Source organism: Dipodomys merriami, unplaced genomic scaffold, assembly GCF_024711535.1.
Source record: "Dipodomys merriami isolate MVZ:Mamm:240054 unplaced genomic scaffold, mDipMer1.0.p SCAF_76, whole genome shotgun sequence".
Taxonomy (NCBI): Eukaryota; Metazoa; Chordata; class Mammalia; order Rodentia; family Heteromyidae; genus Dipodomys; species Dipodomys merriami.
This window is the reverse complement of record NW_027206357.1, coordinates 5,939,383-6,006,216: the sequence shown is the minus strand read 5'-3', so window position 1 is coordinate 6,006,216 and position 66,834 is coordinate 5,939,383.

Sequence of the window (66,834 nt, the reverse complement as noted above, 5' to 3'; positions counted from 1 at the left end):
ATAGTGTTACGGTGAGGGTTATGTTTAGGGTGTGGATTACGGTTAGGTTTAGGGTTAGGGTGAGGGCTACGGTGATGTGAGGTTTAGGGTTAGGGTTAGGTGAGGTTTAGGGTGAGGGTGAGGTTTAGGATTAGGTTTAGGCTGAGGTATAGGGTTATGGTTAGGGTTAGGGTTTGGGCGAATGTGAGGTTTAGGGTTAGAGTTAGGGTTATGGTGAGGTTTTCGGTGAGGTTTATGGTTAGTGTTAGTGTTAGGGGTAGGGTTAGGCTGAGGGTGAGTGTGAGTGTGAGGGGTAGTTTTAGGGTTAGGCTTAGGTTTAGGCTGAGGGTGAGGGTGAGGTTTAGGGTTAGGGTGAAGGTGAGGTTTAGGCTTAGACTTAGTGTTAGTGTGAGGGTTAGTCTGAGGTTTAGTGTTAGTTTAAGGGTGTGGGTGAGAGTTAGGGTTAGAGTGATGCTTAGGGTTACGGTCAGGGTGAGGGTTAGGATGAGGGTTAGGGTTAGTGTGAGGGTTAGTGTGAGGGTGAAAATAAGGGTAAAGTTGAGGGCTAGGCTGAGAGTGACGATTACGGTAAATGTGAGGGTTAGGGTTAGGGTGAGGTTTAGGGTTAGGGTTAGGGTGAGGGTGTGGTTAGACTGAGGATTAATTTTAGGGTTACTGTGAGGTTTAGGGTGAGGATGAGGGTTAGGGTAAGGGTGAGGGCTAGGGTGAGGGTGAGGGTTAGGGTTATGTTTAGGGTGAGTGTTATGGTTAGGGTGATGGTTAGAGTTAGTGTGAGGGTTAGTGTAAGGGTTAGGGTTAGTGTTAGGTTGAGGGTAAATGTTAGGCAGAGGATTAGGGTTGGGGTGAGGGTTATGGTTAGAATGAGGTTTAGGGTTAGGGTTATTGTTAGGGTTATGGTTCGGGTTAGGATGAGGTTTAGTGTTAGCATTAGGGTTAGGGTGAGGACGAGGGTGAGGTTGAGGTTTAGGGTTAGGGTTAGGCTTAGGCTTAGGGTTAGGCTGAGGCTGAGGCTGAGGCTGATGTTAAGGGTTAGGGTTAGCATGATGGTTAAGGTTATGGTTAGGCTGAGTTTTAGGATGAGTGTTAGGGTTAGGGTGAGGGTTACGGTGAGGGTGACAGTAAGGGTAAAGTTGATGGTTAGGGTTAGGGTGAGGGTTAGGGTGAGGATTAGGGTTAGGGTTAGGGTGAGGGTGAGGGTTGGATGGAGGATTAGTTTTAGGGTTAGTGTGAGGTTTAGGGTGAGGATGAGGGTTAGGGTTAGGGTGAGGGCTAGTCTGAGTTTGAGGGTTATGTTGAGGTTTAGGTTTAAGGTGATGGTTAGGGTTAGTGTGACGGTAAGTGTTAGGATTAGGGTTACTGTTAGGGTGAGGGTAAGTGTTAGGGTGAGGGTTAGGTTTAGGGAGAGGGTTATGTTTTGGGTTAGGCTTAGTTTTAGGGTTATGGCTATTGTTAGGGTTAGGTTTAGTGTTACGGTTAAGGTGAGGGTGAGGGTTAGGGTTAGGGTTAGGTTTAGGGTTAGGGTTAGGGTGAGGGTTAGGTTGAGGTTTAGGGTTCGGTTTAGGATTAGGGTTATGGTGAGGGTGAGTGTGAGTGTTAGGATTAGGCTTAGGCTTAGGCTTAGGGTTAGGCTGAGGGTGAGGGTGGGAATGAGTTTTAGGTTTATGGTGATGGTTAGGTTTAGGGTTAGGGTTAGGATTAGGGTTAGGTAGAGGTCTAGGATGAGGGTGAGGGTTAGGCTGAGGGTTAGCGTGAGTCTGAGGGTGAGGGTGAGGGTTAGGGTTAGGTTGAGGTTTAGGGTTAGGGTTTGGGTGAGGGTGAGGTTAAGAATGAGGATTAGTTTTAGGGTTAGTGTGACGTTTAGGGTGAGGATGATGGTTAGGGTTAGGGTGAGGGCTAGGGTGAGGGTGAGGGTTAGGGTGAGGGTGAGGTTTAGGGTTAGGGTGATGGTTAGGGTTAGTGTTAGTGTTAGGGTTATGGTTAGTGTTAGGGTGAGGTTAAGTGTTAGGATGAGGGTTAGGGTTAGGGTGAGGGTTATGGTTAGAATGAAGGTTAGGGTTAGGTATAGGGTTATTTTTAGGATTAATGTTAGAGTTATGGTTATGGTGAAGGTGAGGGTTAGGGTTAGGTTTAGGGTGAGGTTTATGTTAAGGGTTAGGGTTAGAGTTAGGGTTAGGGTGGGGGTGAGGTTTAGGGTTAGAGTTAGCCTTAGTGTTAGTGTTAGGGTCTAGGGTGAGGGTTAGTGTGAGGGTTAGGGTTAGGCTTAAGCTTACGGTTAGGCTTAAGCTTAGAATGAGAGTGAGGGTGAGGGTTAGGGTTAACGTTAGGGTTAGGGTTCGGGTTAAGGTTAGGGTGAGGGTTAGGATGAGGTGTAGGGTTAGGATTAGGGTTAGGTTGAGCACTAGGGTGATGGTTAGTGTGAGGGTTAGGGTTAGGGTTAGGGATAGGGTTAGGTTTAGGATTAGGTTTAGATTGAGGGTGAATGTGAGGGTTAGGGTTAGGGTTAGGGTTAGGCGTAGGATTAGGGTGAGTGTTAGGGATAGGGTTTCGTTTAGGGTGAGGGTGAGGGTTAGGGTTAGGATTAGGGTGAGGGTGAGGGTGAGGGTTTGGTTAAGGGTTAGTGTGAGGTTTAGGGTTATTGTGAGGATTATGTATATGGTGAGGGTTAGAGTTAGGTTAAGGGTTAGGGTTAGGGTGAGGTTTAGGGTGAGGGTGAGTTTTAGGGTTAGCGTTAGTGTGAGGTTTAGGGTTATGATTAGGGTTATTTTTAGGGCGAGTGTGAGGGTTAGGGTTAGAGTTAGGGTTAGGCTTAGGCTTAGGGTTTGGTTATAGCCTAGGGTGAGGGTGAGGGTTAAGGTTAGGGTTAGGTTGAGGGTTAGGGTGAGGGTTAGTGTTAGGGTTAGGGTTAGGGGTGGGTTTAAGGTTAGGCTTAATGTTAGGCCGAGGGTGAGGGTGAGGGTTAAGGTTAGGGTGAGGGTGTGGTTTAGGGTTAGATTTAGTGTTAGGGTTAGGTTAGTGTGAGTGTTAGGTTAAGGGTTAGTGTTATGGTTAGGGTTAGGGTGCGGGTGAGTGTGGGGGTTAGGGTTAGTCTTATGTTTAGGCTTAGGATTAGTCCGAGCATGAGGGTGAGGGTTAATGTTAGGGTTTTAGGATTAGGGTTATGGTTAGGGTGAGGGTGAGCTTGAGGGTTAGAGTTAGGTTTAGGGAGAGGTTTAGTGTGAGGGTTAGGGTTAGGGTTGTTGTGAGGGTTAAGGTTAGGGTGATGGTTAGGTTGAGGTTTAATGTTAAGGTTAGGATTAGGTTTAGGACTACATTTTCCCTGAGGGTTAGGTTTAGGGTTCAGCTTAGTCTTAGGGTTAGGCTGAAGGTATGGATGGGGATGAGGATTAGGTTTAGAATGATGGTTAGGGTTATGGTTAGGAGGAGGGTTAGTGTTTTGATTAGGGTTAGGGTGAGGGCTAGGATGAGGGTGAGTGTTAGGTTTAGGGGTAGGCTTAGGCTTAGGGTTAGGCTGAGGCTGAGGGTGAGGGTCAGGTTTAGGGTTAGGGTGATAGATGGGGTTAAAGTTAGGGTGAGAGTTAGTATAAGGATTAGGGTTAGAGTGCGGGTTAGGGTGAGGGTGACTTTATGGGTAAAGGTGAGCATTAGGCTGAGGGTGAGGTCTAGGGTTAGGGTGAGGTTTAGGGTAATGTGATGGTTAGGGTTAGTGTGAGGGTTAGTGTTAAGGTCAGGGTTAGTGTTAGGTTGAGTCTAAGTGTTAGGGTGAGGGTTAGGGTTAGGGTGATGTTTACGGTTAGGATGAGGGTTAGGGTTAGGGTTAAGGTTATTGTTAGGGTTAGGATTACGGTTACAGTGAGGGTGAGGGTGAGGTTTAGGGTTAGGATGAATTTAGGTTTAGGGTTAGGGACAGAGTTAGGGTTAGGGTGAGGGTGAGATTGAGGTTTAGTGTTAGGGTGAGGGTTTGGGTTAATGTTAGGGTGAGGGTAAGTTTTAGGGTGAGGGTTTGGGTTAGGGTGAGTGTTATTGTTAGGGTGAGGTTTAGGAATAGTGTTAGGGTTTTTGTTAGGGTTAGGTTTAGGGTTACAGTTACGTTGAGGGTGAGGATGAGGGTTAGGGTTAAGGTTAGGGTGAAGTTTAGGGTTTGGGTTAGGGTTAGAGTTAGGGTTAGGGTGAGAGTGAGGTTTAGGGTTAGAGTTAGGTTTAGGGTGAGGGTTAGGTTGAGGGTTAGGGGTAGGGTTAGTGTTAGGGTAAGGGTTAGGGTGAGAGGTAGAGGGAGGGTTAGGGTTAGGGTTAGGGTTAGGTTTAGGATTAGGGTTAGGGTGAGGGCGATTCTGTGTGTTAGGGTTAGGTTTAGGGTTAGTCTTAGGGTTAGGCTGAGTGTGAGGTTAAAGGTGAGGATTAAGGTACGGGTTAGTGTTAGGGTTAGGGTGAGGTTTAGGGTGAGGTTGAGGGATAGGGTTAGGGTTAGGATTAGGATTAGTGTTAGGCTTAGTGTGAGTGTGAGGGATAGGGATAGGGTTAGGGTTAGGCATAGGGTTAGGCTGAGGGTGAGGGTGAAGGCTGTGTTAGGGTGAGGGTTAGGGTTAGGGTGAGCTTTAGTGTTAGTGTTAGGGTTAGAGTTTGGGTTAGTAATAGTGTTAGGGTTAGGGTGAGAGTTAGGGGGAGGATTAGGGTTAGGGTTACAGTTAGAGTTAGCCTTAGGGTTAGGGTGAGGGTGAGGTTTAGGGATAGAATTAGGGTTAGGGTGAGGCTGAGGGTGAGGGTTAGTGTTAGGGTAAGTGTTAGGTTTGGGGATAGGGTGAGGGTTAGTTTGAGGGTGAGGGTTAGGGTTAGGCTTAGGATTAGGATTAGGATTAGGGATAGGGTGAGTGTGAGGGTTAGGGTTAGTGTTAGGGTTAACCTTAGGTTTAGGCTGAAGTTGAGGATGAGGGTGAGGGTTAGGATTAGTGTGAGGGTTAGGGTTAGGTTTAGGGTGAGTTTTAGTGTTAGGGTTAGGGTTAGGTTTAGGGTTAGGGTTAAGGTGAGGGTGAGGGTTAGGGTTAGGGTTAGGATTAGGGATAGGGTGAGGGTGAGTGTTAGGATTAGGGTTAGGGTTACATTTATTGTTAGTGTTATGGTTAAGGTTAACTTTGTGGTGAGGGTGAGGCTGAGGGTGAGGGTTAGGGTTAGGATTAGGGTTAAGTTTAGCTTTAGGGTTAGGGTTGGTGTTATTGTTAATGTTAGGGTTAGAGTTGTGGTGAGAGTGAGGGTGAAGGTGAGGGTGAGTGTTAGGGTTTGGTTTAGGGTGAGGTTTAGGGTTAGGGTGAGTATTAGGGTTAGGGTGAGGGTAAGGTTTAGCGTTAGAGTTAAGGTTAGGGGGATAGTTAGGGTGAGGGTTAGGGTTAGGGTGAGGGTTAGGTTGAAGTTTAGGTTTAGACTTACAGTTAGGTTTAGGATTAGGGTTATGGTGAGGGTGAGTGTGAGGATTAGGGTTAGGCTTAGGCTTAGGCTTAGTGTTGCCTGAGGGTGAGGATGGGGGTGGGGATTAAGGTTCTGGTGATTTTTAGGGTTAGGGTGAGGGTGAGGGTTAGGATGAGGGTTAGGGTAAGGATTAGGGTTATGGTGAGGGCCAGGGTGAGGGTGAGGTTTAGGGTTAGGATTAGGTTTAGGCTTATGGTTAGGCTGAGGGTGAGGTTGAGCTGAAGGTTTAGCATTAGGGTGATGGTTAGTGTTACGTTTAGGTTGAAGGTTAGCATGAGGTTTAGACATAGGGTGAGGGTTAGCGTGAGGGTGATGGTAAGGGTAAAGTTGAGGGTTAGGCTGAGGGTGAGGGTTAAGATCAGGGTGAGGGTTAGTGTTAGTGTGAGGGTTAGGGTAAGGGTGAGGGTTAGGGGTTAGTGTGAGGGTAAGGGTTAGATTGAGTATTAGGGTTAGGGTTAGTGTGAGGTTTAGGGTGAGGATGAGTGTTAGGGTTAGGGTGAGGGTTAAGGTTAGGGTGAGGGCTAGGGTGAGGGTGAGGGTTAGGGTTAGGATTAGGGTTAGGTTGAGTTATAGGGTTAGGGTGACAGTTAGGGTTAGTGTATGGGTTAGTGTTAGGGTTAGGGTTAGTGTTAGTGTGAGGGTAAGTGTTAGGGTGAGGTTTAGGGTTTGGGTGAGTGTTATAGTTAGGGTGATGTTTAGGGTTAGGTTAGGGTTATTGTTGTTGTTAGGTTTAGGGTTATGTTGAGGTTGAGGGTGAAGGTGAGGGTTAGGGTTAGTGTTAGGGTGAGGTTTAGGGTTATGATTAGGTTTAGAGTTAGGAATAGGTTGAGGGTGAGGTTTAGGATTAAAGTTAGGCTTAGGGTGAGGGTTAGTGTGAGGGTTAGCGTTAGGGACAGTTTTAAGTTATGGTTATTGTGAGAGTTAGTGTGAGGGTTAGGGTTAGAGTGAAGGTTAGGCTTAGGATTAGGGTTAGGGTGAGGATGAGTGTGTGGGTTAGGGTTAGGTTTAGGGTTAGGCTTAGGGTTAGGCTTAGACTGAGGTTGAATGTGAGGCTTAAGGTTAGGGTGAGGGCTCGAGTTAAGGTTAGATTGAGGGTAAGGATGAGGGTTAGGGTTAGGATTAGGGTTAAGGTGAGCACTGGAGTGACGGTTAGTGTGAGGGTTAGGGTTAGGGATAGGGTTAGGTTTAGGATTATGGTTAGGTTGAGGGTGAGTGTGAGGTTTAGGGTTAGGGTTAGGGTTAGGCTGACGGTTAGGTTTAGGGTTAGTGTTAGGGTTTGATTTAGGCTGAGGGTGAGGTTTAGCGTTAGGGTTAGGGTTAGGCTGAGGATGAGGGTGGGGGTGAGGATTAGGGTTAGCGTGAGGGTTAGGTTTAGAGTCAGTGTTATTGTTAGGGTTAGGGTTAGAGTTATGGTGAGGGTGAGGTTGCGGGTGAGGGTTAGGGTTGGGATTAGGGTGAGATTTAGAGTTAGGGTTGGAGATAGGGTTTGTGTAAAAGTTGGGCTTAGGGTTAGGCTGAGGGTGAGGGTGGGGATGAGGATTAGGTTTAGGTTTAGGGTTAAGGTTAGAGTTAGGGTTAGGCTTAGGCTTAGGATTAGGCTGAGGGTGAGGTTGGGGCGAGGATTAGGGTTTTTGTGATGGTTAGGTTGATGGTTAGGATGAGGGTTAGGGTTAGGATTAGGGTAAGGGTGAGGGCTAGGGTGAGGTTGAGGGATAGGGTTAGGTATAGGCTTAGGCTTAGTGTTAGTCTGAGTGTGAGGTTGAGGGTGAGGGTTAGGGTTATGGTGATGGTTAGGTTTACGGTTAGGGTGAGGGTTAGGATGAGTGTTAGGTTTAGGGTGATTGTGATGGTAAGTGTAAATGTGAGGGTTAGGCTGAGGGTGAGGGTTAAGATAAGGGTAAGGGCTAGGGTTAGGGTGCGGGTTAGGTTAAGCTTTATGGTTAGGGTTAGGGTGAGGGTGAGGGTTAGATTGAGAATTAGGGTTAGGGTTAGTGTGCGGTTTAGGGTAAGGATGAGGGTTAGGTTTAGGGTGATGGTTAGGGTTAGAATTAGGGTTAGGGTGAGGGCTAGGGTGAGCGTGAGGATTAGGGTTGGGTTTAGGGTGAGGTTGAGGTTTAGGTTAAGGTTGAGTGTTAAGATTAGTGTGAGGGTTAATGTTATGGTTAGGGTTAGTGTAAGGGTGAGGGTAAGTGTTAGGGTGATGGTTAGGGTTAGGGTTATTGTTAGGGTTAGGTTTATGGTTAAACTTGCAGTGAGGGTGAGGGTTAGGGTTAGGTTTAGGGTTAGGTTTAGGGTTAGGGTTAAAGTTAGAAATTGGGTTAGGGCTAGGATTAGGCTTAGGGTGAAGGCTAAGTCGAGGGTGAGGGTGAGGGTTAGGGTTAGGTTTAGGATTAGGTTGAGGGTGAGGGTGAGTGTGTGGGGTAGGGTTAGGTTTAGGGTTAGGCTTAGGGTTAGGCTAAGGGTTAGGTTGAGGGTGAGGGTTATGTTTAGGGTGAGGGTTAGGGTTAGGGTTAGGGTAGTTTTAATGTTAGGTTTAGGTTTAGGGATAGGTTGAGGTTTAGGGTTAGGGTTATCTTGAGGGTGAAGGTTAGGGTTAGGTTGAGGGTTAGGATTAGGGCTAGGTTTAGGTTGAATGTTAGGGTTAGGGATTTGGTAAGGGTTATCATGAGGGAAAGGGTTAGGATTAGCGTTAGGATGAGGGCTAGGGTGAGAGTGAGTGTTAGGTTTAGGGTAATGGTGAGGTTTAGGTTTTGGGTAAGTTTTAGGGTTAGGGTGAGGGTTAAGGTTAGGGTTATGGTGAGGGTCAGGGTTAGGGTTTGGTTGAGGGTTAGAATTAGGTTTAGGGTTAGGGTGAGGGTTAGGATGAGGGTTAGAGATACAATTAGGGTTAAGCTCAGGGCTGGGGTGAGGGTGAGGGTAAGTGTTAGGGTTAGGGTAAGTTTTATGGTTAGGGTGAAGGTGAGGTTAAGGGTTAGGGTTAGGGTTAGGGTTAGGCTTAGGGAAAGGCTGAGTGTGAGTGAAAGGGTGAGGGTTAGGGTGAGGGTTAGGTTTAGGGTTAGAGTTAGGGTTAGGGTTAGAGTGAGCATTATGGTAAGGGTTAGGGTTAGGGATAGGGTTAGGTTTAGGTTTAGGTTTTGGGTGAGGGTGAGTGTGGGGTTTATGGTTAGGGTTAGGGTTTTTCTTAGGGATAGGCTGAAGGTGAGGGTGAGAGTTAGGGTTACAGTGAGGGTTTGGGTGAGTGTTAGGATGTGGGTTAGGTTTAGGATTAGGGTGAGGTTTAGGGTTGGGTTTAGGGTGAGAGTTAGGGTTAGGTTTAAGGTGAGGTTTAGGGTTAGGGTTAAGGTTAGGTTTAGGGATAGGGTGAAGGTTAGGGTTAGGGTTATGTTGAGGGTGAGGTTTAGGTTTAGGTTGAGGGATAGTATTAGGGCTAGGTTTAGGGTGAGTTTTAGGGTGAGGGTTTGCATGAGGGGTAGGGTTAAGATTTGGGTTAGGATGAGGGCTAGGGTTAGGTTGAGGTTTAGGCTGAGGGTTTGGGTTAAGGTGAGAGTGTGGGTTAGGTTTGGACTGAAGGTTATTGTGAGGACTAAGGTGAGGGTTAGGGTTAGGGTTAGGGTGAGGGTTAGGTTGAGGTTTAGGTTTAGGGTTAGGGTTAGGATTAGGGTTAGTATGAGGGTAAGTGTAAGGGTTAGGGTGAGGGTTATCCTTAGGCTTAGGGTTAGGCTGAGGGTGAGGTTGGGGATGAGGATTAGGTTTAGAATGATGGTTCCAGTTATGATTAGGTTGAGTGTTATGATGAGGGTTAGGGTTAGGATTAGGGATACGGTGAGGTCTAGGGTGAGTGTGAGGTTTAGGGTTAAGTTTAGGCTTAGGCTTAGGGTTAGACTAAGGCTGAAGGTAAGGGTGAGGGTTAGGGTTAGGGTGATGGTTAGTGTTACAGTAAGGGTGAGGGTTAGGATGAGGGTTAGGATTAGGGTGAGGGTTAGGATGAGGGTGACAGTAAGAGTAAAGATGAGTGTTAGGCCTCAGCCTAACCCTCAGGGTGAGGTTTAGTGTTAGGGTTAGGGTTAGAATTAGGGTTAGGGTGAGGGTGAAGTTTAACGGTAGAGTTAGGGATAGGGTGAGGGTTAGGGTGAGGGTTAGGGTTAGGGTGAGGGTTAGTGTGGGAGTGACGGTAAGGGTAAACATGAGGGTTAGGCTGAGGGTGAGAGTTACTGTAAGGGTGAGGGTTAGGTTCAGGGTGAGATTTAGGTTGAGGATGAGGTGAGGGTTATGGTAAGGTTGACGGTGAGTGTTTGGGTTAGGGTGAGTATGAGGGTTAGACTGAGGCTTAGTGTAAGGGTTAGTATGAGGTTTAGGGTGAGGCTGATGGTTAGGGTTAGGGTGAGGAATAGGGTAAAGTTGAGGGTTAGGGTTAGGGTTTGGGTGAGGTTTAAGTTTAGGGTGATGGTTAGTGGTAGTGTGAGGGATAGTTTTTGGGTTAGTGTTAGTGTTAGGGTTAGCATAAGTGTTAGGGTAAGGTATAGGTTTAGGGTGAGGTTTAAGGTTAAGGTTAGGGTTTGGGTTATGGTGAAGGTGAGGTTTAGGGTTAGAGTTAAATTTAGGGTGAGGGTTAGGGTTAGGGTTAGGGTTAGGTTACTGTTAGGTTAGGGATAAGGTGAGGTTTAGTGTGGGGGTGAAGGTTAGTGTTAGGGTTCAGATTAGGATTAGGGTTAAGGTGAGGGTGAGTGTGAGTGTTAGGTTTAGGGTTAGGATTAGGATTAGAGTTAGGGTGAGGGTGAGGGTTACGGTTAGGGTGAGTGTTGGGATTAGGGTTAGTGTGAGGGTTAGGGTGAGTGTTAATCTTAGACTTAGGGTTTGGTTGTGGGCTAGGGTGAGGGTGAGGGTTGGGGTGAGGGTTAGGGTGAGGGTTTGGTTAGTGTTAGGTTTAGGGTTGGGATTAGGTTTAGGCAAAATGTTAGGCTGAGGGCGTGGGTGAGGGTGAGGGTTATGGTGAGGGTGAGGGTTAGGGTTAGGGTTAGGGTATGATTTAGTGTTAGGGTTAGGGTTAGTGTTAGTCTTAGGTTTAAGTTGAGAGTTAGGGGGAGGGTCAGGGTTAGGGTGAGACTTATGTTTAGCATTAGGGTTAGGGTGAGGGTGAGGTTTAGGGATAAATTAGGGTTAGGGTGAATCTGAGGGTGAGGTTTAATGTTAGGGTTAGTGTTAGGGTTAGGGTTAGGGTGAGGGTTAGGTTGAGGGTGAGGATTAGGGTTAGGGTTAGGATTAGGATTAGCATTAGGGTTAGTGTGAGGGTTAGGGTTAGCCTTAGGTTTAGGCTGAATGTGAGGGTGAGGGTTAAGTTTAGGTTTAGGTTGAGGGTTAGGTTGAGGGTTAGGGTGAGGTTTAGTGTTAGGGTTAGTGTTAGAATTAGGGTTAGGGTGAGGGTGAAGTTTAACAGTAGAGTTAGGGATAGGGTGAGGGTTAGGGTGAGGGTTAGGGTTAGGGTGAGGGTTAGTGTGGGAGTGACGGTAAGGGTAAAAATGAGGGTTAGCCTGAGGGTGAGAGTTACTGTAAGGGTGAGCGTTAGGTTCAGGGTGAGATTTAGGTTGAGGATGAGTGTAAGGTTTTGGGTGAGTGCTAGGGTAAGGGTGAGGGTTAGGGTTAGGGTTAGGGTGAGGGTGTTAGGTTGAGGGTTAGGGTAAGGTTGAGGGTTATGGTTTATGTGAGGGTTAGGGTTAGGGTTAGGTTTATTGTTATGTTTAGGGTTAGGGTTTAGGTTACGGTGAGGGTGAGTGTGAAGGTTAGGGTTAGGCTTAGGTTTAGGCTTACGGTTAGGGTGAGGTTTAGGGTTATGGTTATGGTGAGGTTTAGGGTTAGGGTTAGGGTTAGGGTTAGGGTGAGTTTGAGATTTTGGGGTTAGATTTAGGGTTAGATTGAGCCTGAGGGTGAGGCTTAGGTTTAGGGTTAGTGTTAGGGTGAGGATTAGGTTGAGGGTTAGTGTGAGGGTGAGGGTTAGGGTTAGGGTTAGGATTAGGATTAGGGTTAGTGTCAGGGTTAGGGTTAGGATTAGGGTTAGGATGAGTGTGAGTGTTACGATTAGGGTTAGGTTTAGGGTTAGGGTTAGGTTTAGGGTTAGGATTAGTGTTATTCGTAGGGTTAGGTTTAGGGTTAGGATTACGGTTAGGCTGAGGGTGAGGTTGAGGATGAGGATTAGGGTTAGGGTGAGAGTTAGGGTTAGGGTGAGTTTTAGGGCTATGTTTAGGGTGAGGTTGCGGGTTAGATTGAGGATTATTGTTAAGGTTAGTGTGAGATTTAGGGTGAGGATGAGCGTTAGGGTTAGGGTGAGGGTTAGGGTGAAGGTGAGGGTTAGGGTTAGGGTTAGGATGAGGTTTAGGATTAGGGTGATGGTTAGGGTTAGTGTGAGGGTTAGTGTTAGGGTTAGGGTTAGTGTTAGGTTGAGGGTTAGGGTTAGGATGAGTGTTATGGTTATGGTTAGCGTGAGTGTTAGGATTAGGGTTAGGGTTATTGTTAGTGTTAGGCTTAGGGTTTTGTTTAAGGTGAGGTAAGGGTGTGGGTTAGGGTTGGGGATAGGATGAGGTTTAGGTTTAAGCTTAGGGTTAGAATTAGGGTTAGGGTGAGGGTGAGGTTTAGGATTAGACTTAGGTTTAGTGTTAGGTTTAGGGTTAGGGTTAGGGTTAGACTTAGGCTTAAGCTTAGGCTTAGGCCAAGCATGAGGGTGAGGGTTAGAGTTAGGGTAAGGGTGAGGAGTAGGGTTAGGGTTCTGATGAGGTTTATGTTTAGGATTAGGGTTGGGTTGAGGGCTAGGGTGAGGCTTAGTGTGAGGGTTAGGGTTAGGGATAGGGTTAGTTTTAGGATTAGGTTTAGGGTGAGGGTGAGTGTGAGCGTTAGGGTTAGGGTTAGGCTTAGTCTTAGGGTTAGGGTTTGGGTTAGGGTGAGTGTGCGGCTGAGGATTACGGTTAGGTTTAGGGTTAAGGTTAGGGTTAGGGTGAGGGTTAGGATGAAGATTAAGGTTATGGTAAAGGTGAGACTTAGGGTTTGGGTGAGGGTTAGGGTTAGGATTAGGGTTAGGCTGAGGGTGAGTGTGAGGATTAGGGTTATGGTTAAGTTTATGGTTAGGTTTAGGGTTAAAAATAGTGTTATTGTTAGGGTTAGGGTTCGAGTTAAGGTGAGGGTGAGGGTGAGGTTGAGGGTGAGGGTTAAGATTATAATTAGGGTGAGGTTTAGGGTTACAGGTAGGATGAGGGTTAGGGTGAGGGTGAGGTTTAGCCTTAGATTTGGGTTAGGGGAGGGTTGGTTCGTGGGTTCGGTTTAGGGTTCGTGTTAGGGTTAAGGTTAGTGTTAGGTTGAGGGTAAGTTTTAGTGTGAGGATTAGGGTTAGGATGAGGGTTATGGTTAGGTTGAGGGTTAGGGTTAGGGTTCGTGTTAGGGTTAAGTTTAGTGTTAGCTTGGGGGTTAGGGTTAGGGTTAGGCTTTCAACTTATAAGGAGATGTCAGTTCTCATATTGCACTCTATTTTCTGTTATCAGTTAACTATCTAAAATTATCTGAACTTATTGATTGATGTCCCACAATAATTTTGTTGGCATGCTGAAAATATCTGGGTACTAAACAGAGGGGGGAATATAAGAATTAAGGAAATAGGCTGAAGTGAATATATCACATGAAACCATATCTTATTTTTCCCAGTCCCAAAGCACATTCCTTTCACAAAGTCATTGACAAATGAATAGTCCAATGAGCTACTGTGTCCTATTCACATAGGATCATAGCGTTAGGGTGAGGGTGAGGATTAGGGGTAGAGTTATCGTTAGAGTAATTGTTAGGGTTGGGGTGATGTTAAGGGTTAACGTGAGGGTTAGGGTGAGGGTGAGGGTGACGGTGGGGAGAGGGTTAGGGTTAGTGTGAGGGTTAGGGTTAGGGGAAGGTTGTGGGTGATGTTTAGATTGAGGATTAGTTTTAGGGTTAGTGTGAGGTTTAGGGTGAGGATGAGGGTTAGGGTTAGGGTTAGGGCTAGGGTGAGGGTGAGGGTTAGCTTTAGGTTTAGGGTGAGGTTTAGAGTTAGGGTGATGGTTAGGGTTAGTGTGAGTGTTAGTGTTAGGGATAGGGTTAGTGTTAGGGTAATGGTAAGTGTTAGGTTGAGGGCTAGGGTTAGGGTTAGTGTTAGGGTGAGGGTAAGTAGTAGGGTGAGGGTTAGGGTTAGTTTTAGGCTTAGGCTTAGGCTTAGGTAGAGCATGAGGGTGAGGGTGAGGGTTAGGATCAGAGTGAGGGTTAGGTTGAGGGTTAGGATGAGGTTTAGGGTTAGGATTAGGGTAAGGATGAGGGCTAGGTTGAGGGTTAGTGTGAGGGTTAGGATTAGATTTAGGATTAGGGTTAGGGTGAGGTTAAGGGTTAGGGTTAGGGTTAGGGTTAAGGTTAGAATATGGGTGAGGGTTAGGGTTAGGGTGTGGGTGAGGATGAGGATTAGGATTAGGTTTAGGGTTAGGGTTAGGGTTACATTGAGGGTTAGGGTTAGGGTTAGGTTTAGGCTTCGGGTTAGGCTGAGGGTGAGGTTGGGGTTGAGGATTAGAGTTAGGGTTAGGGTTAGGCTTAGTTTTAGGGTTATTGTTAGTGTTAAGGTTAGGGTTAAGTTTTTGGTGAGGCTGAGGCTGAGGGTGTGGGTTTTTGTTAGGGTTCGGGTTAGGGTTAGTTTTAGGGTTAGGGTTAGTATTATTTTTAGGGTTAGGCTTAGAGTTACGGTGAGGTTGAGGGTGAGGGTGAGGTTTGGGGTTAGGGTGAGGTTTAGGGTTAGGGTTAGGGTTAAGGTTAGGATCAGGGTTAGGGTGTGGGTAAGTCTGAGGGTTAGGGTGAGGGTTAGGCTTAGGCTTATGGTTAGTCTGAGGGTGAGGGTGGGGGTGAGGCTTAGGGTTAGGGTGATGGTTTGGGTTAGGGTTAGTGTTATTGTTAGGATTAGGGTTAGAGTTACAGTGTGGGAGAGGGTGCGGGTGAGAGTTAGGTTTAGGGTTAGGGTTAGGATAAGGGCTAGGATGAGGGTGAGGTTTCCGGTTAGGTTCAGGGTGAGCTTTAGGGTTAGGGTTAGGGTGAGGGTGAGGGTGAGGTTTAGGGTTAGAGTTAGGGTTAGGGTGAGGCTGACGGTGAGGGTGAGGGTTTGGTTTAGAGTTAAGATTAGGATTAGGTTTAGGGTTAGGCTGGGGGTGATGGTTAGGGTGAGGGTCATGTTGATGATGAGGGTTAGGTTTAGGCTGAAGACTAGGGTGAGGGTGAGGTTTAGGGATAGGGTTAGGAAGAGTTTTTGGGTTAGGGTGATGGTTAGGGTTAGTGTGAGGATTAGTGTTAGGGTTAGGGTTAGTGCTAGGGAAAGTGTTAGGGTGAGGGTTAGGGTTAGGGTGAGGGTTATGGTTAAGGTTATGGTTATGGTTAGCCTTATTGTTAGGGTTAGGGTTAGGGTTAAGCTTACTGTGAGGGTGAAGGTGCGGGTTAGGGTTAGAGTGAGGGTGAGGGTTAGAATTAGGGTTAGAGTGAGGGCTAGGGTGAGGGTGAGTGTTAGGTTTAGGGTTAGGGTTAGGGTGAGGTTGAGGATTAGGCTGAGGGTTAGGGTTAATGTGAGGGTTAGTGTTAGGGTTGGGGTTAGTGTTAGGGTTAGGGTGAGGGCTATGGTTTGGGTGAGGGCTATGTTTTGGGTGAGGTTTAGGGTTAGGGTTAGGGTTGTTTTTAGGCTTCGGATTAGGTTTATGGTTATGGTGAGGGTGAGGATGAGGGTTAGGGTTAGGGTTAGGGTGAGATTTAGCGTTAGGGTGAGGGTTAGAGTTAGGCTTTTGGTGAGGGTGAGTTTTAGGTGTAGAGTTAGGGTTAGAGTGAGGTTTAGGGAGAGGGTTACGGTTACAGTGAGTGTTAGGGTGGGGGAGACGGTAAGGGAAAAGGTGATGGTTAGGCTGAGGTTGCGGTTTACAGTAAGGGTGAGTGTTAGAGTTAGGGTGAGGTATAGTTTAGGGTTAGGGTTAGGGTGAGGGTTAGATTGAGGATTAGTGTTAGGGTTAGTGTGAGGTTTAGGGTTAGGATGAGGGTTAGATTTAGAGTTAGGGTGAGATTTAGGGTTAGGGTGATGGGTAGTGTTAGTGTGAGTGTTAATGTTAGCTTTAGGGTTAGTTTTAGTTTGAGGGTAAGTTTTAGGGTGAGGGTGAGTGTAATGGTTAGGGTGAGGGTTAGGGTTAGGGTTAATGTTAGGGTTAGGGTTAGAGTTAGGGTTCGGGTGAGAGATAGGGTTCGGGTTAAGTTTAGGGTTAGGGTGAGGGTTAATGTAAGGATTAACTTGAAGGTGAGGGTTAGGGTTTGGTTGAGGGTTAGGGTTAGTATTAGGGTGAGGGTGAGGGTGAGGTTTAGGGTTAGTGTTAGAGTGAGGGTTAGGATGTGGATTAGGATTAGGGTTAGGGTGTGGTCTAGGGTGAGGTTGAGGTTTAAGGTAAGGGTTAGGATGAGGTTTAGGGTTAGGGTTAGGATTAGGGTTAGGGTGTGGGTGAGATTTAGGGTTAGAGTTAGTTTTAGTGTTCTGCTTAGTTTTGGGTGAGGGTTATGGTTAGGTTTAGGCTTAGGCTGAGGCATAGGATTAGGCCAAGCATGAGGGTGAGGGTTAGGGTTCGGGTTTGGGTGAGTGTTTTGGTTAGGGTTAGGGTGAGTGTTAAGATGTGGTTTAGGATTAGAATTAGGATAAGGGTGAGGGCTAGGCTGAGGGTTAGGGTGAGGGTTAGGGTTAGGGGTAGGGTTAGGTTTAGGATAAGGGTAAGAGTGAGGGTGAGTGTGAGGATTAGGGTTAGGGTTAGGGTTAGGCTTAATGTTAGGGTGAGGGTTAGGGTTGGGTGTGGGTTAGGGTTAGTGCAAGGCTGAGGATTAGGGTTAGGGTTAGGGTTAAGGTTTGGGTTAGTTTTAGTGTTACTGTGAGGTTTAGAATTAGGGTTAGAGTTAGGCTTAGGGTTATGCTGAGGATGAGGGTGGGGGTGAGGCTTAGAGTTAGGGTTAGGCTTAAGCTTAGGGTTAGTGTTTTTGTTAGAATTAGGGTTAGATTTAGCGTGAGTGTGAGGGTTTGGGTGAGGGTTAGGGTGTGGGCTAGAGTGAGGGTGAGTTTTAGGGTTAGGGTTAGGGTGAGATTTAGGCTTAGGGTAAAGGTGAGGGTTATGGTGAGGGTGAGGATTAGGCTTAGGGTTAGGATTAGGATTAGGGTAAGGATTAGGATGTGTGTGAGGGTTAGGGTTATGGTTAGGGTTAGGTAGGCTTAGGGTTAGGGTTAGGCTGAGTGTGAGGTTGAGGGTGAGGGTTAGGTTTAGGGTTAGGTTGAGGTTTAGTGTTAGTGTTAGGGTTAGAGTTAGGGTTAGGGTGAGGTTGAGGTTTAAGGGTGGAGTTTGTGTTACGGGTCAGGGTTAAGGTGGGGGTGACGGTAAGGGTAAAGTTAAGGGTTAGGTTGAGGGTGAGGGTTACTTTAAGGGTGAGGGTTAGGGTTAGGGTAAGGGTTAGGGTTAGGGTGAGGGCTAGGGTGAGGGTGAGGGTTAGGGTCAATGTTAGAGTGAGATTTAGGGTTAGGATGATTGTTAGGGTTAGTGTGATGGTTATTTTTAGGGTTAGGGTTAGTGTTAGCCTGAGGGTAAGTGTTAGGGTGAGGGTTAGGTTTAGGGTGAGGGTTATGGTTAGGGTGAGGTTGAGGGTTAGGTTTAGGGTTCGGTTGAGGTTGAGGCATAGGGCTAAGTTTAGGTTTAGGGTCAGGGTGAGGTTTAGTGTTAGACTTAGGGTTAGGTTGAGACTGAGGATGAGGGTTAGGGTTAGGATTAATGTTAGGGTTAGGCTTAAGGAGAGGGTTAGATTGAGGGTGAGGGTTAGGATTAGGGTTAGGCTTATGCTTAGGCTTAGGCCGAGCATGAGGGTGACGTTTTGGGTTAGATTGTTGGTTCTGTTTAGAATTAGTGTTATTGTTAGTGTTAAGGTTACAGTTACGGTGAGGGTTAGCGTTAGGGTGCCATTTAGGGTTAGGGTTAGGGTTAGGGTTAGGGTGAGGGTGAGGTTTACGATTAGAGGAGTGTGAGAGTTAGGGTTAGGGTTAGGGATAGGCTGAGGGTTAGATGCGGGCGAGGGTTTAGGGTTAGAGTTAGGGTTAGAGTGACGCTTCGGGTTAGGGTTAGGGTGAAAGTTGGGGGAGGGTAAGTGTTAGTGTTAGGGTTAGGGATAGGATTAGGGTTAGGGTTAAGGTGAGGGTCAGTGTGTTTGTTAGGGTTAGGGTTAGGTCTAGGGTTAGGCTTAGGTTTAGGCTGAGGGTGAAGGTGATGGTTAGGGTTAGGGTTAGGGTTAGGGATAGGGGGAGAGTTAGGATTAGGGTTAGGGTTAGGATTAGGGTTAAGGCAAGGGCTAGGGTGAGGGTGAGGTTTAGGGTTAGAGTTAGGGTGAGGTATATGGTTAAGGTTAGGGTTAGGGTGAGGGCGAAGTTTAGGGTTAGAATTAGGGTTAGGGTGAAGCTATGGGTGAGGGTTAGGTTTAGGGTTAGTGTTAGCTTTAGGGTTAGGTTTAGGGTGAGGGTTACGGTTAGGTTTAGCGTTAGGGTTAGGCTGAATGTGAGCGTGAGGGTGAGGGTTAGGGTGAGGATGAGGGTTAGGGTTAGGGTGTGGGCTAGGGTTGGGTGAGGGTTAGAGATTTGGTTAGCGTGAGGTTTAGGGTTAGAGTGATGGTTAGTGTTAGTGTGAGGGTTAGTGTTAGGGTTAGTGTTAGGGTAAGTGTTAGGGTGAGGGTAAGGGTTAGGGTGAGGGTTATGTTTAGGGTGAGGATTAGGGTTATGGTTAAGGTTATTGTTAGTGTTAGGTTTAGGTTTATGGTGAGGGTGAGGGTGAGGGTTATATTTAGGTTTAGGATGAGGTTTAGGTTTAGGGTTAGGGATAGAATTAGGGTTAGTGTGACAGTGAGATTTCGGTTTAGAGTTAGGGTTTGTGATAGGGTTAAGGTTAGGGTGAGGGTTAGCGTTAGGATTAGTCTTAGGCTTAGGCTTTGGCCGAGCATGAGGGTGAGGGTTAGGGTTAGGGTGATGGTTCTCGTTAGGATTAGTGTTATTGTGAGTGTTAGGGTTAGAGTTACGGTGAGGGTGAGGGTGCAGGTGAGGATTAGGGTTAGGGTTAGGATGGGGTTTACGGTTAGGGTTAGGGTTAGGGTTAGGGTGAGGCTGAGGGTGAGGGATAGGTTTAGGATTATTTTTAGGGTTAGGCTTAAGGTGAGGGTTAGGTTGAGTTTTAGGGTAAGGGTTAGGGTTAGAAGTAGGATTAGGGTTAGGGTTAGTGTGAGTGTGAGGGTTAGGGTGAGTGTTAGGCTTAGGTTGAGGGTTAGGGTTATGGGGAAGTTTAGGATTAGGGTTAGGTTTAGGATTAGGGTTAGGATGAGGGTGAGTGTGTGTGTTAGGGTTAGGTTTAGGGTTAGACTTAGGGTTAGGCTGAGGGTGAGTTTGAGGGTTAGAGTTAGGGTTAGGGTGAGGGTTAGGGTAAGAGTTAGGGGGACAGATAGGAAGAGGGTTAGGGTTAGGATTAGGGTTTGGTGAGGGCTAGGGTTCGGGTGAGGTTTAGGTTTAGGTTTGGGGTGAGGGTTAGGGATAGGGTATGTGTGAGAGTTATGGTTTGGTTTAATTTTAGGGTTAGTTTGAGCGTTAGGATAAAGGTTATGGTGAAGGTGAGGGTTAGGGTTGGGTTTAGGGTTAGGGTTCGGATTAGGGGTTGAGTGAGGGTGACGGTGAGTGTTAGGTTTATTGTTAGGGTGAGGGTTAGGATGAGGGTTACGGTTAGGATTAGGGTGAGGGTGAGGGCTAGGGTGAGGGTGAGGTTTAGGGTTAGGGTTAGGGTGAGGTTTAGGGTTAGGTTTCATGTTAGGGTTAGGGTGAGTGTAAGGTTTAGGGTTAGAGTTAGGGTTAGGGTGAGGCTGAGTTTGAGGGTTAGGGTTAGTGTTAGTGTTAGATTTAGGGTTAAGGTGAGGTTTAGGTTGAGTGTGAGGGTTAGGCTTAGGGTTAGGATTAGGTTTATGGTAAGGGTTAAGGTGAGTGTGAGCGATATGTTTAGGGTTCGGTTTAGATTAAGGTTAGATTAAGGGTGAGGGTGGGGGTGAGCTTTAGGTTTAGTGTGAGTGTGAGGGTTAGGGTTAGGTTGAGGGTTAGGGTTAGGGTTACGGTGAGCGTGAGGGTTAGGGTTAGGTTGAGAGTTAGGGTTAGAGTTAGGGTTAGGGTGAGGGTTAAGGTTAGGGTTAGGGTGAGGGTAAGGATGAGGATTAGGGTTAGGATTAGGGTTAGGGTGAGGGCTAGGGTGAGTTTGAGGGTTAGGGTTAGAGTTAGATTAAGGTTTAGGGTTAGGGTTAGGGTGAGTATTAGGTTGAGGGTTAGGGGTAGAGTGAAGGTGAGGATTAGGGTTAGGGTGAGGGTTAGGTTTAGGGTTAGGGTTAGGCTTAGGCTTAGACTTAGGCCGAGCATGAGGGTGAGGGTTCGGGTTCAGGTCCGGGTGAGGGTTAGGGTTAGGTTGAGAGTTAGGTTGAGGTTTAGGGTTAGAATAAGTTTAAGGGTGAGGGCTAGGCTGAAGGTTAGGGTGAGGGTTAGGGTTAGGGATAGGGTTAGGTTTAGGATTAGGGTTAGGGTGAGTATGAGGGTTTGGATTAGGTTAGGGTTAGGCTTAGAGTTAGGATGAGGTTTAGGGTTAGGGTTTGGTTTAGGGTGAGGTTGAGGCTGAGTATTAGGGTTAGGTTTCAGGTTAGGTTTAGGGGTAGTGTTAGTGTTAGGGTTAGGGTTAGGGTTAGGGTGAGGGTGAGGATTAGATATAGGGTTAGGGGGAGGGATAGGGTGAGGGTTAGGGTTAGGGGTAGAGTTAGGTTTAGGTTGAGGGTGAGGGTTAGGTTGAGGTTTAAGGGTAGTGTTAGGGTTAGGGTCAGTGTGAGGGATAGTGTTAGTGTTAGGGTTAGTGTTAGGGTGAGGGTAAGTGTTAGGGTGAGATTATGGGTTAGGGTGATGGTTAGAGTTAGGGTTAGAGTTAGGGTTATTGTTAGGTGGAGGTTTAGGGTTACGGTTACGGTGAGGGTGAGGTTGAGGGTTAGGGTTAGGGTTAGGTTGAGGTTTAGGGATTGGGTTTGGGGTAGATTTAGGGTTAGGGTGAGGGTGAGGTTTAGGGTTAGGGTGACGCTTAGGGTTAGGGTTAGGGTCAGAGTTAGGGGAGGGTAAGGGTTAGTGTTAGGGTTAGGGATAGGATTAGGTTTAGGGTTAAGGTGAGGGTCAGTGTGTTTGTTAGGGTTAGGTCTAGATTTAGGCTTAGATTTAGGCTGAGGGTGAGGGTGATGTTTTAGGGTTAGGGTTAGGGTTAGGGTTAGGGGGAGGGATATTATTAGGGTTAGGGTTAGGATTAGGGTTTCGGCAAGCACTAGGGTGAGGGTGAGGCTTAGGGTTAGAGGTAGGGTGAGGTCTAGGGTTAGGGTTAGGGTTAGGGTTAGGGTGAGGGTGAGGTTTAGGGTTAGAGTTAGGGTTAGGGTGAGGCTGAGGGTGAGGTTAGGGTTAGGGTTAGTGTTAGGTTTAGGTTTAGGGTTAGGGTGACGGTTAGGGTTAGGTTTAGGGTTAGGTTTAGGCTGAGGGTGAGGGTTAGGTTGAGGATTAGGGTTAGGGTTAGGGTGAGGGCTAGGTTTGGGTGAGGGTTAGGGATAAGGTTAGCGTGACGTTTAGGGTTATGGTGATGGTTAGGGTTAGTGTGAGGGTTAGTGTTAGGGTTAGGGTTATTGTTAGGGTTAGGGTAAGTGTTAGGGTGAGGGTAAGGTTTAGGGTGAGGGTTATGGTTAGGGTGAGGGTTAGGGTTATGGTTAAGGTTATTGTTAGGGTTAGGGTTACGGTTAAGTTGAGGGTGAGGGTGAGGGTTATGGTTAGGGTTAGGATGAGGTTTAGGTTTAGGGTTAGGGATCGAATTAGGGTTAGGGTGACAGTGAGGTTTAGGGTTAGAGTTAGGGTTTGTGATAGGGTTAGGGTTATGGTGAGTTTTAGGGTTAGTTTTAGGCTTAGGCTTAGGCTTAGGCCGAGCATGAGGGTGAGGGTTAGGGTTAGGGTGATGGTTCTGTTTAGGATTAGTGTTATTGTTAGTGTTAGTGTTAGATTTACGGTGAGGGTGAGGGTGCAGGTTAGGTTTAGGGTTAGGGTTAAGGTGGGGTTTACGGTTAGGGTTTGGGTTAGGGTTAGGTTGAGGGTGAGGTTTAGTGTTAGATTTAGGGTAGTGTTATGGTGAGGTTTAGTGTTAGAGTTAGGGTTAGGGTGAGGCTGAGGGTGAGGGTTAGGGTTAGGATTAATATTAGGGTTAGCCTTATGGTGAGGGTTAGGTTGAGGGTGAGGGTTAGGGTTAGGGTTAGGAGTAGGATTAGGGTAAGGATAAGGGTGAGTGTGAGGGTTAGTGTTAGGGTTAGGGATAGGCTTAGGGTTAGGCTGAGGTTGAGGGTGAGTGTTAGGGTTAGCGTGAGGTATAGGATTAGGGTTTGGGTGAGTGTGAGGGTTAGGGTTAGGGTTATGCTGAGGATTAGGCTGAGGGTGAGGGTGTGGGTTAGGTTAGGATGAGGGTTAGGGTTATGGGGAGGGTTAGGCTCAGGGTTAGGGTTAGGATTAGGGTTAGGATGAGGGTGATTGTGTGTGTTATTGTAAGGTTTAGGGTTAGGCTTAGGGTTAGTCTGAGGGTGATTTTGAGGGTTAGGGTTAGGGTTAGGGGGAGGGTTAGGGTAAGGGTTAGGGGGAGGGTTAGTAAGAGGGTTAGGGTAAGGATTAGTGTTGGTGAGGGCTAGGGTGAGGGTGAGGTTTAGGTTTAGGTTTGGAGTTTGAGTTAGGGTTAGGGTAAGGGTGAGAATTAGGGTTCGGGATAAGTTTAAGGTTAGGTTGAGGGTTTGGGTAAGGGTTACGGTTAGGATGAGGGTTAGGGTTAGGTTGAGGGTTAGGGTTCGGATTAGGGTTAGGGTGAAGGTGACGGTGAAGGTTAGGTTTAGTTTTAGGGTGAGGGTTTGGATGAGGGTTAGGCTTGGATTAAGTTTAGGGTGAGTGCTAGTGTGAGGGTGAGGTTTAGGGTTAGGGTTAGGGTGAGGTTTAGGGTTAGGGTTAGTGTTAGGGTTAGGGTGAGGATGAGGTTTAGGGTTAGAGTTAGGGTTAGGTTGAGGTTGAGTTTGAGGGTTAGTGTTAGTGTTAGTGTTAGATTTAGGGTTAGGTTGAGTGTGAGGGTTAGGCTTAGGGTTAGGATTATGTTTAGGTTAAGGGTTAGGGTGAGTGTGAGCGATATTGTTAGGGTTAGGGTTAGGCTTAAGGTTAGACTGAGGGTGAGGGTGGGGGTGAGTTTTAGGTTTAGGGTGAGTGTGAGGGTTAAGGTTAGTTTGAGAGTTAGAGTTAGAATTAGGGTTAGGGTGAGAGTTAAGTTTAGGGTTAGGGTGAGGGTAAGGATGAGCATTAGGGTTAGGATTAGGGTTAGGGTGAGGGCTAGGGTGAGTTTGAGGGTTACGGTTAGTGTTAGATTAAGGTTTAAGGTTAGGGTGAGGATTAGGTTGAGGGTTAGGGTTACAGTGAGGGTCAGGATTAGGGTTAGGGTGAGGTTTAGGGTTAGGATTAGGGTTAGCTTGAGTGTGAGTATTAGCATTAGGGTTAGGGTTCGGTTTAGGATTAGTGTTATTGTTAGGGTTAGTGTTACAGTTATTGTGATGGTGAGGGTGAGAGTGAGGGTTAGGGTTAGGGTTAGGTTGAGGTTTAGGGTTAGGGATTAGGATTAGGGTTAGGGTGAGGGTGAGGTTTAGGGTTAGATTTAGGGTTAGTTGGAGGGTTAGGTCGAGGGTGAGTGTTAGGTTTAGTTTTAGGATTAAGTTTGGGGTGAGCGTTAGGTTGAGGTTTAGGGTTACGGTTAGGGTTAGGGTTAGGATTAGGGTGAGGGTGAGGGTGAGTGTGAGGGTTAGAGTTAGGCTTAGGCTTAGGGTTAGGCTGAGGGTGAGTTTGGGTGTGAGGATTAGGTTTAGGGTCATGGTTAGGGTTAGGGTTAGTGTGAGGGTTAGGATTAGGATTAGGGTTAGGGTGAGGGCTAGGGTGAGTGTGAGGGTTAGGGTAAGGGTTAGGCTTAGGTTTAGGATTAGGCTGAGCTTGAGGTTGAGGGTAAGGGTTAGGGTTAGGATAATTGTTAGGTTTACAGTTAGGGTGAGTGTTAGGATGAGGTTTAGGGATAGGGTGAGTGTTAGGATGAGGTTATGGTGAGGGTGAGGTTTAGGGGTACAGTTAGGGTTAGTATGAGGGTTAGGGTTAGGGTGCAGGTTATCCGGGGAGTGACGGTAAGGGTAAAGGTGTGGGTGAGGCTGAGGGTGAGGATTCCGATAAGGGTGAGGGTTAGGGTTCGGGTGAGGGTGAGTGTTAACATTAGGGTGAGGGTGAGGGTCAGATTGAGGATTAGCTTTAGGTTTAGTGTGAGGTTTAAGATGAGGATGATGGTTAGGGTTAGGGTGAAGGCTAGGGTGAGTGTGAGGGTTAGGGTTAGTGTTAGGGTGAGGGTAAGTTTTAGGGTGAGGATAAGGTTAGGGTGAGTGTTATGGTTAGGGTGAGTGTTAGGTTTAGGGTTAGATGTATTGGTAGGTTTCGGGGTAGGGTTACTGTTACTGTGAGGGTTAGCGTGAGGATTAGTTTAGGGTTAGGATGAGGTTTTGGTTTAGGGTTAGGGTTAGGGTTAGGGTTAGGGTGAGGGTAAGGGTTAGGCTAAGGCTTAGGCTTAGGCTTAGGGTTAGGCCAAGCATGAGGGTGAGTGTTCCGCTTCGGGTCCGGGTGAGGGTTAGGGTTAGGTTGAGAGTTAGGTTGAGGTTTACGGTTAGGATAAGTTTAAGGGTGAGGGCTAGGCTGAGGGTTAGGGTGAGGGTTATGGTTAGGGATAGGGTTAGGTTTAGGATTAGGGTTAGGGTGAGTGTGAGGGTTAGGTTTAGGTTTAGGGTTAGGCGTAGAGTTAGGATGAGGTTTAGGTTTTGGGTTTGGGTTAGGGTGAGGTTGAGGCTGAGGATTAGGGTTGGGTTTCGGGTTAGGTTTAGGGGTAGTGTTAGTGTTAGGGTTAGGGTGAGGGTGAGGGTGAGGTTTAGATATAGGGTTAGTGGGAGGGATAGGGTGAGGGTTAAGGTTAGGGGTAGTGTTAGGTTTAGGTTGAGGGTGAGGTTTAGTTTGAGGTTTAAGGGTAGTGTTAGGGTTAGGGTCAATGTGAGGGATAGTGTTAGGGTTAGTGTTAGGGTGAGGGTAAGTGTTAGGGTGAGCTTATGTGTTAGGGTGATGGTTTTGGTAAGGGTGAAGGTTAGGGTTAGGGTTAGGGTTATTGTTAGGTTTAGGTTTAGGGTTATGGTTACGGTGAGGGTGAGTGTGAGGGTTACTGTTAGGGTTAGGTTGAGGTTTAGGGTTTGGGTTAGGGGTAGATTTAGGGTTAGGGTGAGGGTGAGGTTTAGGGTTAGGGTGACGCTTAGGGTTAGGGTTAGGGTCATAGTTAGGGGAGGGTAAGGGTTAGTGTTAGGGTTAGGGATAGGATTAGGTTTAGGGTTAAGGTGAGGGTCAGTGTGTTTGTTAGAGTTAGGTCTAGATTTAGGCTTAGATTTAGGCTGAGGGTGAGGGTGATGTTTTAGGGTTAGGGTTAGGGTTAGGGTTAGGGGGGGATAGGATTAGGGTTAGGTTTAGGATTAGGGTTTAGGCAAGCGCTAGGGTGAGGGTGAGGCTTAGGGTTAGAATTAGGGCTAGGGTGAGGCTGAGGGTGAGGGTTAGGGTTAAGGTTAGTTTTAGGTATAGGTTTAGGTTTGGGATGACTGTTAGGGTGATGGTTAGGGTTAGGTTTAGGGATAGGGTTAGGCTGAGGTTGAGGATGAGGGTGAGGGTTAGGGTGAGGATTAGGGTTAGGGTTAGGTTGAGGACTAGGGTTGGGTGAGGATTAGGGATAGGGTTAGCGTGAGGTTTAGGGTTACGGTGATGGTTAGGGTTAGAGTGAGTGTAAGTGTTAGGGTTAGGGTTATTGTTAGGTTTAGGGTAAGTGTTAGGTTGAGGGTTAGGTTTAGGTTGAGGGTTATGGTTAGGGTGAGGGTTAGGGTTATGGTTAAGGTTATTGTTAGGGTTAGGGTTACGGTTAAGGTGAGGGTGAGGATGAGGTTTACGGTAAGGGTTAGGATGAGGTTTAGGTTTAGGGTTAGGGATAGAATTAGGGTTAGGGTGACAGTGAGGTTTAGGGTTAGAGTTAGGGTTTGTGATTGGGTTAGGGTTATGGGGAGGGTTAGGGTTAGTTTTAGGCTTAGGCTTAGGCTTAGGCTGAGCATGAGGGTGAGGGTTAGGGTTAGGGTGATTGTTCTGTTTAGGATTAGTGTTATTGTTAGTATTAGGGTCAGAGTTACGGTGAGGGTGAGGGTGCAGGTTAGGTTTAGTGTTAGGCTTAGGGTGGGGTTTACCGTTAGGGTTAGGGTTAGGGTTAGGTTGAGGGTGAGGTTTAGGTTTAGATTTAGGGTAGTGTTATGGTGAGTTTTAGTGTTAGAGTTAGGGTTAGGCTGAGGCTGAGGGTGAGGTTTAGGTTTAGGATTAATGTTAGGGTTAGGCTTAAGGTGAGTTTTAGTTTGAGGGTGCCGGTTAGGGTTAGGGTTAGGAGTAGGATTAGGGTTAGGGTTAGGGTTAGGGTTAGGAGTAGGATTAGGGTTAAGGTTAGGGTGAGTGTGAGGGTTAGGGTTAGGGTTAGGGATAGGCTTAGGGTTCGGCTGAGGTTGAGGGTTAGTGTTAGGGTTAGCGTGAGGTATAGGGTTAGGGTTAGGGTTAGTGTTAGGGTTAGGTTTAGGGTTAGGCTGAGGATTAGGCTGAGGATGAGGGTGTGGGTTAGGGTTAGGATGAGGTTTAGGGGAGGGTAAGTGTTAGGGATAGGATTATGTTTAGGGTTAGAGTGAGGGTCAGTGTGTTTGTTAGGGTTAGGTCTAGAGTTAGGCTTAGGTTTAGGCTGAGAGTGAGGGTGATGGTTAGTGTTAGAGTTAGGGTTATTGTTAGGGTTAGGGTAAGTGTTAGGGTGAGGGTTAGGTTTAGGGTGAGGGTTATGGTTATGGTGAGGTTTAGGGTTATGGTTAAGGTTATTGTTAGGGTTAGGGTTACGGTTAAGGTGAGGGTGAGGGTGAGGTTTACGGTTAGGGTTAGGATGAGGTTTAGGTTTAGGGTTAGGGATAGTATTAGGGTTATGCTGACAGTGAGGTTTAGGGTTAGTGTTAGGGTTTGTGATAGGGTTAGGGTTAGGGTGAGGAGGGTTAGGCTTAGGCTTAGGCTTAGGCTTATGCTTAGGCTGAGCATGAGGGTGACGTTTAGGGTTAGGGTGATGGTTCTGTTTAGAATTAGTGTTATTGTTAGTGTTAGGGTTAGAGTTACGGTGAGGGTTAGCATTAGGGTGCCATTTAGGGTTAGGGTTAGGGTTAGGGTTAGGGTGAGGGTGAGGTTTACGATTAGAGTTCGGGTTAGGGTGAGGCTGAAATTGAGGGTTAAGTTTAGGGTTAGTGTTAGAGTTAGGGTTAGTGTGAGGGTTATGTTGAGGTTGAGGGTTAGGCTTAAGGTTAGGATTAGGATTAGCATAAGGTTTAGGGTGCGTTTGAGGGTTAGGGTTAGGGTTAGGCTTAGGGTTAGGCTTAGGGTGAGGTTGAGAGTGAGGATTAGGGTTAGCTTTATGGTGAGAGTTAGGGTTCTGTTAAATTTAGGTTTAGTGTGAGGATTAGGGTTAGGTTTATGGTGAGCTTGAGTTTTAGGGTAAGGTGGAGGCTTAAGGTTAGGATTAGGTTTAGGGTAAGGGTTAAGGTTAGGGTTAGGGTGAGGTTAAGAATGAAGATTAGGGATAGGGTGAGGGCTAGGTTGATGGTGAGGTTTAGGGTTAGTGTTAGATTAAGGTTGAGGGTTAGAGTTAGGGTTAGGGTGAGGGTTAGGTTGAGGGTTAGGGTTATGGTGAGGGTGAGGTTTAGGGTTAGGGTGAGGGTTAGGGTGAGGATGATGGTCAAGGTAAAGGTGAGGTTTATGCTGAGGTTGAGGGTTAGGGTGAGGGTTAGTGTTTGGTTTAGGGTTAAGGTAAGGGTGAGGGTTAGGGTCAGGCTGGTTGTTAGATTGAGGATTAGGTTTAGGGTTAGTGTGAGGTGTAGGGTGAGGATGTGGGTTAGGGTTAGGGTGAAGGTGAGGGTTAAATTAGGGTTAAGGTGAGGGCTAGGGTGAGGGTGAGTGTTAGGGTTAGGGTTAGGGTTAGGGTGAGGGTTAGGGTTATGGGGAGGGTTAGGATGAGGGTAGGGTTAGGATTAGGGTTAGGGTGAGGGTGAATGTGTGTGTTAGGGTTAGGTTGAGAGTTAGGTTGAGGTTTAGGGTTAGGATAAGTTTAAGGGTGAGGGCTAGGCTCAGGTTTAGGTTGAGGGTTAGGGTTAGGGATAGGGTTAGGTTTAGGATTAGGGTTAAGGTGAGTGTGAGGGTTAGGATTAGGGTTAGGGTTAGGCTTAGAGTTAGAATGAGGTTTAGGGTTAGGGTTTGGGTTAGGATGATGTTGAGGCTGAGGTTTAGGGCTAGGTTTAGGGTTGGGTTTAAGGGTAGTGTTAGTGTTAGGGTTAGGGTTAGGGTTAGGGTTTGAGTGAGGTTTAGATATAGGGTCAGGGGGAGGGTTAGGGTGAGGGTTAGGGTTAGGAGTAGTGTTAGGTTTAGGTAGAGGGTGAGGGTTAGGTTGACGTTTAGGGTTAGGGTTAGGGTCAGTTTGAGGGTTAGTGTTAGTGTTAGGGTTAGTGTTAGGGTGAGGGTAAGTGTTAGGGTGAGGTTATGGGTTATGGTGACTGTTATGGTTAGGGTGAGGGTTAGGGTTAGGGTTAGGGTTATTGTTAGGTTTAGGTTTAGGGTTTTGGTTACGGTGAGGGTGAGGATGAGGGTTTGGGTTAGGGTTAGGTTGAGGTTTAGAGTTTGGGTTAGGGTTAGGTTAGGGTGAGGGTGAGGTTTAGGGTTAGAGTTAGGTTTAGAGTTAGGGTGAGAGTTAGGGGGAGCGTAAGTGGTAGTGTTAGGGTTAGGGATAGGATTACGGTTAGGGTTAAGGTGAGGGTCAGTGTGTTTGTTAGGGTTAGGTCTAGGGTTAGTCTTAGGTTTACGCTGAGGGTGAGGGTGATGGTTAGGGTTAGGGTTAGGGTTAGGGATAGGGGGAGAGTTAGGATTAGGGTTAGGGTTAGGATTAGGGTTAGGGCAAAGGCTAGGGTGAGGGTGAGGTTTAGGGTTAGAGTTAGGGTGAGGTTTATGGTTAGGGTTAAGTTTAGGGTGAGGGTGAGGTTTAGGGTTATAGTTAGGGTTAGGGTGAAGCTATGGGTGACGGTTAGGGTTAGGGTTAGTGTTAGCTTTAGGGTTAGGATTAGGGTGAGGGTTATGGTTAGGTTTAGCGTTAGGGTTAGGCTGAGGGTGAGCGTGAGTGTGAGGGTTAGGGTGAGGATGAGGGTTAGGGTTATGGTGAGGGCTAGGGTTGTGTGAGGGTTAGGGACTGGGTTAGCGTGAGGTTTAGGGTTAGGTGATGGTTATTGTTAGTGTGAGGGTTAGTGTTAGGGTTAGGGTTATTTAAAGGGTTAGGGTAAGTGTTAGGGTGAGGGTAAGGGTTAGGGTGAGGGTTATGTTTAGGGTGAGGATTAGGGTTATGCTTAAGGTTATTGTTAGTGTTAGGTTTAGGTTTATGGTGAGGGTGAGGGTGAGGGTTACATTTAGGGTTAGGATGAGGTTTAGGTTTAGGGTTAGTGATAGAATTAGGGTTAGGGTGAGAGTGAGGTTTAGGGTTAGAGTTAGGGTTTGTGATAGGGTTAGGGTGAGGGTTAGCGTTAGGGTTAGGCTTAGGCTTAGGCTTTGGCCTAGCATGAGGGTGAGGGTTAGGGAAAGGGTGATGTTTCTCGTTAGGATTAGTGTTATTGTGAGTGTTAGGGTTAGAGTTACGGTGAGGGTGAGGGTTAGGTTTAGGGTTAGGCTGGGGTTTACGGTTAGGGTTAGAGTTAGGGTTAGGGTGAGGCTGAGGATGAGGGATAGGTTTAGGATTAATTTTAGGGTTAGTCTTAAGGTGAGGGTTAGGTTGAGTTTTAGGGTAAGGATTATGGTTAGGAGTAGGATTAGGGTTAGGGTTAGGGTTAGGGTGAGGGTTAGGGTGAGGGTTAGGCTTAGGTTGAGGGTTAGGGTTATGGGGAGGTTTAGGATTAGGGTTAGGTTTAGGATTAGGGTTAGGGTGAGGGTGAGTGTGTGTGTTAGGGTTAGGTTTAGGGTTAGGCTTAGGGTTAGGCTGAGGGTGAGTTTGAGGGCTAGGGTTAGGGTTAGGGTGAGGGTTAGGGTAACAGTTAGGGGGACAGTTAGGAAGAAGGTTAGGGTTAGGATTAGGGTTCGGTGAGGGCTAGGGTGAGGGTGAGGTTTAGGTTTAGGTTTGGGGTGAGGGTTAGGTTTAGGGTATGTGTGAGAGTTATGGTTCGGTTTAATTTTAGGGTTAGGTTGTGCGTTAGGACAAAGGTTATGGTGAAGGTGAGGGTTAGGGTTGGGTTGAGGGTTAGGGTTCGGATTAGGGGTTGATTGAGGGTGATGGTGAGTGTTAGGTTTAGTGTTAGGGTGAGGGTTAGGATGAGGGTTCGGTTAGGATTAGGGTGAGGGTGAGGTTTAGGGTTAGGTTTAGGGTGAGGTTTAGGGTTAGGTTTCATGTTAGGGTTAGGGTGAGTGTAAGGTTTAGGGTTAGAGTTAGGGTTAGGGTGAGGCTGAGTTTGAGGGTTAGGTTTAGTGTTAGATTTAGGGTTAGGGTGAAGTTTAGGTTGAGTGTGAGGGTTAGGCTTAGGGTTTGGATTAGGTTTAGGATAAGGGTTAGGGTGAGTGTGAGCGATATGGTTAGGGTTCGGTTTAGGCTTAGGGTTAGATTGAGGGTGAGGTTGGGGGTGAGGGTTAGGTTTATGTTGAGTGTGAGGCTTAGGGTTAGGTTGAGGGTTAGGGTTAGGGTTACCGTGAGCGTGAGGGTTAGGGTTAGGTTGAGAATTACGGTTAGAGTTAGGGTTAGGGTGAGGGTTAAGGTTAGGGTTAGGGTGAGGGTAAGGATGAGGATTAGGGTTAGGATTAGGGTGAGGGCTAGCGTGAGATTGAGGGTTAGGGTTAGTGTTAGCTTATGATTTAGGGTTAGGGTTAGGGTTAGTGTGAATATTAGGTTGAGGGTTAATGTTACAGTGAAGGTGAGGATTAGGGTTAGGGTGAGGGTTAGGGTTAGGCTTAGGCTTAGGTTTAGGCTTAGGCTTAGGTGGAGCATGAGGGTGAGGGTTAGTGTTCGGGTCTGGGTGAGGGTTAGGATTAGGTTGAGAGTTAAGTTGAGGTTTAGGGTTAGGATAAATTTAAGGGTGAGGGCTAGGCTGAGGGTTAGGGTGAGGGTTAGGGATATGGTTAGGTTTAGGATTAGGGTTAGGGTGAGTGTGAGGGTTAGGATTAGGGTTAGGGTTAGGCTTAGAGTTAGGATGAGGTTTAGGGTTTGGGTTTGGTTTAGGGTGAGGTTGAGGCTGAGGATTAGGGTTAGGTTTAGGGGTAGGTTTAGGGGTAGTGTTAGTGTTAGGGTTAGGGTTAAGGTTAGGGTGAAGGTTAGGTTTAGATATAGGGTTAAGGGGAAGGATAGGGTGAGGGTTAGGGTTAGGGGTAGTGTTAGGTTTAGGTTGAGGGTGAGGGTTAGGTTGAGGTTTAAGATTAGGTTCAGGTTTAGGGTCAGTGTGAGGGATAGTGTTAGGGTTAATGTTAGGGTGAGGGTAATTGTTAGGGTGAGGTTATATGTTGGGGTGACGGTTATGGTTAGGGTGAGGGTTAGGGTTAGGGTTAGGGTTATTGTTAGGTTTAGGTTTAGGTTTACGGTTACAGTGAGGGTGAGGGTGAGGGTTAGGGTTAGGGTTAGGTTGTGGTTTAGGGTTTGGGTTAGGGTTAGATTTAGGGTTAGGGTGAGGGTGAGGTTTAAGGTTAGGGTGACGCTAAGTGTTAGGGTTAGGGTCAGAGTTAGGGGAGGGTAAGGGTTAGTTTTTGGGTTAGGGATAGGATTAGGTTTAGTGTTAAGGTGAGGGTCAGTGTGTTTGTTAGGGTTAGGTCTAGGGTTAGGCTTAGTTTTAGGCTGAGGGTGAGGGTGATGTTTTAAGGTTAGGGTTAGGGTTAGGGTTAGGGTGAGGGTTAGGATTAGGGTTAGGGTTAGGATTAGGGTTTCGGCAAGCGCTAGGGTGAGGGTGAGGCTTAGGGTTAGAGTTAGGGTGAGGTTTATGGTTAGGGTTAGGGTTAGGGTGAGGGTGAGTTTTAGGGTTAGATTTAGGCTTAGCGTGAGCCTGAGGGTGAGGGTTAGTGTTAGGGGTAGTGTTAGGTTTAGGATGAGGGTTAGGGTGAGGGTTAGGGTGAGGGTTAGGTTTAGGGTTAGGGTTAGGCTGAGGGTGAGGATGAGGGTGATGGTTAGTGTGAGGATTAGGTTTATGGTTAGGGTGAGGGCTAGGGTTGGGTGAGGGTTAGGGATGGGGTTAGCGTGAGGTTTAGGGTTATGGTAATGGTTAGGGTTAGTGTGAGGGTTAGTGTTAGGGTTAGGTTTATTGTTAGGTTTAGGGTAAGTGTTAGGTTGAGGTTCAGGTTTAGGGTGAGGGTTATGGTTAGGGTGAGGGTTAGGATTATGGTTAAAGTTATTGTTAGGCTTAGGGTTACGGTTAAGGTGAGGGTTAGGGTGAGGGTTACGGTTAGGGTTCGGATGAGTTTTAGGTTTACTGTTAAGGATTGAATTAGGGTTAGAGTGACAGTGAGGTTTAGGGTTAGAGTTAGGGTTTGTGATAGGTTTAGGGTTAGGGTGAGGGTTAGGCTTAGGCTTAGGCTTAGGCTTAGGCTTAGGCTAAGCATGAGGGTGAGGGTTAGGGTTAGGGCGATGGTTCTGTTTAGGATTAGTGTTATTGTTAGTGTTAGTGTTAGAGTTACGGTGAGGGTGAGGGTGCAGGTGAGAGTTAGGTTTAGGGTTAGGGTGGGGTTTACTGTTAGGGTTAGGGTTAGGGTTAGATTGAGGGTGAGGTTTAGGGTTAGATTTAGGGTTAGTGTTAGGATAAGTTTTAGTGTTAGAGTTTGGGTTAGGGTGAAGCGGAGGGTGATGTTTAGGGTTAGGATTAATGTTAGGGTTAGGCTTATGGTGAGGGTTAGGTTGAGGGTGAGGGTTAGGGTTAGGGTTAGGAGTAGGATTAGGGTTAGGATTAGGGTGAGTGTCAGGGTTAGGGTTAGGGTTAGGGATAGGCTTAGGATTAGGCTGAGGTTGAAGGTTAGTGTTAGGGTTAGGCTTAGGATTAGGCTGAGGGTGAGGGTGTGGGTTAGGTTTAGGATGAGGGTTAGGGTTAGGGTTTGGGTTAGGTTGAGGTTGAGGCTGAGGATTACGTTTAGGTTTAGGGTTAGGTTTAGGGGTAGTGTTAGTGTTAGTGTTAGGTTTATTGTTAGGGTGAGGGTGAGGTTTAGATATAGGGATATGGGGAGGGATAGGGTGAGGGTTAGTGTTAGAGTAGTGTTAGGTTTAGATTGAGAGTGATGGTTAGCTTGAGGTTTAAGGTTAGGGTTAGGGTTAGGTTCAGTGTGACGGATAGTGTTAGTTTTATGGTTAGTGTTAGGGTGAGGGTAAGTATTAGGGTGAGGTTTTGGGTTAGGGTGAGGGTTAGGGTTAGGGTTAGGGTAATTGTTAGGTTTAGGTTTAGGGTTACATTTACGGTGAGGGTGAGGGTGAGGGTTATGGTTAGGGTTATGTTGAGGTTTAGGGTTTGGGTTAGGGTTAGATTTAGGGTTAGGGTGAGGGTGAGGTTTAGGTTTAGGGTGACGCTTAGGGTTAGGGTTAGGGTGAGAGTTAGGCGAGGGTAAGGGTTAGTGTTAGGTTTAGGGATATGATTAGGTTGAGGTTTAGGGTGAGGGTCAGTGTGTTTGTTAGGGTTAGGTCTAGAGTTAGGCTTAGTTTTAGGCTGAGGGTGAGAGTGATAGTTAGGGTTAGGGTTAGGGTTAGTGGGAGGTTTAAGATTAGGGTTAGGTTTAGGATTAGGGTTAGGGCAAGCGCTAGGGTGAGGGTGAGGCTTAGGGTTAGAGTTAGGGTGAGGTTTATGGTTAGGGTTGGGCTTAGGGTGAGGGTGAGGTTTAGGGTGAGGATGAGGGTTAGGGTTAGGGTGAGGGCTAGGGTTGGGTGAGGTTTAGGTATAGAGTTAGTGTCAGGTTTAGGGTTAGGGTGATGGTTAGGGTTAGTGTGAGGGTTAGTGTTAGGTTTAGGGTTATTGTTAGGTTTAGGGTAAGTGTTAGGGTGAGGGTTAGCTTTAGGATGAGTGTTATGGTTAGGGTGAGGTTTAGAGTTATGGTTAAGGTTGTTGTTAGGGTTAGGGTTGGCTTACGGTTACGGTGTGGGTGTGGGTGCGTGTTCCGATTAGGGTTAGGATGAGGTTTAGGTTTAGGGTTAGGGTTAGATTTAGGGTTAGGGTGAGGGTTAAGGTTAGGTTTAGGCTTAGCCTTAGGCTGAGCATAAGTGTGAGGGAGAGGGCGAGGGTTCCGGTGAGGTTTAGGGTTAAGTTTAGTGTCATGTTTAGAGTTAGGTTGAGGTTTAGGGTTAGGATAAGTTTAAGGGTGAGGGCTAAGCTGAGGCTTAGGGTGAGGATTAGGGTTATGGATAGGGTTAGGTTTAGGATTAGGGTTAGGGTTAGGGTGAGTCTGAGGATTAGGATTAGGGTTAGGGTTAGGCTTAGAGTTATGATGAGGCTTACGGTTTGGGTTAGGGTGAGGTTAAGGCTGAGGCTTAGGGTTAGGTTTAGGGTTAGGTTTAGGGTTAGTGTTAGGGTTAGTTTTAGGGTTAGGTTAGGTTGAGAGTAAGGTTGAGGTTTTGATATAGGGTTAGGGGATGGTTAAGGTGAGGATTAGGGTTAGGGGTAGTGTTAGGTTTAGGTTGAGGGTGAGGGTTCGGTTGAGTTTCAGGGTTTGGTTTGGGTTAGGGTCAGTGTGAGGGTTAGTGTTAGTGTTAGATTTAGTGTTAGGGTGAGGGTAAGTGTTAAGGTGAGGTTATGGGTTAGGGTGACGGTTATGGTTAGGGTGAAGGTTAGGGTTAGGGTTTTGGTTATTGTTAGGTTTAGGTTTAGGGTTACGGTTAAGGTGAGGGTAAGGGTGATGGTGACGGTTAGGGTTAGGTTGAGGTTTAGGGTTTGGCTTAGGTGTAGAATTAGGGTTAGGTTGAGGGTGAGGTTTAGGGTTAGAGTTAGAGTTAGGTTGACGGTTAGGGTTAGGGTTAGGGTGAGAGTTAGGGGGAGAGTAAGGGTTAGTGCTAGGGTTAGCGTTAGGGTGAGGGTGAGTTTGTTTGTTAGTGTTAGGTCTAGGGTTAGGCTTAGATTTAGGCTGAGGGTGAGGGTGATGGTTAGGGTTAATGTTAGTGTTAGGGGGAGGGTTGGGATGAGGGATAGGTTTAGGATTAGTGTTAGGGCAAGGTCCCTGGTGAGGGTGAGGTTTAGGGATAGAGTTAGGGTGAGGTTTATGGTTAGGGTTAGGATTAGGGTGAGGGTGAGGCTCAGGGTTAGAGTTAGGGTTAGGTTGAGGCTGAGGGTGAGGGATAGGTTTAGGGTTAGTGTTAGGTTTAGGGTTAGGGTTAGGGTGAGGGTTAGGGTTAGGGTGAGGTTTAGGGTTAGGTTTATAGTTAGGCTGAGGGTGAGGCTGGGGGTGAGGGATAGGGTGGGGATGAGGGTTAGGGTTAGGGTGAGGGCTAGGGTTGGGTGAGGGTTAGTGAAAGGGTTAGCGTGAGGTTTAGGGTTAGGGTTAGGTTGAGAGTTTTGGTTAGGGTGAGGGTTAGGGTTATGGTTAAGGTTATTGTTAGGGATAGGGTTAGGGTTACGGTTTCGGTGAGGGTGAGGGTGAGGGTTACAGTTAGGGTTACGATGAGGTTTTGGTTTAGGTTTAGGGTTAGAATTAGGGTTAGGATGACAGTGAGTTTTAGGTTTGTGATAGCATTAGGGTTAGGGTGAGGGTTAGGGATAGGCTTAGGCTTAGGCTTAGACCGAGCATGAGGGTGAGGGTTAGGTTTGGGGTGATGGTTCTGGTTTGGATTAGTGTTACTGTTAGGGCTAGGTTTAGAGTTACGGTGAAGGTGATGGTGCAGGTGAGGGTTAGGGTTAGGGTTACTGTGGGGTTTACGGTTAGGGTTAGGGTTAGGGTTATTGTTATGGTTAAGGTTAGGATTAGGGTTAGGATGAGGGTGAGTGTGTGTGTTAGGTTTAGGTTAGGGTTAGGGTTAGAAATAGGATTAGGGTTAGGGTGAGGGTGAGTGTGAGGTTTAGGTATAGGGTTAGGCTTAGGCTTAGGGTTAGGCTGAGGGTGAGGGTGGAGGTGAGGATTAGGGTTAGGGTGATGGGTAGGGTTAGGGTTAGGGTGAGGGTTAGTGTTAGTGTTAGGGTTAGAGTTAGGGCTAGGGTGAGTGTGAGGTTTCAGGGTAGAGTTAGGGTTAGGGTGAGGGTTAGGGTTAGAGTGAGGGTTCGGGTGGGGGTGACGGTAAGTGTAAATGTGAGGGTTAGGCTGAGGTTGAGCGTTACAGTAAGGGTGAGGGTTAGCGTTATGGTGAGGGTTAGGGTTAGGTTTAGTGTGAGGGTGAGGGTTAGATTGAGGATTATTGTTAGGGTTAGTGTGAAATTTAGGGTGAGGATGAGGATTAGGGTTAGGGCGAGGTCTATGGAGAGTTTGAGGTTTAGTGTTAGTGTTAGTGTTAGTGTTTGTGTTAGGGTTAGGGTTATGGTGAGGGTTATGTTTAGGGTGAAGGTTAGGGTTAGGGTTAAGGTTATTGTTAGTGTTAGGGTTAGGGTTAAAGTTATGGTGAGGGTGAGTTTGAGTGTTAGGTTTAGGTCTAGGATGAGGTTTAGGGATAGGGCTAGTGTTAGGGTTAGGGTCAGGGTGAGCTTTAGTGTTAGGGTTAGGGTGAGGCTAAGGGTCAGGGTTAGGCTTAGGATTAATGTTAGGGTCAGGTTTAAGGTGAGGGTTAGATTGAGTGTGAGGGTTAAGGTTAGGATTAGGGGCAGACTTAGGGTTAAGCTGAGGTTGAGGGTGAGGCTTAGTGTTAGGGTGACGTTTAGGTTTAGGGTCAGGGTGAGTGTAAGGGTTAGGGTTAGTGTTAGGTTTAGGATTAGGCTGAGGGTGAGGGTGTGGATTAGGATTAGGGTTAGTGTTAGGGTGAGCTTTAGGGTTTGGGTTAGGGTTAGAGTTAGGGTTAGGGTGAGAGTGAGGTTTAAGGTTAGAGTTAGGGTTAGGGTGAGGTTTAGGTTGAGGGTTATGGTAAGGGTTAATTTTAGGGTTAAGTTTAGGTTGAGAGTTAGGGGAAGTGTTAGGGTTAGGGTTAGGGTTAGGGATAGGATTAGGGTTAGAGTGAGGGGGAATGTGTGTGTTAGGTTTAGGTTTAGGGGTAGGCTTAGGGTTAGGCTGAGGGTGAGTTCAGTGTGAGGGTTAGGGTTAAGCTTAGGCTTAGGGTTAGGCTGTAGGTGACGGTGGGGGTGAATATTAGGTTTAGGGTGATGGTTAGGGTTGGGGTTATGGTGAGTGTTAGGATGAGTGTTAGGTTTAGGATTAGGGTTAGGGTGAGGGCTAGGGTGAGGGTAAGGGTAAGTGTAAGGGTTAGGCTTAGGTTTAGGGTAAGGCTGAGCATGAGGTTGAGGGTGAGGGTTAGGGTTAGGGTGATGGTTAGGTTTACGGTTAGGGTGAGGATTAGGATGAAGTTTAGGGTTACGGTGAGTGTAAGGGTGAGGATGATGGTAAGGGTAAAGGGGAGGTTTAGGCTGAGGGTGAGGTTTAAGATAAGGGTGAGCATTAGGGATAGGGTTAGTGTAAGTGTTAAGGTTAGGGTTAGGGTGATGGTGAGGGTTAGGGTGAGGGTGAGGGTAAGGCTTAGTGTTAGGATTAGGATTAGGGTAAGGCTTATTGTGAGTGTGAGGGTTAGGGGTAGGGATAGTGTCAGGCTTAGGTTTAGGCTGAGCATGAGGTTGAGTGTGAGCGTTAGGGTTAGGGATAGGGTGAGGTTTAATTTTAGGGTTAGGGTTAGAGTTAGGGTTAGGTTGAGGGTGAAGTTTAGGGATAGGTTTTGGGTCAGGGTGAGGGTAAGGGTTAAGGTGAGGGTTAGGGTGAGGGTAAGGGTGAGGGTTAGGCTTAGGGTGAGAGTTAGGGTTCCGGTTAAGTTTAGGGTTAGGGTGAGGGTTAGGTTAAGTTTTACAGTGAAGGTGAGGATTAGGGTTAGGTTGAGAGTTAGGGTTAGGGTTATTGTTAGGGTGAGGGTTAGGATGAGGGATAGGGTTAGGATAAGGTTATGGTGAGGGCTAGGGTGAGGGTAAGGTTTAGGGTTAGGTTTATTGTGGGGTTTAGGTTTAGGTTTAGGGTTAAGGTTAGCGTTAGGGTGAGGGTTGGATTGAGGACTAGGGTTCGGGTTAGGGTTAGTGTTAGGTTTTGGGTGAGCATTAGGGTTAGGGTTAGGGTGAGGTTGAGGTTTAGAATTAGGCTTATGGTGAGTGCTAGGGTGAGGGTTAGGATGAGGGTGAGGGTGGGGATGAGGATTAGGGTTAGGCTTAGAGTTATTGTTAGGGTGAGGGTGAGTTTTAGGGTTAGAGTTAGATTTGGGGGGAGGGTTTGAGTGAGGTTTAAGGTTAGGGATAGTGTTTGGGTTAGGGTGAGGGTGAGGGTTAGGTTGAGGTTTAGGGATAGGTTTAGGTTTAGGATTAGGGTTAGGGTGAGCATGAGTATGAGGGTTAGGGTGAGGGTTAGGCTTAGGCTTAGGGTTAGGGTGAGGGTGAGGGTGCGGGTGAGGATTAGGGTTAGGGTGATGGTTAGGGTTAGGTTTAGTGTTATTGTCAGGGTTAGGGTTTGAGTTCCGGTGAAGGTGAGGGTGGGGGTGAGGGTTAGGCTTAGGGTTAGGGTGGAGTTTAGGATTACGGTTAGTTTTCGAATGAGTGTGAGGTTTAGGGTTAGATATAGGGTTTGGCGGAGGGTTAGGGTGAGGGTTAGTGTTAGGGTTAGGGTTAGGGTTAGGGTGAGGGTGAGGGTTAGGGTTAGGTTTAAGGTTAGGCTTAGGGTGAAGTTTAGGGTTAGGGTTAGGGTTAGGGTTAGAATTTCGGTGAGGGTGAGGGTGCGGGTGAGTGTGAGGTTTAGGGTTAAGTTTATGGTTAGGCTTAGGTTTATGCTTAGGGTTAGGCTGAGAGTGAGGGTGAGTGTGAGGTTTAGGGTTAGGGTGAGGGTTAGGGTTAGGGTTATGGGGTGGGTTAGGATGAGGGTTAAGGTTGGTTTAGGGTTAGGGTGAGGGCTAGGGTGAGGGTTAAGTTTATGGTTAGGGTTAGGGTGAGGTTTAGGTTTAGGCTTAGGGTTAGGGTTAGGGTTAGGTTGAGGTTTAGAGTTAGAGTTAGTGTTAGGGTGAGGGTGAGGTTTAGGGTTAGAGTTAGGTTTAGGGTGAAGGCTAGGTTGAGGGTTCGCTTTAGGGTTAGTGTTAGTGTTAGGTTTAGAGTGAGTGTTAGGGAGAGGGTTTGGGTTAGGTTTAGGTTTAGGCTTAGGCTGAGGGTAAGGGTGAGGTTGAGGGTGAGAGTTACGGTTAGTGGGAGTGTTAGGATGAGTGTTAGGGTTAGGATTAGGATTAAGGTAAGGACTAGGGTGAGGGTGAGATTTAGGGTGAGGTTTAGCTTTAGGGTTAGGGTTAGGGATAGGGTGAGGTTGAGGTTTAGGGTTAGAGTTAGGGTTAGGGTGAGGCTGAGTTTGAGGGTAAGGTTTAGGGTAAGTGTTAGGGTTACAGTTAGAATTAGGGTGAGGGTTAGAGTGAGGTTGAGGGTTAGGGTTAGGGTTAGGTTTAGTGTGAGATTTAGGGTTAGGGTTAGTTTTAAGGTGAGGGTGAGGGTTAGGGTGATTGTTAGGATTTTAGGGTTGGGGTGAGGGTTAAGGTTATGTTTAGGTTTAGGTTTAGGATTATGGCTAGCGTGAGGGCTAGGGTGAGGCTGAGGGTTAGGTTTAGCATTAGGGTGAGGCTTATGGTTAGGATTAATTTTAGAGTTATGGTGAGTGTTAGGATTAGGGTTATGGTGAGGGTGAGGTTTAGGGTTAGAGTGAGGGTTAGGGTTAGGGTTAGGGTGAGTTTTAGTGTTAGGGTTAGAATTAGGGTTAGGGTGAGGGTGAGGTTTAGGGTTAGAGTTAGGGTTAGGGTAAGGTTTAGGGTGAGTGTTAGGGTTAGGGTTATGGTGAGGGTTTGGGTTAGTGTTAGGGTTATGGTGAGGGTGAGGGTTAGGGATAGAGTTAGGGTAAGTTTTAGTGTTATTGTTAGGGTTAGTGTTAGAGTTACAGAGAGGGGGAGGGCGAGGGGGAGGTTTAGGGATAGAGAGAGTTTTAGGGTTATGGTTAGGGTTAGGGTGAGGGTGAGCGTGAGATTTAGGGTTAGAGTTAGGGTTAGGTTGAGGGTTATGGTGAGGGTTAGGATAAGGGTTAGTGTAATGGTTAGGGTGAGGGATAGGATGAGGGTTAAGTTTAGGGTTTGGGTGAGATATAAGGTTCGGGTTACAGTGAGGGTGAGGGTTAGGGTTAGGTTGAGGGTTAGGGATAGGATTAGGTTTAGGGTGAGGGTTATGGTTAGGGTTAGGATGAGTGTTAGGTTGAGGATTAGGGTTAGGATTAGGGTTAGGGTGAGGGCCAGGGTGAGGGCGAGGTTTAGGGTTAGGGTTCAGTTGAGGTTTAGGGTTAGGGTTGGGGTGAGGGTGAGGGTTAGGCTGAGGGTTAGGGTTATGGTGAGGGTGTGGGTTAAGGTTAGGGTAAGGGTTAGGGATAGGATGAGGGTTAGGGGGAGGGTGAGGGTTAGAATTAGGGTTAGAGTTAGGATTATTGTTAGTGTTATGGTTATCATTATGTTTGCATTGTAGGTGAGGCTGAGGGTGAGGTTTATTGATAGGATTAGTGTTAGGGTTAGGTTTAGGGTTAGGATTAGTGTTATTGTTAGGGTTAGGGTTAGAGTTATGGTGAGGGTGAGGGTGAGGGTAAGGGTGAGAGTTAGGGTTAGTGTTAGGGTGAGGTTTAGGGTTAGGGTTAGGATTAGCGTTAGGGTGAGGTTGAGTGTGAGGGTTCCTGTTAGGGTTAGTGGGAGGTTTAGGGTGAGGTTTAGTGTTAGCGTTAGTGTTAGGGTTAGGGTTAGGGTGAGGTTTAAGTTGAGGTTTACGGTTAGGGTTACAGTTAGGGTTAGGGTGAGGGTGATGGTGAGGGTGAGTGTGAGGGTTCCTGTTAGGGTTAGGCTTAGGCTTAGGTTTAGGCTGAGTGTGAGCTTGGGCGTGAGGATTAGGGTTTGGGTGATGGTTAGAGTTAGGGTTAGTTTGAGGGTTAGGATGAGAGTTAGGGTTAGGATTAGGGTTAGGGTGAGGGCTAGGGTGAGGTTGATTATTAGGTTTAGGTATAGGCTTAGGCTTAGAGTTAGTCTGAAGGTAAGGTTGAAGGTGTGGTTTAGTGTTTGGGTGATGGTTAGGTTTAAGGTTAGGATGAGGTTTCGCGTGAGGGTTAGGGTTAAAGTGAGGGTGATGGTAAGCGTAAAGTTGAGGGTTAGGCTGAGGTTGAGGATTAAGATAAGGGTAAGGGTTATTGTTAGCGTGAGGGTTAGGGTAAGGGTTACGGTTAGGGTAGGGTGAGGGTGAGGGTTACATTGAGAATTAGGGTTAGGGTTAGTGTGAGGTTTAGGGTGAGGATGAGGGTTAGGTTTAGGGTGAGGGTTAGGGTTAGAATTAGGATTAGGGTGAGGGCTAGGGTGAGCGTTAGGTTTAGGGTTAGGGTTAGGGTTAGGTTTAGGTTTAGGTTGAGGTTTAAGATTAGTGTGAAGGTTAGTGTTATGGTTAGGGTTAGTGTAAGGGTGAGGGTAAGTGTTAGGGTGAGGGTTAGGGTTAGGGTTAGAGTTCTTTTTAGGGTTAGGTTTAGGGTTACCCTTACAGTGAGGCTGAGGGTTAGGGTTAAGTTTAGGGTGAGGTTTAGGGTTAGGGTTAAGGTTAGAGTTTGGGTTAGGGCTAGGATTAGGATTAGGGTGAAGGCTAGGTTGAGGGTGATGGTTAGGATTAGGGTTAGGATTAGGGTGAGGGTGAGGGTGAGTGTGTGGGTTAGGGTTAGGTTTAGGGTTGGGCTTAGGGTTAGGCTAAGGGTTATGTTGAATGTGAGGGTTAAGGTTAGGTGAGGGTTAAGTTTAGGGTTAGGGTGAGGGTTAGCATGAGGGTTAGGTTTAGGATGAGGGTTAGGGTGAGGATTAGGATTTGGATGAGGGCTAGGGTTAGGGTGAGGGTTAGGGTGAGGGTTACGGTGAGGTTTAGGTTTCAGATTAGGTTTATGGATAGGGTGAGGTTTAGGGTTGGAGTTACGGTGAGGGTCAGGTTTAGGGTTAGGTTGAGGATTAGAATTAAGTTTACGGTTAGGAGGGTTAGGGTTAGAGTGAGGGTGAGGGTTAGGATGAGGGTTAGGGATACAATTAGGGTTAAGGTGAGGGCTAGGGTGAGTGTGAGGCTAAGTGTTAGGGTTAGGGTGAGGTTTAGGGTTAGAGGTAGGGGTAGGTTTAGGGTTCAGGTTAGGGTTTAGGTTAGGGTTAGGCTTAGGGTGAGGGCTAGGGTGAGAGTGATGTTTTAGTTTAGGGTTAGGGTGAGGGTGAGGGTGAGCTTTAGGGTTAGAGTTAGGGTTAGGGTGAGGGATAGCGTGAGTTTTAGGTTTAGGGTTATTGTTAGGGTTAGGGTTAGCGTGAGGGTGAGGGTTAGGGTGAAGGTTAGGTTTAGGGTTAGGATTAGGTTTACGGTTAGGGTGAGGGTGAGTGTGACGGTTAGGGTTAGGGTTAGTGTTAGGCTTAGTGAAACGTTGAGCATGAAGGTGAGGGTGAGGGTTAGGGTGAGACTGAGGTTTAGGGTTAGAGTTAGTGTTAAGATGAGGGATAGTGTGATGGTTAGTGTTACGTTTAGGGTTAGGGTTAGGGTTAGATTGAGGGTTAGGGTGAGGGTTAGGGTTAGTATAGGGTTAGGTTTAGGATTAGGGTTTTGGTGAGGGTGAGGATGAGGGTGAGGTTTAGGGTTAGGGTTCGGGTTAGGGTTAGCGTTTGGGTGAGAGTTAGGTTTCGGGTTAAGTTTAGGGTCAGGGTGAGGGTAAGGGTTAGGGTTATGGTGAGGGTGAGGGTTAGAGTTAGGGAGAGGGGTAGGGTTAGGATTAGGGTTAGGGTGAGGGTTAGGGTAAGGGTTAGAGTAATAGTTAGGATGAGGATTAGGGTTAGGATTATGGTTAGGGTGAGGGCTAGGGTGAGGGTGAGGGTTAAGGTTAGTGTTAGGGTGAGGTTTAGCGTTTGTGTGAGGGTTAGGGTCAGGGTTAGGATGAGGGTTAGGGTTACGGTGAGGGTTAGGGTTAGGGTTAGGGTGAGGGTTAGGGTTAGGATTAGTGTTAGGGTTAGGGTGAGGTTTAGGATTAGGGTTAGGGTTAGGATTACTGTTATTGTTATGATTATGGTGACATTGCAGTGAGGGGGAGGCTGAGGGTGAGATTTATGGATAGGATTAGGGTTAAGGTTAGTTTTAGGGTTAGGATTAGTGTTATTGTTAGAGTTAAGGTTAGAGTTCATTGAGGGTGAAGGTGAGGGTAAGGGTGAGGGTTAGGGTTAGGCTTAGGGTTAGGTTTAAGTTGAGGGTGAGTGTGAGGGTTAGGGTTAGTGTTAGGGTTAGGCTTAGGGTTAGGGTGAGGGTTAGGACTAGGGTTTGGTTTAGGGTGATTGTGAGGTTTAGGGTTAGGGTGAGGTTTAGGGTTAGGTTTAGGGTGAGGTTTAGGATGAGGGTTAGGGATACAATTAGGGTTAAGGTGAGGGCTGGGGTGAAGGTGAGGGTAAGTGTCAGGCTTAGGGTAAGGTTTATGGCTAGGGGTAGGGTTAGGGTGAAGGTGTGGTTAAGGGTTAGGGTTTGGTTCAGGGTGAGCTTTTGGGTTATGGTGAGGGTGTGGGTTAGGTTTGGATTGAGGGTTATTGTGAGGACTAAGGTGAGGGTTAGGGTTAGGGTTAGAGTGAGGGTTAGGTTGAGGTTTATGTTTAGGGTTAGGGTTAGGCTTAGGATTAGGGTTAGTGTGAGGGTGAGTGTAAGGGTTAGGGTTAGGGTTATCCTTAGGTTTAGGGTTAGGCTGAGGGTGAGGTTGGGTATGAGGCTTAGGTTTAAAATGATGTTTCTGGGTATGGTTAGGTTGAGTGTTATGATGAGGGTTAGGGTTAGGATTTGGGTTAGGGTGAGGGCTAGGGTGAGTGTGACGTTTAAGTTTAGGTTTAGGCTTAGGGTTGGGCTGTGGCTGAACGTGAGGGTGAGGGTTACGGTTTGGGTGATGGTTAGTGTTACAGTAAGGGTGAGGGTTAGGATGAGGGTTAGGATTAGGGTGAGGGTTAGAATGAGGGTGACAGTAAGAGTAAAGGTGAGGGTTAGGCTGAGGGTGAGGGTTATGGTAAGGGTGACGATGAGGGTAAGGTTTAGGGTGAGTGTGAGGGTTAGATTGAGGATTAGTATTAGGGTTACTGTGAGGTTTAGGGTGAGGATGAAGGTTAGGGTTAGGGTGAGGAATAGGGTCAAGTTGAGGGTTAGGGTTAGGGTTAGGTTGAGGTTTAGGTTTAGGGTGATGGTTAGCGTTAGTGTGAGGGTTAGTGTTAGTGTTAGTGTTAGGGTTAGAGTAAGTGTTAGGGTAAGGTATATGTTTAGGGTGAGGTTTAGGATTAGGGTTAGGGTTTGTGTTATGGTGAAGGTGGGGTTTAGGGTTAGAGATAAGGTTAGGGTGAGGGTTAGGGTTAGGGTTAATGTTAGGTTACTGTTAGGGTTAGGGTTAAGGTGAGGTTTAGTGTGGGGGTGAGGGTTAGTGTTAGGGTTAGGATTAGGATTAGGGTTAAGGTGAGGGTGAGTGTGAGTGATACGGTTAGGGTTAGGATTAGGATTAGAGTTAGGGTGAGGGTTATGGTTCGGGTGAGTGTTGGGGTTAGGGTTAGCGTGAGGGTTAGGGTGACGGTTAATCTTAGTCTTAGGGTTTGGGTGTGGGCTAGGGTGAGGGTGAGGGTTAGGGTTAGGGTTGGGGTGAGTGTTAGGGTAAGAGTTAGGTTAGTGTTAGGTTTAGGGTTGGTATTAGGGTTAGGCGAAATGTTAGGCTGAGGGTGAGTGTGAGGATGAGGGTTATGGTGAGGGTGAGAGTTAGGGTTAGTGTTAGGGTGAGGTTTAGTGTTAGGGTTAGGTTTAGTGTTAGTCTTAGGGTTAAGGTGAGAGTTAGCGGGAGGGTTAGTGTTAGAGTGAGGCTTAGGGTTAGCATTAGGGTTAGGGTGAGGGTGAGGTTTAGGGATAAATTAGGGTTAGGGTGAAGCTGAGGGTGAGGGTTAATGTTAGGGTTAGTGTTAGGGTTAAGGTTAGGGTGAGGGTTAGGGTGAGGGTGAGGATTAGGGTTAGGGTAGGATTAGGATTAGGATTAGCTTTAGGGTTAGTGTAAGGGTTAGGGTTAGGGTTAGCCTTAGGTTTAGGCTGAATATGAGGGTGAGGGTTAGGGTTAGGTTTAGGTTGAGGGTTAGGTTTAGGTTTAGGGTGAGGTTTATTGTTAGGGTTAGGGTTAGAATTAGGGTTAGGGTGAGGGTGAAGTTTATCGGTTAGGGATAGGGTGAGGTTTAGCGTTAGGTTTAGGGTGAGGTTTAGTGTTAGGGTTAGGATTAGGGTTAGGGTGAGAGTGAGGTATAGGATTAGATTTAGGGTTAGAGAGAGGGTTTTTCCCGGGTTAGGTTTAGGATTAGTGTTAGGGGTAAGTTTAGGGTGAGGGTTACTTTGAGGTTAAGGGTTAGGATTAGGGTTAGAGTTAGGGTTAGGATTAGGGTTAGGGTGAGGGTGAGTGTGGGGGTGAGGATTATGGTTGGGATGATGGTTAGGGTTAGGGTTATGTTGAGGTTTAGGATGAGGTTTAGGGTTAGGATTAGGTTTAGCATGAGGGCTAGGGTGAGGGTCAGGGTTAGGGTAAGGGTTAGGCTTGGCTAAGGGTTAGGCTGAGCGTGAGGTTCAGGGTGAGGGTTAGGGTTAGGGTGATGTTTAGGTTTACGGTTAGGGTGAGGGTTAGGGTGAGGTTTAGGGTTAGGGGTAGTATAATGGTGAGGATGATGGTAATGGTAAAGGTGAGATTTAGGCTGAGGGTGAGGCTTAAAATAAGTGTGTGTTAGTGTTAGGTTTAGTGTTAGGGTAAGGGTTAGGGTTAGGGTGAGGGTGAGGTTTAAATTGAGGATTAGGGTTAGGGTTAGGGTTAGTGTGAGGTTTAGGGTGAGGATGAGGGTTAGAATTAGGGATAGGGTGAGGGCTAGGATGATGGTGAGGGTTAGGCTTAGTTTTAGGGTTAGGGTTGAGGTTGAGGATTAGGGTGAGGGTTAGGGTTAGTGTGAGGGTGAGTGTTAGGTTTAGGGTTAGTGTTAGGGTGAGGGTAAGGGTTATGTTGGAGTTTAGGGTGAGGGTGAATGTTATGGTTAGGGTAAGGGTTAGGGTTTGGGTTAGTGTGAGTGTGGGGGTGAGGTTTAGGGTTAGATATAGTGTTAGGGGGAGGATTAGTGGGAGGGTTAGTGTAAGGGTTAGTGTTAGGGTTAGGGTGAGGGTGAGGTTTAGGTTGAGGTTTAGGGTTAGGGTTAGGGTTAGTGTGAGGGTTAGTGTAAGGGTTAGGGTTAGTGTTAGGGTGAGGTTAAGTGTTAGGGTGTGGTGTGGGTTAGGGTGAAGGCTATGGTTAGGTTGAGGGTTAGGATTAGGTTTAGGGTTTTTGTTAGGTTTAGGTTTAGGGTTACAGTTACGGTGAGGGTGAGGGTGAGGGTTAGGGTTAGGGTGAGGCTTGGGTTGAGGTTAAGATTTAGGGTTATGGTTAGGGTTAGGGTGAGGGTAAGTGTGAGGGTTAGGGATAGCCTTAGGCTTAGGGTTAAGCTGAGGGTGAGGGTGAGTTTTAGGATGAGGGTTAGGGTTAGGGTTACTGTTAGGTTTAGGGTTAGGATAAGTGTTATTGTTAGGGTTTGTGTTAGCGTTAAGTTCAAGGTGAGGGTGAGGGTGAGGGTGAGGGTTAGGGTTAGGTTTAGGGTAAGGTTTAGGTTTAGGGGTAGTATTAGGGTTATGGTGAGGGTGAGGTTTAGGGTTAGATTTGGGTTAGGGGGAGTGTTAGTTCGTGGTTTATAGTTAGGGTTAGTGTTAGGGTTAAGGTTAGGGTGTGGGTTAGGTTGAGGTTATGGGTTAGGGTTAGGGTTAGGGTTGGGATTAGGGTTAGTGTGAGGGTGAATGTCAGGGTTAGGGTTAGGGTTAGGTTTAGGGTGAGACTGAGGGTGAGGATGGGGTTGAGTGTTAGGGTTAGGGTGATGATTAGGGTTATGGTTAAGGTGAGGGTTAGGATGAGGGTTAGGTTTAGGATTAGGGTTAGGGTGAGGGCTAGGGTGAGGGTGAGGGTTAGGTTTAGGGTCATGGTTAGGTTTACAGTTAGGGTGACTGTTAGGATGATGTTTAGGGTGAGGGTGAGGATGATGGTAAGGGTAAAGGGGAGGTTTAGGTTGAGGGTGAGGGTTAAAATAAGGTTGAGGGTTACGGATAGGTTTAGGTTTAGGGTTAGGGTTAGGGTTAGGGTGATGGTTAATTAAGTGATTAGGGTTAGGTTTAATGTGAGGTTTAGGGTGAGGAATTGGGATAGGGTTAGTTTGAGGGTGAGGGTTAGAATTAGGCTTAGGGTGAGGGCTAGGGTGAGGGTGAGGGTTAGGATTAGAGTTAGGGTTAGGGTGAGGTTTAGGATTAGGGTGAGGGTTAGGGTTAGTGTAAGGGTTAGTGTTAGGGTTAGGGTTAGGGTTAGGGTGAGAGTAAGTGTTAGGGTGAGGGTTATGGTTAAGGTGAGGGTTAGGGTTAGGGTTATTGTTAGGGTTAGGGTTAGGTTTATGTTTATAGTGTGGGTTAGTGTGAGGGTTAGGGTTAGCGTTAGAATGAGGTTTAATGTTAGGTTTAGATTTAGAGTTAGGGTTAGGTTGAGGGTGAGGTTTAGGGGTAGAGTTAGGGTTAGGGTGAGGGTTAGGTGAGTTTTAGGGTTAGGGTAAGGGTTAGGGTTGGGGTGACAGTAAGGGCAAACTTGAGGGTTAGGCTGAGGGTAATAGTTACGGTCCGGTGAGGGTTAGGGATATGGTGAGGGTTAGGGTTATGGGAAGGATGTGGGTGAAGGTTAGATTGAGGATTAGTGTTACGGTTATTGTGATGTTTAGGGTGAGGATGAGGGTTAGGGTTAGGGTGAGGTCTAGGGTGAGGGTGAGGGTTAGTGTCAGGTTTAGGGTGAGGTTTAGGGTTAGGGTGATGGTTAGATGTAGTGTGAGGGTTAGTGTTAGGGTTAGGGTTCGTGTTAGGGTGAGGGTAAGTGTTAGAGTGAGGGTTACGGTTAGGGTGAGGGTTATGGATAGGTAAAGGTTTAGGGTTAGGTTTAGGGTTATTGTTATGTTTAGGGGTAGGCTTATGGTTACAGTTAGGGTGATGCTGAGGGTTAGGTTAGGGTTAGGATGAGGTTTAGCTTTAGGGTTAGGGTGAGAATTAGGGTTAGGTTGAGAGTGAGGTTTACAGCTAGAATTAGGGTTAATGTTAGGGTTAGGGTGAGGGTGAGGTTTAGGGTTAGGCTTAGGTTTAGGCTTAGGCTTAGGCTTAGGCCGAGCATGAGGGTGAGGGTTAGGGTTAGGGTTAGGGTGAGGGGTAGTGTTAGGGTTAGGGTGATGGTTAGGATGAGGTTTAGGGTTAGGATTAGGGTTAGGGTGAGGGCTAGGCTGAGGGTTAGGTTTAGGGATAGGGTTAGGTTAGGATTAGGGGTAGGGTGAGGGTGAGGGTGAGGGAGAGGGTTAGGGTTAGGGTTACCATTAGGCTTAGGGTTACGGTGAGGTTTAGGGTTAGGTTTTGGGTTAGTGTGAGGGTGAAGCTGAGGATTAGTGTTAGGTTTAGGATTAGAGTTAGGGTTACATTGAGGGTTAGGCTTAGGGTTAGAGTGAGGGTTACGATGAAGGTTATGGATAGGGTGAGGGTTAGGCTTAGGGTTAGGCTGAAGGTGAGTGTGAGGGTTAGGTTAAGAGTTTGGGTTAGGGTGAGGGTGAGGCTGAGCATTACTGTTAAGTTTATGGTTAGGCTTAGGGTTAGGTTTAGGGTTAGGGCTAGCGTTAGGTTGAGGGTTTGGGTTTGGGTTAGGGTTAGGGTTAGGTTTAGGATTAGGGTAAGGATGAGGTTTAGGGTTAGAGTTAGGGTTAGGGGCAGAGTTAAAGTGAGGTTTAGGGTTAGGGTTAGTGTTAGGGTGAGGGTGAGGGTGAGGGTGGGAGTTAGTTTGAGATTTAGGGTTAGGGTTAGGTTTAGGATTAGGGATAGGGTGAGGGTGAGGGTTTGGGTTAGCCTTAGGCTTAGGGTTAGCCTGAGGGTGAGGGTGGGGGTGAGGATCAGGGTTAGTTTTTGGGTTAGGTTTAGGGTTAGGCTGAGTGTGAGTGTGGAGGTGAGCATTAGGTTTAGGGTGATGGTTCGGGTTATGGTTAGTGTTATTGTTCGGGTCAAGGTTATAGTTACAGTTAGTTTGAGGGTGAGGGTGAGGTTTAGGGTTAGGGTTTGGGTGGGGTTTAGGGTTAGGGTTAGGGTGAGGGTGAGGTTTCGGGTTAGATATAGGGTTAGGTAGAGGGTTAAGGTGAGGGTTAGGGATAGGGTTAGTGTTAGGGTTAGGGTGAGGTTGAGGGTTAGGTTGAGGTTTAGGGTTAGGGTTAGTGTTAGTGTTAGCTTTAGGTTGAGAGTTAGGGGGAGGTTTAGGGTTAGGGTTAGGGTTAGGTTAGCATTAGCGTTAAGATGTGGGTGCAGTTTAGTGTTAGAATTAGGATTCGGGTAAGGCTGAGGGTGAGGGTTAGGTTAAGGTTAGTGTTAAGTTTAGGGTTAGGGTGAGGGTTAAGGTAAGGGTGTGGATTAGGGTAAGGGTTAGGATTAGGGTTATGGTTAGGGTGAGTGTGAGGGTTAGGATTAGGCTTAGGCTTAGCCTTAGGTTTAAGCTGATGGTGAGTGTGAGGTTTCGAGGTAGAGTTAGGTTTAGGGTGAGGGTTAGGTTGAGGATTAGGGTTAGGGTGAGGGTTAGGGTTAGGGTTAGGATGAGGGTTAGTTTGAGGTTTAGGGATAAGGTGAGGTTTAGGACTAGGGTTAGGGTGAGGGTGAGGGTGAGGGTTAGGCTTAGGCTTAGGGTTTGCTGAGGGTGAGGGTGGGGGGTGAGGATTAGGGATAGTGTTAGGGTTAGGTTTAGGGTTAGGCTGAGGGTGAGGGTGGCGGTGAGCATTAGGGTTAGGGTGATGTTTCGGGTTAGGGTTAGTGTTATTGTTAGGGTTAGGGTTAGAGTTACAGTGATGGTGAGAGTGTGGTTGAGGGTTAGGTTAAGGGTTAGAGTGGGGTTTAAGGTTAGGGTAAGGGTTAGGGTGAGGGTGAGTTTAAGGTTAAATATAGGGTTAGGGAGAGGGTTAGGGTGAGTGTTAGGGATAGGTTTAGTGTTAGGTTTAGGGTTACGGTTACTGTGAGGGTGAGGGTGAAGTTTAGGTTAGGGTCAGGGTGAGGATTAGGGTTTGGGTTTGGGTTAGAGTGAGGGTTAGGGTGAGGGTGAGGTTTAGGGATAGAGTTAGGGTTAGGGTGAGGGTTAGGTTGAGGTTTAGGGTTAGGGTTATTCTTAGTGTTAGGGTTAGGTTGAGAGTTAGGGGGAGGGTTAGGGTTATGGTTAGTGTTAGGTTAGGATGTGGGTGAGGTTTAGTGTTAAAATTGGGGTTAGTGTGAGGCTGAGGTTGAGGGTTAGGGTTAGGGTTAGGATTAGGGTTAGGGTGAGGGTGAGGGTTAGGTTTAGGGTTAGGATAAGGATTAGGGTTAGGGTTAGGCTAAGTGTGTGGGTTAGGGTTAGGGTCAGTGTTAGCCTTAGGTTTAGGCTGAGGGTGAGGGTGAGGGTGAGGGTTAGGTTTAGGGTGAGGGTTAGGTTTAGGGTGAGGGTGAGGTTCAGTTTTAGGTTTAGGGTTAGAGTTAGGGTTATGGTGAGGGTGAGGTTTAGGGGTAGAATTAGAGTTAGCGTCAGGGTTAGGGTTAGGGGAAGGGTGTGGGTGAGGGTTAGATTGAGGATTAGCTTTAGAGTGAGGGCTAGGGTGAGGGAGAGTGTTAGCATTTGGGTTAGTGTGAGGTTTAGTGTTAGGGTTAGGCTGAGGGTGAGGGTGGGGGTGAGGATTAGGGATAGTGTTAGGGTTAGGTTTAGGGTTAGGCTGAGGGTGAGGGTGGCGGTGAGCATTAGGGTTAGGGTGATGTTTTGGGTTAGGGTTAGTGTTATTGTTAGGGTTAGGGTTAGAGTTACAGTGAGGGTGAGGGTGCGGGTGAGGGTTGGGATTAGGATTAGGGTTGGGTTTAGGGTTAGGGTTAGGGTTATGGTGAGTGTAAGGTTTAGGGTTAGATATAGGTTTTGGGAGAGGGTTATGGTGAGGGTTAGGGATAGGGTTAGTGTTAGGGTTAGGGTGAGGTTGAGGGTTAGGTTGAGGTTTAGGTTTAGGGATAGGGTTAGGGTTAGTGTGAGGGTTAATGTTAGGGTTAGGGTTAGTGTTAGGGTGAGGTTAAGTGTTAGGGTGAGGGTTTGGGTTAGGGTGAGGATTATGGTTAGGATGAGGGTTAATATTAGGGTTAGGGCTATTGTTAGGGTTAGGTTTAGGGTTACGGTTACTGTGAGGGTGACAGTGAGGGTTAGGGTTAGGGTAAGGGTTAGGGTTGGGGTTTGGGTTAGGGTGAGGGGGAGGCTGAGGACTAGGTTTAGGTTTCGGGTTAGGTTTAGGTTTAGGGTTAGGGTTAGAGTAACAGTGAAGGTTAGGGTTAGGCCTAGGGTTAGGCTTAGGTTTAGGCTGAATGGGAGGGTGCGGTGAGGATTAGGGTTAGGGTTAGGGTTTAAATTAGGGTTATTTTTAGTGTTATGTTTTGGATTAAGTTTGCAGTGAGGGTGAGGCTGAGGGTGAGGGTTATGGCTACGGTTAGGCTTAGGCTTATGGTTAGACTGAGGGTGATCTTGGATGTTAGGAATAGGTTTTGGATGATGGTAAGGATTAGGGTTAGGGTGAGGGTTATGATGAGGGTTAGGGTTAGGATTAGGTTTAGGGTGAGGGCTAGGGTGAGGGTGAGTGTTAATGTTAGTCTTTGGCTTAGGCTTAGGTTTAGGCTGAGGGTGAGTATGAGGGTGAGTTTTAGGGTTAGGGTGATGGATAGGGTTAGGTTTAGGGTGAGTGTTTGGATGAGGGTTAGGTTTAGGGTGAGAGTTAGGGTGAGGGTGAGGGATAGATTGAGGATTAGGGTTAGGGTTAGTGTGAGGTTTAGAGTGAGGATGAGGGTTAGGGTTAGGGTGAGGTTTAGGGTTAGGGTGAGAGTTTGGGTTACTGTGAGGGTTAGTGTGAGAGTTAGGGTTAGTGTTAGGGTGAGGGTAAGTGTTAGGGTTAGGGTTAGGTTTAGGTTTAGGCTTAGGGTTAGGCTGACGGTTAGGGTTAGGGTTTGGGTAAGGGTGTAGGTGAGGCTGAGGTTTAGGGTTAGGGTTAGGGTTAGGTTTAGGGTTAGGGTTAGGATTATGGTGAGGGTTAGGGTTAGGGTTAGGCTTAGGCCTAGGGTTAGGCTGAGGGTGAGGGTGAGGGTGCGGGTGCGGGTTAGGTTTAGGGTTAGGGTTAGGGTTTGGTTTATTGTTAGTGTTATGATTAGGGATAAGTTTGTGGTGAGGCTGAGGCTGAGGGTGAGGGTTATTGTTAGGGTCAGGTTTAGTGTTAGGGTTAGGGTTAGTATTAATGTTAGTTTTAGGGTTAGAGTTACGGTGAGGTTGAGGGTGAGGATGAGGGTTTTGGTTAGGGTGAGGTTTAGAGTGAGTTTTAGGGTAAGGGTTAGGGTTAGGGTGAGGGTGAGGTTTAGGGTTAGAGTTAGGGTGAGGGGGAGGGTTAGGGTGAGGGTTAGGGTTAGGTTTAGTGTTAGGGTTAGGGGGAGGTTTAGGGTTAGGTTGAGGTTTAGGGATAGGTTTAGGTTTAGGATTAGGGTTAGGGTGAGGGTGAGTATGAGGGTTAGTGTGAGTGTTAGGCTTAGGCTTAGGGTGAGGGTGGGGGTGAGGATTACGGTTAGTGTGATGGTTTGGGTTTGGGTTAGTGTTATTGTTAGGGTTAGGGTTAGATTTACGGTGAGGGTGAGGGTAAGGTTGCGTGTGTGGGTTAATGTTAGGGTTAGGGTGAGGGTTAGGATGAAGATTAGGCTTAGGGTTAGGGTTAGGGTTAGTGCTAGGTTTTGGGTTAGGGTGAGGGTTAGTGTTAGGGTGAGGTTTAGGGTAAGGATTAGGGTTAGGGTGAGGGTGAGTGTTAGGATTAGGGTTGGGCTTAGGTTTAGGGTTATGTTTAGGGTTATGGTTAGTGTTATTGTTAGTGTTATGTTTAGATTTATGGTGAGGGTGAGAGTATTGCTGAGGGTTTGGGTTAGGGTTATGGTGGGGTTTATGGTTATGGTTATGGTTAGGGTTAAGTTGAGGGTGAGATTTAGGGTTAGATATAGTTTTATGGGGAGGGTTAGGGTGAGGGTTAAGTTTAGGGTTAGTGTTAGGTTTAGTGTGAGGGTGAGGGTTAGGTTGAGGCGTAGGGTTAGGATTCGGGTTAGTGTGAGGGTTAGTGTTAGGGTTACTGTTAGTGTTAGGTTGAGGGTATTTGTTAGGGTGAGGGTTTGGGTTAGGGTGAGGGTTATGGTTCGGGTGAAGGTTGGGATTATTTTTAGGGTTAGGGTTAGAGTTACAGTTATAGTGAGGGTGAGAGTGAAGGTTATGTTTTGGTTTAGGATGAGGGTTAGGTTTAGGGTTAGGGTTAGAGTTAGGGTTAAGGTGAGAGTGAGGTTTAGGGTTAGAGTTAGCCCTAGTGTTACAATTAGGGTTACGGTGAGGTTTAGGGTTAGGATTAGGCTTAGGGTTAGGCTTAGTCCGAGAATGAAGTTGAGGGTTAAGGTTAGGGTTAGGGTGAGGGTTAGGGTTAGGGTTAGGGTGAGGGTTAGGGTGAGGTTTAGGGTTAGCATTAGGGTTAGGATTAGGGCTAGGGTGAGGGTTAGGGTGAGGGTTAGGGTTAGGCTTAGGTTTAGGGTGAGGGTTAAGTTTAGAGTTTGGGTTAGGGTGAGGGTGAGGATGAGGTTTAGGATTAGGTTTAAGGTTATGGTGAGGTTTTGGGTTAGGGTTAGTGTTAGGGTTAGGCTTTCATTGAGAGGGTTAGTGTTAGGGTTATGGTTTGGCTGGGGTGAGGGTGGGATGAGGATTAGGGTTAGGGTTATGGTTTAAATTAGGGTTATTTTTAGTGTTATGTTTTGGGTTAAGTTTGCAGTGAGGGTGAGGCTGAGGGTGAGGGTTATGGCTAGGGATAGGCTTAGGCTTAGGGTTAGGCTGAGGGTGATCTTGGGGGTTAGGAATAGGTTTTGGGTGATGTTTAGGATTAGGGCTCGGGTGAGGGTTATGATGATGTTTAGGTTTAGGAATCGGTTTAGGGTGAGGGCTAGGGTGAGGGTGTGGGTGAGGTTTAGGGTTAGGGAGATGGATAGGGTTAGGGTTAGGGTGAGTATTTGGATGAGGGTTAGGGTTAGGGTGAGTGATAGGGTGAGGGTGAGGGATAGATTGAGGATTAGGGTTAGGGTTAGTGTGAGGTTTAGTGTGAGGATGAGGGTTAAGGTTAGGGTGTGGGTTACGGTTAGAATTAAGTTTGGGGTGGGGACTAGGGTGAGGCTGAGTGTTAGGGTTAGGGTGAGGGTTAGGTTTAGGGTTAGGGTGAGAGTTAGGGTTACTGTCAGGGTTAGTGTTAGAGTTAGGGTTAGTGGTAGTGTGAGGGTAAGTGTTAGCGTGAGGGTTAGTGTTAGGTTGGGGGTTATGGTTAGGGTGACGTTTAGGGTTAGTTTTAGGGTTTTTGTGAGGTTTAGGGTTAGGGTTACGGTGAGGGTCATGATGAGGGTTAGAATTAGGGGAGGTTTAGGGTTAAGGTTAGGGTTAGAGTTAGGGTTAGGGTGAGTGTGAGGTGTAGGGTTAGAGTTAGGGTTCCGGTGAGGGTTAAGGATGAGGGTTAGGGTTAGGGTTAGTTTTAGTTTTAGGATTAGGGTGAGGTTAAGTCTTAGAGTTATGGTTAGGATTAGGGTTAGGTTGAGGGTGAGTGGGTGGGTTAGTGTTAGGTTTAGGGTTAGGCTTAGGTTTAGGCTGAGGGTTAGGTTGAGGGGGAGGGTTAGGGTTCGGGTGAGTGTTAGGGTTAGGGTTAGTGTGAGGGTTAGGATGAAGGTTAGGTTTAGGATTAGGGTTAGGGTGAGGGCTAGGGAGAAGTTGAGGTTTATGGTTAGGGTTAGCGTGAGGTTTAGGGTTAGAGTTAGGGTCAGTGTGAGTTAGAGGTTTAGGGTTAGAGATAGGGTTAGGGTGAGTGTTAGGGTGAGGGTTTGGCTTAGTGTTAGTGTTAGAGTTAGGGTTAGGGTGAGGGTTAGAGTGAGGTTGTGTGTTAGGGTTAGGGTTAGGATTAGGATTAGGGTTAGGGAGAGGGGGAGTGTGAGGGTTAGAGATAGCCTTAGGTTTAGGCTGAGGGTGTGGGTGAGGGTGAGTGTTAGCGTTAGTTTGGGGGTTAGGGTTAGCGTTAGGATGTGGTTTAGTGTTAGGATTAGTGTTAGAGTTAGGGTTAGGGTGAGGGTGAGGTTCAGGGGTAGAGTTAGGGTTAGGGTGAGTGTTAGGTTGATTGTTAGGATTAGGGTGAGGTTTAGGGTGGGGGTGACGGTAAGGGTAAACGTGAGGGTTAGGCTAAGGGTGACGGTTAGCGTTAGGGTTAGGGTGAGTGTTAGGTTTAGGTTTAGGGTTAGGTTGAGGTTTAGGATTAGGGTTAGGTTTAAGGGGAGGTTTAGGGTTTGGGTTAGGGTTAGGCTGAGGGTGAGTGTGGGGGTGAGGATTAGGGTTAGGGTGATCGTTAGGATTAGGGTAAGGCTGAGGGCTCGGGTGAGGGTGAGGGTTAGGGTAAGACTTAGCTTAGGCTTAGGGTTAGGCTGAGGGTGAGGTTGAGGGTGAGGGTTAGGGTTAGCGTGATGGTTAGGTTTACTGTTAGGGTGAGGGTTGGGATGAGGTTTAGAGTTAGGGTGAGGTTAGGGTGAGGATGATGGTAAGGGTAAATGTGAGGTTTATGCTGAGGGTGAGGGTTAAGATAAGGGTGAGGGTTAGGGTTAGGTTTAGGGTTAGTGTAAGGGTTAGGGTTAGGTATAGGATGAGGGTTAGATTGAGGATTAGTGTTAGGGTTAGTGTGAGGTTTAGTGTGAGGATGAGGGTCAGGTTTAGGGTGAGGGTGAGGGTTAGAATTAGGGTTAGGGTGAGGGCTAGGGTGAGGGTGAGGGTTAGGGTTAGTGTGAGGGTTAGTTTTAGAATTAGGGTTAGTGTTAGGGTGACGGTAAGTGGTAGGGTGAGGGTTAGGGTTAAGGTGAGGGTTATAGTTAGTGTGAGGGTTAGGGTTAGGGTGAGGGTAAATGTTATGTTGAGTGTTAGGCTGAGGGTTAGTGTTAGGGATAGGGTTAGGTTTAGGATTATAATTAGGTTGAGGGTGAGTGTGAGGGTTAGGGTTAAGGATAGGCTTAGGGTTAGGGTGAGGGTTAGTTTTAAGGTTTGGGTCAGGGTGAGGGTGAGGCTGAGGATTAGGTTTGGATTTAGGGTTAGGTTTAGGGTTAGGGTTAGGGTTAGATTTAGGGTTAGGGTTAGGATTATGGCGACTGTTAGGGTAAGGGTTAGGCGTAGGCTTACGTTTAGGATGAGTTTGACGCTGAGGGTGAGGGTTATGGTTAGGGTTAGGGTAAGGGTTAGGGTTAGTGTAAGTGTTATTGTTAGGGTTAGGGTTAGAGTTATGATGAGGTTGATCGTGAGGTGAGGGTGAGGGTGAGGTTTAGGTTTAGGGTTAGGGTTAGAGTTAGGTTTAGGTTGAGGGGGTCGGAAATGTTAAAGGTAAGGGTTAGGCTGAGGGTGAGGGTTACAGTAAGGGTTGGGGTGAGAGTTAGGTTTCAGGTTAAGTTTAGGGTTATGTTGAGGGTTAGGGTAAGGGTTACGGTGAGGATGAGTGTTAGGGTTAGGGTAAGGGTTAGTGTTAGGATTAGGGTTAGGGTGAGAGTAAAGGTTCGGGTTAGTGATAGGGTGAGGTTTAGGATGAGGGTTAGGGTTAAGATTAGGGTTAGGGTGAGGCCTAGTTTGAGGTTGAGCTTTAGGGTTAGCGTTAGGGTGAGGTTTAGTGTTAGGGTTAGGGTTAGGGTTAGGGTGAGGTTTTCGGTTAGAGTTAGGGTTAGTTTGAGGCTGAGATTGAAGGTTAGGGTTAGGGTTAATGTTAGATTTAGGATTAGGGTGAGGATTAGGTTGAGAGTGAGGGTTAGGCTTAAGGTTAGGATTAGGATTAGCATAAGGGTTAGGGTGAGTGTGAGGGTTAGGGTTAGGCTTAGGTGTAAGGTTAGGCTGAGGGTGAGGTTGAGAATGAGGCTTAGGGTTAGGTTTACGGTGAGAGTTAGGGTTTGATTTAGTTTAGAGTTAGGGTGAGGTTTAGGGTTAGGTTTATGGTGAGCTTGAGTGTTAGGGTTAGGTTGAGGTTTAGGGTTAGGATTAGGGTTAGGGTAAGGGTTAAGGTTAGGTTTAGGGTGAGGGTAAGAATGAGGATTAGGGATAGGGTGAGGGCTAGGTTGAGGGTGAGGTTTAGGGTTAGTGTTAGATTAAGGATTAGGGTTAGAGTTAGGGTTAGGGTGACGGTTAAGTTGAGGGTTATGGTTACGGTGAGGGTGAGGATTAGATTTAGGGTGAGGGTTAGGGTGAGGATGGTAATGGTAAAGGTGAGGTTTAGGCTGAGGTTGAGGGTTAGGCTGAGGGTTAGTGTTAGGTTTAGGGTTAGGGTAAGGGTTAGTGTTAGGGTCAGGGTGAGGGTTAGATTGAGTATTAGGGTTAGGGTTAGTGTGAGGTTTAGGGTGAGGATGAGGGTTAGGGTTAGGGTGAGGGTCAGGTTTAGAAGTAGGGTTAGTGTGAGGGCTAGGGTGAATGTGAGTGTTATGGTTAGGGTGATGGTGAGGTTTAGGATTAGGTGAGGTTTAGGGTTAGTGTGAGGGTTAGTGTTTGGGTTAGGGTTAGTGTTAGGGTGAGGGTAAGTGTTGGGGTGAGGATTAGGTTTAGGTTTAGGTTTATGGTTAGGGTGAGGTTTAGGGTTAGTGTTATTGTTAGGGTTAGGGTTAGGGTTATGGTTTCGTTGAGTGTGAGGGTGAGAGTTATGGTTAGTGTTAGGGTGAAGTTTAGTATTAGTGTTAGGGTTAGAGTTAGGGTTAAGGTGAGGGTGAGGTTTAGGGGTAGAGTTAGGGTTAGGGTGAGGGTTAGGGTGGGATTGAAGGTAAAGGTAAATTTGAGGGTTAGGCTGAGGATGAGGGTTATAGTTAGTGTGAGGTTTAGGGTTAGGGTGAGTGTTAGTGTTAGGGTTAGGGTGAGGGTGAGGGTTAGATTGAGGATTAGGGTTAGGGTTAGTGCGAGGTTTAGGGTGAAGATGAGGGTTAGGGTTTTTGTTAGGGTGAGGTTTACGGTTAGGGTGATGCTGAGGGTTAGTGTGAGCGTTAGTGTTAGCTTTTGGGTTTATGTTAGGTTGAGGGTAAGTATTAGTGTGAGGGTTAGGGTTAGGGTGAGGGTTATGGTGAGGTTGAGGGTGACGGTTAGGGTTAGGGTTATTGTTATTGTTAGGGTTAGGGTTAGGGTTTAGGTTAGTGTTAGGATGAGGTTTAGTTTTAGTGTTAGGGTTAGAGTTAAGTTTAGGATGAGGGTGAGATTTAGGGTTAGACTTAGGGTTAGTGTTAGTGTTAGGACTAGGGTGAGAGTTAGGGTTAGGGTTAGGCTCAGGCTTAGGCTTAGGCTTAGGCCGAGCATGAGGGTGAGGGTTAGGGTTCGGGTTAGGGTGAAGGTTAGATTGTGGTTTAGAGTTAGGATTAGGGTAAGGGTTAGGGATAGGGTTAGGTTTAGGTTTAGGGTTAGGGTGAGAGTGAGTGGGAGGTTTAGGGTTAAGGTTAGGCTTAGAGTTAGGGTGAGGGTTAGGGTTAGGGTTTGGGTTAGTTTGAGGGTGAGGCTGAGGATTAGGGTTAGGTTTTGGGTTAGGTTAGGGTTAGGGTTAGTGTTAGGGTTAGGTTTAGAGTTACGGTGAGGTTGAGGTTGAGGGTGAGGGTTAGGGTTAGGGTGTGGTTTAGGGTTAGGTTTAGGGTTAGGGTTAGGGTGAGGGTGAGGTTTAGGATTAGAGTTAGTGTTAGGGTGAGGGTTAGGGTTAGGGTTTGGGTTAGGATGTGGGTGGGTTGAGGATTAGGTTTAGGTTTAGTATTAGGGTTAGGGTTAGGTTTTTATATTAGGGTTAGGGTTAGTGTCATGTTGAGGGTTAGGGTTAGGGTTAGGGTTAGGCTTAGGGTTAAGCTGAGTTTCAGGGTGGGTATGAGGATTAGGGTTAGGGTTAGGGTTAGTGTTAGGGTTATTGTTAGTGTTATAGTTAGGGTTAAGTTGGCTGTGAGGGTTATGATTATGGTTAGGGTTAGGGTTAGAGTTATGGTTAGGGTGAGGTTTAGAGTTATGATGAGGGTGAGTGTGAGGGTTAGGGTGAGGGTTAGTGTTAGGGATAGGGTTAGGTTTAGGATTACGGTTAGGGTGAGGGTGAGTGTGAGGGTTAGGGTTAAGGTTAGGCTTAGGATTAGGGTGAGGGTGAGGTTTAGGGTTAGATTTAGGGTTAAGGTGAGTGTTAGGTCGAGGGTTAGGGTTAGGGTTAGTGTTTGGGTTAAGGTTAGGATGAGGGTTAGGTTGAGGTTTAGGTTTAAGGCTAGGCTTAGTCTTAGGGTTAGGCTGAGGGTGAGGGTTGGGGTGAGGATTAGGGTTAGGGTGATGTTTAGGATTACGTTAAGTGTGAGGGCTCGGGTTAGGGTAAGGCTTAGGCTTAGGCTTAAGGTTATGCTGAGGGTGAGGGTGGGTGTGAAGATTAGGTTAGGGTTGGGGCTAGGGTGAGGGTTAGGATGAGGGTTTGGATTAGGATTAGGGTTAGGTGAGATCTAGGGTGAAGGTGAGAGTTAGGGTAAGGGTTAAGCTTAGGCTTAGGGTTATGCTGATCGTGTGGTTGATGGTGAGGATTAGGGTTAAGTTGATGGTTAAGTTTACGGTTATGGTGAGGGTTAGAATGAGGTTTAGGGTTAGGGTGAGGGTTAGGGTGAGGATGATGGTAAACGTAAAGGTGAGGTTTAAGCTGAGGTTGAGGGTTAAGATAAGAGTGAGGGTTAGGGTAAGTTTTAGGGTTAATGTAAGGTTTAGGGTTAGGGATAGGATGAGAGTTAGATTGAAGATTAGTGTTCGAGTTAGTGTGAGGTTTAGGGTGAGGATGTGGATCAGGTTTAGGTTGAGGTTGAGGGTTAGAATTAGGGTTAGGGTGAGGGCTAGGATGAGGGTGAGGGTTAGGGTTAGTTTTAAGATTAGGGTTAGTTTTAGGGTGACGTTAAGTGGTAGGGTGAGGGTTAGGTTAAGGGTGAGGGTTATGGTTAGGATGAGGGTTAGGGTTAGGGTGACGGTAAATGTTAGGTTGAGTGTTAGGGTGAGGGTTAGGGTTAGGGATAGGGTTAGGTATAGGATTAGGGTTAGGGTGAGGGTGAGTGTGAGGGTTAGGTTTAAGGTTAGGCTTAGGGTAAGGCTGAGGGTTAGGGTTAGGGTTTGGGTTAGGGTGAGGGTGAGGCTGAGGATTAGGGTTAAGTATAGGGTTAGATTTAGGGTTAGGGCTAGGTTTAGGGTTAGGGTTAGCGTAGGATTATGGTGAGTGTTAGGGTTAGGGTTCGGCTTAGGTTTAGGCTGAGGGTGAGGGTGAGGGTGAGTGTTATGGTTATGGTTACGGTTAGGTTTAGGCTTAGAGTAAGTGTTATTGTTATGTTTAGGGGTAGAATTATGGTAATTTTGAGGGTGAGGGTGAGGGTTAGTGTTAGGTTGAGGTTTAGGGTTAAGGTTAGGTTTATGGTGAGGGTGTCGGTAAGGTTAAAGGTGAGGGTTAAGCTGAGGATGAGGGTTTCGGTAAGGGTGAGGGTTAGGGTTAGGGTGAGGGTTATGGTTAGGGTTGGGGTGAGCTTTAGGGTTCGGGTTAAGTTTAGGGTTAGGTCGAGGGTTAGGTAAGGGTTATGGTGAGGGTGAGGGTTAGGGTTAGGTTGAGGGTTAGTGTTAGGATTAGGGTTAGCGTGAGGGTGAAGGTTAGGGTTAGTGTTAGGGTGAGGATTAGGATTAGAGTTAGGGTTAGGATTAGGGTTAGGGTGAGGGCTAGTTTGAGGTTGAGGTTTAGGTTAAGCGTTAGGGTAAGGTTTAGACTTTGGGTTAGGGTTAGAGTGAGGGTTACGGTGAGTGTGAGATTTAGGGTTAGAGTTAGGTTTAGGGTGAGGGTTAGGTTGAGGTTGAGGTTGAGGTTAGGGTTAGGGTTAGGGTGAAAGTTAGAGGGAGAATTAGGGTTAGGGTTAGGGTTAGCCTTCGAGTAAGGGTGAGGTTGAGGTTTAGGTTTAGAATTAGGGTTAGGTTGAGGCTGAGGGAGAGGGTGATGGTTAGGGTTAGGGTTAGGATTAGGATTAGGGTTAGGGTTAGTGTGAGTGTGAGGGTTAGGGTTAGCCTTAAGTTTAAGCTGAGGTTGAGGTTGAGTTTAAGTATTAACGTTCGGGTTAGGGTTAGTGTTAGAGTTAGGGTTAGGATGAGGGTGAGGTTGAGTGTGTAGGGTTAGGGTGAGTGTTAGGGTGGGGGTGATGGTAACGGTAAACGTGAGGGTTGGCTAAGGGTGATGTTTAGTGTAAGGGTGAGGGTTAGGGTGAGGGTTAGGGTTAGGGTTAGGTTGAGAGTTAGGGTTCGGGTTAAGTTTAGGGTTAGGGTGAGGATTAGGGTAAGGGTTACGGTGAGGGTGAGAGTTAGGGTTAGTTTGAGGGTTAGGGTTAGGATTAGGGTTAGGGTGAGGGTGAGGGTTAGGGTTATTATTAGGGTGAGGGATAGGATGAGAGTTAGGGATGGGATTAGGTTTAGGGTGAGGGCTAGGCTGAGGGTGAGGTTTAGGATTAGGGTTAGGTTGAGGTTTAGGCTTAGGGTTAGTGTGAGGTTGCGGTTTAGGGTTAGATTTAGGGTTAGGTTGAGACTGAGGTTGAGGGTTATGGTTAGGATAAGTGTTAGAGTTAGGGTTAGGTTGAGGGTTAGGTTGAGGGTGAGGGTTAGGCTTAGGGTTTGGATTAGGATTAGGGTAAGTTTTAGGGTGAGTGTGAGGGTTAGGGTTGGGTTTAGGGTTAGGCTTAGGTTTAGGCTGAGGATGAGGGTGAGGGTGAGGGTTAGGGTAAGGGTGAGTGTTAGGTTAGGGTTAGGGTGAGAGTTAGGGTTTGGTTAAGTTTAGGGTAAGGGTGAGGGTTACGGTTAGGGTTATGGTTAGGGTTATTGTTAGGGTTAGGGTTAGGGTTAGGTTACAGTAACACTGAGGGTGAGAGTTAGGGTTAGGTTTAGAATGACGTTTAGGTTTAGGGTTAGGTTTACACTTAGGTTTAGGATGAGGGTGAGATTTAGGGTGAGAGTTTGGGTTAGTTTTAGGGTTAGGCTTCGGGTTAGAGTGAGTGTTAGTGTTAGTGCTAGGGCGAGGATTAGATTAAGGTTTAGGGTTAGGATTAGGGTAAGGGTGAGGGCTAGGATGAGGGTTAGGATCAGGGCTAGGGATAGGGATAGGGTTAGGTTGAGGTTTAGGGTTAGGGTTAGGTTTAGGGTGAGTGTGAGGGTTTGTTTTAGGGTTAGGGTTAGTGTTAGGATGAGGGTAAGTGTTAGGTTTAGAATATGGGTTAGGGTGAGTGTTATGGTAAGTGTGAGGGTTAGGATTAGGGTTAGGATTATTGTTACGGTTAGGTTTAGGGTTATGGTTACGGTGAGGGTGAGGGTTAGGGTTAGAGTTAGGTTGAGGTTAGGGTTATAGTTAGGGTTTGGGTGAGGTTTAGGTTTATAGTTAGGCTTAGGGTGAGGGTTAGGGTTATGGTTAGGGTGAGAGTTAGGGGGAGGGTTGAGGTTAGGGTTAGGGATAGGATTAGGATTAGGTTGAGGGTGAGTGTGTGTGTTAGGGTTAGGTGTAGGGTTAGGCTTAGGTGTAGGCTGAGGGTTAGGGTGAGGTTGAGGGTTAGGGAAAGGGATAGGGTTAGGGTTAGGGGGAGGGTTAGTATGAGGGTTAGGGTTAGGATTAGGGTTAGGGTAAGGTCTCGGGTGAGGGTGAGGTTTAGGGTTAGGGTTAGGGTGAGGTTTATTGTTAGGGTTAGGGTTATGGTGACGGTGACTGTGAGGTTTAGGTTTAGCGTTAGGTTTAGGGTGAGGCTGAGTGTGAGGTTTAGGGTTAGGGTTAGTGTTAGTTTTAGGGTTAGGGTAAGGGTGAGTGTTAGGTTGGGGGTGAGGGTTAGGGATAGGTTTAGGATTAGGATTAGGGTTAGGGTTAGGCTGAGGGTGAGGGTGAGGGTGAGTGTTAGGGTGAGAATGAGGGTTAGTGATAGGGTGAGGGCTAGGGTGAGAGTGAGGTAAGGAATAGGGTTAGAGTGAGGGTGAGCTTTAGGGTGATGGTTAGAGTTAGTGTTTGATTTAGGGTTAGTGTTAGTGTGAGGGTAAGTGTTAAGGTGAGGGTTAGGTTTAGGGTGAGGGTTATTGTTAGGGTTAGGGTTAGGGTAACGGTATGGTGAGGGTGAGGTTGAGAGTTAGGGTTAAGGTTAGGATGAGGTTTAGGTTTAGGTTTAGGGTTAGGGTAAGGGTTACGGTTAGGTTTAGGTTTAGGTTGAGGTGCAGGGTTTGGGTTAGGGTTAGAGTTAGGTTTAGGGTGAGCGGAAAATTTAGGGTTAGAGTTAGGGTTAGGGTGACGTTTAGGTTGAGGGTTAGGGTTAGTGTTAGCGTTAGGGTTACGGTGAGAGTTAGGGGGAGGGTTAGGGTTAGGGTTAAGGTTAGGTTTAGGATTAGGTTTAGGGTGAGGGTGAGTGTATGTGTTAGGGTTAGGTTTAGGGTTCGGCTCAGGGTTAGGCTGAGGGTGAGGTTGAGGGTGAGGGTTAGGGTTAGGGTGAATGTTAGGGTTTGGGATAAGTTTAGGGTAAAGGGGAGGTTTAGGGTAAGGGTTATGGTGAGGCTTAGGGTTAGGGATAGGTTGAGGGTTAGGGTTCAGATTACGGTTAGTGTGAGGGTGAGGTTTAGGGTTAGAATTAGGGTTAGGGTGAGGCTGAGGGTGAGGGTTAGTGTTAGGGTTAGTGTTAGATTTTGGGTTAGGGTGAGGGTTATGGTGAGGGTGAGGGTTAGGCTTAGGGTTAGGATTAGGTTTAGGGTAAGGTTTAGGGTGAGTGTGAGGGTTAGGTTTAGGATTAGGGTTAGGCTAGGTTTAGACTGAGGGTTAGCATGAGGGTGAGTGTTAGGGTTAGGTTGAGGGTTAGGTTCAGGGTTAGGGTGAGACTTAGGGTTTGGGTTAAGTTGACGTTTAGGGTGAGTGTTAGGGTAAATATTAGGTTTAGGGTGAGTTTAGGGTTAGGTTTAGGGTGAGGGTTAGGATGAGGATTAGGATTAGGATTAGGGTTAGGGTGAGGGCTAGGGTGAGGGTGACATTGAGAGAGAGGGTGAGGGTGAGTGTGAGGCTTAGTGTGAGGGATAGGGTTAGGTTTAGGGTTAGGGTTAGGATTAGGGTTAGGGTTAGGGTGACGTTTAGGGTTAGATTTAGGTTTAGGGGGACTGTTAGGTCGAGGGTTAGGGTTAAGGTTAGTGTTAGGGTTAAGGTGAGGTTGAGGGTTAGTTTGAGGTTTAGGGTTAGGGTTATGGTTAGTGTTAGGGTTAGGGTGAGGGTGAGGGTGAGTGTGAGGTTTAGGGTTAGGGTTCGACTTAGGCTTAGGGTTAGGCTGAGGGCTCGGGTGAGGGTGAGGGTTAGGGTAAGGCTTAGGCTTAGGCTTAGGTTTAGGCTGAGGGTGAGGTTGAGAGTGAGTGTTCGGATTAGCATGATGGTTAGGTTTACGGTTAGGGTGAGGGTTAGGATGAGGTTTAGGGTTAGGGTGAGGTTAGAGTGAGGATAATGGTAAGGATAAATGTGAGGTTTATGCTGAGGTTGCGGGTTAAGATAAGGGTGAGGGTTAGGATTAGGTTTAGGGTTAGTGTAAGGGTTAGGGTTAAGGATAGGATGAGGGTTAGGTTGAGGATTGGTGTTTGGGTTAATGTGAGGTTTAGGGTGACCTTGATGGTCAGGTTTAGGGTGAGGGTGACGGTTAGAATTAGGTTTAGGGTTAGGGTTAGAATTATGGTGAGGGTTAGGATTAGGGTTAGGCTTAAGCTTACAGTTAGGCTGAGGTTGAGGCTGAGGGTGAGGGTTATGGTTATGGTTAGGGTTAGCGTTAGGGTAAGTGTTATTGTTTGGTTTAGGGCTAGAGTTATGGTGAGGTTAAGGGTGAGCGTGAGGTTAAGGGTTAGGGTGAGGTTGAATATTAGGGTTAGGGTTAGAGTTAGGGTGAGGGTGTCGGTAAGGTTAAAGTTGAGGGTTAGGCTGAGGGTGAGGGTTACGGTAAGGGTGAGTTTTAGGGTTAGGGAGAGGGTTAGGATTAGGGTTAAGTTTAGGGTTAGGTTTCGGGTTAGGGTAAGGGTTACGGTGAGGGTGAGGGTTAGGGTTAGGTTGAGGGTTAGTGTTAGTATTAGGGTTAGCATGAGGGTGAAGTTTAGGGTTAGTGTTAGGGTGAGGGTTAGGATGAGGGTTAGGGTTAGGATTAGGGTTAGGGTGAGGGCTAGTTTGAGGTTGAGTTTTAGTGTTAGCTTTAGGGTGAAGTTTAGGGTTAGGGTTAGGGTTAAGGTTAGGGTGAGGGTGTTGGTAAGGTTAAAGGTCAGTGTTAGGCTGCGGGTGAGGGTTACGGTAAGGGTGAGGGTTAGGGTGAGGGTGAGGGCTAGTGTTAGGGTTGGGTTTAGAGTTAGGGTTCGGTTTAAGTTTAGGGTTAGGTTGAGGATTAGGGTAAGGGTTATGATGAGGGTGAGGGTTAGGGTTAGTTTGATTGTTAGTGTTAGGATTAGGGTTCGTGTGATGGCTAGTTTGAGGTTGAGCTTTAGGGTTTTCGTTAGGGTGAGGTTTAGGGCCAGCGTTAGGTTTAGGGTTAGGGTGAGGGTGAGGTTTACGGTTAGCTTTAGTGTTAGGGTGAGGCTGAGATTGAGGGTTAGGTTTAGGGTTAGTGTTAGAGTAAGGGTTAGGGTGAGGGTTAGGTTGAGGGTGAGGCTTAGCCTTAAGGTTAGGATTAGGATTAGCATAAGGGTTAGTGTAAGGGTTAGGGTTAGGGTTAGGGTTATAGGGAGGTTTAGGTTTAGTGTGAGAGGTATGGGTATGGTGAGGTAAGGGTTAGGTTGAGGGTTAGGGTTAGGTTAAGTGTTACGGTGGGGGTTAGGGTGAGGGATGGGGTTAGGGTTAGGGTTATGTTTATGATGAGGGTTAGGGTGAGGGTGAGGGTTAAGGTGAGGGTGAGGGTTAGGGTGATGGTGAGGGTGAGGGTTAGGGTGAGGGTTAGGGTTAGGATTAGGGTTAGCATGCGGGCTAGGGTGAGGGTGAGTCTTAGGGTTAGGGTTAGTGTTAGGTTGATGGTTAGGTTAGGGTGAGGGTTCGCTTGAGGGGTACGTTTAGGGTAAGGGTAAAGGTTAGGCTGAGTTTTAGGGTGAGGATGAGGTTTAGGGAGAGGGTTAGGGTTAGGATGAGGGTTAGGTTTAGGATTAGGGTGAGGGAATGTGTTAGGGTGAGTGTTAGGGTGAGGGTTATTGTTAGGGTGAGGGTTAGGGATCCGGTTAGGGTTAGGGTTAGAGTGACGGTGAGGGTGAGGGTTAGTTTCAAGGTTAGGTTCAGGGTGAGGGTGAGGTTCCGTTTTAGGATTAGGGTTAGGGTTAGGGTTAGGTTGAGGGTTAGGTTTACCATTCGGTTGACGGTTACGGTTAGTGTGAGGGTTGGCTGAGCGTGAAGGTAAGGGTTAGGGTGAGGGTTAGGGTGAGGGTGAGACTTAGGGTTAGTGTTAGCGTTAGGGTAGGTGTTAGTGGGAGGGTAAGGGTTAGGGTTAAGTTTAGGGTTAGTGTGAAGTTTAGGGTTTGGGTGAGGGTTAGGGTTAGTGTGGGGGTAGGGTGATGGTGAGGGTAAGAGTTAGGGTGAGGGTCAGGGTGAGGCTGAGGGTTAAGGTTATTGTTAGTCTTAGAGTGAGGGTTAGGTTTAGTTTGAGGGATAGGGTGAGGGTTAGGGTTAGGAATAGTGTTAGGATGAGGGCTAGGGTGAACGTGAGTGTTAGGGTTAGAGTTAGGGTTAGGGTGAGAGTTAGGGTTAGGATGAGGGTTCGGGTGAGGGGTAGGTTTAGGGTTAGGGTTAGGGTGAGGGAAAGGTTTTGGGTGAGGTTTAGGGTGAGGGTGAGGTTTAG